At 38.2% G+C, this 72,089-nt stretch overlaps 3 protein-coding genes across 4 annotated transcripts; 1 reads left to right on the top strand and 2 right to left on the bottom strand.

Annotated features, from left to right (window-relative positions):
* Positions 1 to 36,955: 36,955 nt before the first annotated feature.
* Positions 36,956 to 56,965, top strand: LOC134695726 (transmembrane protein 33-like). The gene is made up of 8 exons (XM_063557112.1): positions 36,956 to 37,097; positions 40,572 to 40,687; positions 41,597 to 41,691; positions 42,499 to 42,683; positions 43,470 to 43,537; positions 44,442 to 44,575; positions 51,514 to 51,597; positions 52,820 to 56,965. Exons 2-8 carry the CDS (start codon positions 40,574 to 40,576, stop codon positions 52,947 to 52,949), a joined length of 810 nt encoding a protein of 269 aa, XP_063413182.1. The 5' UTR covers positions 36,956 to 37,097; positions 40,572 to 40,573; the 3' UTR covers positions 52,950 to 56,965.
* LOC134695724 (uncharacterized) lies at positions 45,969 to 50,644 on the bottom strand. Of its 2 annotated transcripts, none has more exons than XM_063557110.1 (2): positions 49,503 to 50,644; positions 45,969 to 49,205 (listed from the first exon to the last, which is right to left on the bottom strand). In XM_063557110.1, the coding sequence occupies exons 1-2, from the start codon at positions 49,723 to 49,725 to the stop codon at positions 48,532 to 48,534; spliced, it is 897 nt and encodes a 298-aa protein (XP_063413180.1). In that variant the 5' UTR covers positions 49,726 to 50,644; the 3' UTR covers positions 45,969 to 48,531. The 2 variants fall into 2 exon arrangements, with proteins under 2 accessions (XP_063413180.1, XP_063413181.1); XM_063557111.1 differs by having other exon boundaries at positions 49,617 to 50,644.
* A 493-nt stretch (positions 56,966 to 57,458) lies between the features above and the next one.
* On the bottom strand, positions 57,459 to 68,889 carry LOC134697992 (mucin-3A-like). The gene is made up of 8 exons (XM_063560278.1): positions 68,837 to 68,889; positions 67,322 to 67,669; positions 65,297 to 66,441; positions 63,391 to 63,649; positions 62,100 to 62,984; positions 61,359 to 61,763; positions 59,271 to 60,612; positions 57,459 to 59,105 (listed from the first exon to the last, which is right to left on the bottom strand). The coding sequence occupies exons 1-8, from the start codon at positions 68,887 to 68,889 to the stop codon at positions 57,459 to 57,461; spliced, it is 6,084 nt and encodes a 2,027-aa protein (XP_063416348.1).
* Positions 68,890 to 72,089: the final 3,200 nt, after the last annotated feature.

The following is a 72,089-nucleotide window of genomic DNA, read 5'->3' as shown; positions in this document are numbered from 1 at the left end:
GTTCCTCCCTTTCCTCTAGGGCGCGTCGCTGATTGGACTCCCCAGGTATGTTTTCTGTTAGCATTTTTGTGTATGACATGTGTTACTCCCTTTCCTGTAGGGCGCGTCGCTGATTGGATTCCCCAGGTATGTTTTCTGTTAGCATTTTTGTGTATGACATGTGTTCCTCCCTTTCCTCTAGGGCGCGTCGCTGATTGGACTCCCCAGGTATGTTTTCTGTTAGCATTTTTGTGTATGACATGTGTTCCTCCCTTTCCTCTAGGGCGCGTCGCTGATTGGACTCCCCAGGTATGTTTTCTGTTAGCATTTTTGTGTATGACATGTGTTCCTCCCTTTCCTGTAGGGCGCGTCGCTGATTGGATTCCCCAGGTATGTTTTCTGTTAGCATTTTTGTGTATGACATGTGTTCTTCCCTTTCCTCTAGGGCGTGCGCTGATTGGATTCCCCAGGTATGTTTTCTGTTAGCATTTTTGTGTATGACATGTGTTCCTCCCTTTCCTGTAGGGCGCGTCGCTGATTGGATTCCCCAGGTATGTTTTCTGTTAGCATTTTTGTGTATGACATGTGTTCCTCCCTTTCCTCTAGGGCGCGTCGCTAATTGGACTCCCCAGGTATGTTTTCTGTTAGCATTTTTGTGTATGACATGTGTTCCTCCCTTTCCTCTAGGGCGCGTCGCTGATTGGACTCCCCAGGTATGTTTTCTGTTAGCATTTTTGTGTATGACATGTGTTACTCCCTTTCCTGTAGGGCGCGTCGCTGATTGGATTCCCCAGGTATGTTTTCTGTTAGCATTTTTGTGTATGACATGTGTTCCTCCCTTTCCTCTAGGGCGCGTCGCTGATTGGACTCCCCAGGTATGTTTTCTGTTAGCATTTTTGTGTATGACATGTGTTACTCCCTTTCCTCTAGGGCGCGTCGCTGATTGGATTCCCCAGGTATGTTTTCTGTTAGCATTTTTAGCTCACCTGGCCTAAAAGGCCATGTGAGCTTTTCTTATCACTTGGCGTCCGTCGTCGTCGTCGTCTGTCGTCGTTATCAATTTTTCAAACATCTTCTCCTCTGAAACTACTGAATGGATTTGAATGAAACTTAGCATGATTGTTCCTTAGAGTATCCTGCACAAAGTGTGCGCTTTGATTTTTGATCCGTTAAAAAACATGGCCACCGTTACTTAAAATAGAACATAGGGGTCAAATGCAGTTTTTGGCTTATATCTCAAAAACGAAAGCATTTAGAGCAAATCTGACAGGGGGTTAAAATGTTCATTAGGTCAAGATCTATCAGCCCTGAAATTTTCAGATGAATCAAACAAACCATTGTTGGGTTGCTGCCACTTAATTGGTAATTTTAAGGAAATTTTGCAGTTTTTGGTCATTATCTTGAATATTATTATAGATAAAGATAAACTGTAAACAGCAAAAATGATCAGCAAAGTAAGATCTACAAATAAGTTCATATGACCAAAATTGTCAATTGACCCCTTAAGGGGTTATTGTCCTTTAATGACAATTTTTCACAATTTGTTCATCTTTTTGCTAACTTTAAAAAATCTTCTTCTCTGAAACTACTGAATGGATTTGGATGAAACTTAGCATGATTATTCCTTAGATTATCCTGCACAAAGTGTGTGCTTAGATTTTTGATCCGTCAAAAAACATGGCCGCCATTACTTAAAATAGAACATAGGGGTCAAATGCAGTTTTTGGCTTATATCTCAAAAACGAAAGCATTTAGAGAAAAAATGTCATATGGGGTTAAAATGTTCATTAGGTCAAGATCTATCAGCCCTGAAATTTTCAGATGAATCAAACAATTCTTTGTTGGGTTGCTGCCACTTAATTGGTAATTTTAAGGAAATTTTGCAGTTTTTGGTCATTATCTTGAATATTATTATAGATAAAGATAAACAGTAAACAGCAAAAATGATCAGCAAAGTAAGATCTACAAATAAGTCAATTTGACCAAAATTGTCAATTGACCTCTTAAGGAGTTATTGCCCTTTAAAGACTTTTTTTCACAATTTGTTCATCATGTTGACTTACTTTAAAAAATCTTCTCCTTTAAAACTGCTGTATCAATTTCAGCCAAACTTAAGCTAAATGAGTTTCAGAGTTTCAGAGTATCTAATATAAATTTTATATTTCATTTCCTTGTATGTCAAGAAACATAGCTCCTATGGCTAAAATAGAACATAGGAGAAAATGATTTTTTTTTGGCTTTTGAAGAGAATAGGACGATTTAAAGAACATTTAAATAAATTGAAAAGCCAAAATAATCATTGATGAGAGATTAAACCAAAAAATTTCAGGTGAGCGATTCAGGCTCTTGAGAGCCTCTTGTTGTGTATGACTTGTGTTCCTCCCTTTCCTGCTGATTGGACTCCCCAGGTATGTTTTCTGTTAGCATTTTTGTGTATGACATGTGTTCCTCCCTTTCCTCTAGGGCGCGTCGCTGATTGGATTCCCCAGGTATGTTTTCTGTTAGCATTTTTGTGTATGACATGTGTTCCTCCCTTTCCTCTAGGGCGTGTGGCTGATTGGATTCCCCAGGTATGTTTTCTGTTAGCATTTTTGTGTATGACATGTGTTCCTCCCTTTCCTGTAGGGCGCGTCGCTGATTGGATTCCCCAGGTATGTTTTCTGTTGGCATTTTTGTGTATGACATGTGTTCCTCCCTTTCCTCTAGGGCGCGTCGCTGATTGGATTCCCCAGGTATGTTTTCTGTTAGCATTTTTGTGTATGACATGTGTTCCTCCCTTTCCTCTAGGGCGCGTCGCTGATTGGATTCCCCAGGTATGTTTTCTGTTAGCATTTTTGTGTATGACATGTGTTCCTTCCTTTCCTCTAGGGCGCGTCGCTGATTGGATTCCCCAGGTATGTTTTCTGTTAGCATTTTTGTGTATGACATGTGTTCCTACCTTTCCTCTAGGGCGCGTCGCTGATTGGACTCCCCAGGTATGTTTTCTGTTAGCATTTTTGTGTATGACATGTGTTCCTCCCTTTCCTCTAGGGCGCGTCGCTGATTGGATTCCCCAGGTATGTTTTCTGTTAGCATTTTTGTGTATGACATGTGTTCCTCCCTTTCCTCTAGAACGCGTCGCTGATTGGAATCCCCAGGTATGTTTTCTGTTAGCATTTTTGTGTATGACATGTGTTCCTCCCTTTCCTCTAGGGCGCGTCGCTGATTGGACTCCCCAGGTATGTTTTCTGTTAGCATTTTTGTGTACGACATGTGTTCCTCCCTTTCCTCTAGGGCGCGTCGCTGATTGGACTCCCCAGGTATGTTTTCTGTTAGCATTTTTGTGTATGACATGACGTGTTCCTCCCTTTCCTCTAGGGCGCGTCGCTGATTGGACTCCCCAGGTATGTTTTCTGTTAGCATTTTTGTGTATGACATGTGTTCCTCCCTTTCCTCTAGGGCGAATCCCTGATTGGACTCCCCAGGTATGTTTTCTGTTAGCATTTTTGTGTATGACATAGGTTACTCCCTTTCCTGTAGGGCGCGTCGCTGATTGGATTCCCCAGGTATGTTTTCTGTTAGCATTTTTGTGTATGACATGTGTTCCTGCCTTTCCTCTAGGGCGCGTCGCTGATTGGACTCCCCAGGTATGTTTTCTGTTAGCATTTTTGTGTATGACATGTGTTCCTCCCTTTCCTCTAGGGCGCGTCGCTGATTGGATTCCCCAGGTATGTTTTCTGTTAGCATTTTTGTGTATGACATGTGTTCCTCCCTTTCCTCTAGGGCGTGCGCTGATTGGATTCCCCAGGTATGTTTTCTGTTAGCATTTTTGTGTATGACATGTGTTCCTCCCTTTCCTCTAGGGCGCGTTGCTGATTGGATTCCCCAGGTATGTTTTCTGTTAGCATTTTTGTGTATGACATGTGTTCCTCCCTTTCCTCTAGGGCGCGTCGCTGATTGGACTCCCCAGGTATGTTTTCTGTTAGCATTTTTGTGTATGACATGTGTTCCTCCCTTTCCTCTAGGGCGCGTCGCTGATTGGACTCCCCAGGTATGTTTTCTGTTAGCATTTTTGTGTATGACATGTGTTCCTCCCTTTCCTCTAGGGCGCGTCGCTGATTGGACTCCCCAGGTATGTTTTCTGTTAGCATTTTTGTGTATGACATGTGTTACTCCCTTTCCTGTAGGGCGCGTCGCTGATTGGATTCCCCAGGTATGTTTTCTGTTAGCATTTTTGTGTATGACATGTGTTCCTCCCTTTCCTCTAGGGCGCGTCGCTGATTGGACTCCCCAGGTATGTTTTCTGTTAGCATTTTTGTGTATGACATGTGTTCCTCCCTTTCCTCTAGGGCGCGTCGCTGATTGGACTCCCCAGGTATGTTTTCTGTTAGCATTTTTGTGTATGACATGTGTTCCTCCCTTTCCTGTAGGGCGCGTCGCTGATTGGATTCCCCAGGTATGTTTTCTGTTAGCATTTTTGTGTATGACATGTGTTCTTCCCTTTCCTCTAGGGCGTGCGCTGATTGGATTCCCCAGGTATGTTTTCTGTTAGCATTTTTGTGTATGACATGTGTTCCTCCCTTTCCTGTAGGGCGCGTCGCTGATTGGATTCCCCAGGTATGTTTTCTGTTAGCATTTTTGTGTATGACATGTGTTCCTCCCTTTCCTCTAGGGCGCGTCGCTAATTGGACTCCCCAGGTATGTTTTCTGTTAGCATTTTTGTGTATGACATGTGTTCCTCCCTTTCCTCTAGGGCGCGTCGCTGATTGGACTCCCCAGGTATGTTTTCTGTTAGCATTTTTGTGTATGACATGTGTTACTCCCTTTCCTGTAGGGCGCGTCGCTGATTGGATTCCCCAGGTATGTTTTCTGTTGGCATTTTTGTGTATGACATGTGTTCCTCCCTTTCCTCTAGGGCGCGTCGCTGATTGGATTCCCCAGGTATGTTTTCTGTTAGCATTTTTGTGTATGACATGTGTTCCTCCCTTTCCTCTAGGGCGCGTCGCTGATTGGATTCCCCAGGTATGTTTTCTGTTAGCATTTTTGTGTATGACATGTGTTCCTTCCTTTCCTCTAGGGCGCGTCGCTGATTGGATTCCCCAGGTATGTTTTCTGTTAGCATTTTTGTGTATGACATGTGTTCCTACCTTTCCTCTAGGGCGCGTCGCTGATTGGATTCCCCAGGTATGTTTTCTGTTAGCATTTTTGTGTATGACATGTGTTCCTCCCTTTCCTCTAGGGCGCGTCGCTGATTGGATTCCCCAGGTATGTTTTCTGTTAGCATTTTTGTGTATGACATGTGTTCCTCCCTTTCCTCTAGGGCGCGTCGCTGATTGGAATCCCCAGGTATGTTTTCTGTTAGCATTTTTGTGTATGACATGTGTTCCTCCCTTTCCTCTAGGGCGCGTCGCTGATTGGACTCCCCAGGTATGTTTTCTGTTAGCATTTTTGTGTACGACATGTGTTCCTCCCTTTCCTCTAGGGCGCGTCGCTGATTGGACTCCCCAGGTATGTTTTCTGTTAGCATTTTTGTGTATGACATGACGTGTTCCTCCCTTTCCTCTAGGGCGCGTCGCTGATTGGACTCCCCAGGTATGTTTTCTGTTAGCATTTTTGTGTATGACATGTGTTCCTCCCTTTCCTCTAGGGCGAATCCCTGATTGGACTCCCCAGGTATGTTTTCTGTTAGCATTTTTGTGTATGACATAGGTTACTCCCTTTCCTGTAGGGCGCGTCGCTGATTGGATTCCCCAGGTATGTTTTCTGTTAGCATTTTTGTGTATGACATGTGTTCCTGCCTTTCCTCTAGGGCGCGTCGCTGATTGGACTCCCCAGGTATGTTTTCTGTTAGCATTTTTGTGTATGACATGTGTTCCTCCCTTTCCTCTAGGGCGCGTCGCTGATTGGATTCCCCAGGTATGTTTTCTGTTAGCATTTTTGTGTATGACATGTGTTCCTCCCTTTCCTCTAGGGCGTGCGCTGATTGGATTCCCCAGGTATGTTTTCTGTTAGCATTTTTGTGTATGACATGTGTTCCTCCCTTTCCTCTAGGGCGCGTTGCTGATTGGATTCCCCAGGTATGTTTTCTGTTAGCATTTTTGTGTATGACATGTGTTCCTCCCTTTCCTCTAGGGCGCGTCGCTGATTGGACTCCCCAGGTATGTTTTCTGTTAGCATTTTTGTGTATGACATGTGTTCCTCCCTTTCCTCTAGGGCGCGTCGCTGATTGGACTCCCCAGGTATGTTTTCTGTTAGCATTTTTGTGTATGACATGTGTTACTCCCTTTCCTGTAGGGCGCGTCGCTGATTGGATTCCCCAGGTATGTTTTCTGTTAGCATTTTTGTGTATGACATGTGTTCCTCCCTTTCCTCTAGGGCGCGTCGCTGATTGGACTCCCCAGGTATGTTTTCTGTTAGCATTTTTGTGTATGACATGTGTTCCTCCCTTTCCTCTAGGGCGCGTCGCTGATTGGACTCCCCAGGTATGTTTTCTGTTAGCATTTTTGTGTATGACATGTGTTCCTCCCTTTCCTGTAGGGCGCGTCGCTGATTGGATTCCCCAGGTATGTTTTCTGTTAGCATTTTTGTGTATGACATGTGTTCTTCCCTTTCCTCTAGGGCGTGCGCTGATTGGATTCCCCAGGTATGTTTTCTGTTAGCATTTTTGTGTATGACATGTGTTCCTCCCTTTCCTGTAGGGCGCGTCGCTGATTGGATTCCCCAGGTATGTTTTCTGTTAGCATTTTTGTGTATGACATGTGTTCCTCCCTTTCCTCTAGGGCGCGTCGCTAATTGGACTCCCCAGGTATGTTTTCTGTTAGCATTTTTGTGTATGACATGTGTTCCTCCCTTTCCTCTAGGGCGCGTCGCTGATTGGACTCCCCAGGTATGTTTTCTGTTAGCATTTTTGTGTATGACATGTGTTACTCCCTTTCCTGTAGGGCGCGTCGCTGATTGGATTCCCCAGGTATGTTTTCTGTTAGCATTTTTGTGTATGACATGTGTTCCTCCCTTTCCTCTAGGGCGCGTCGCTGATTGGACTCCCCAGGTATGTTTTCTGTTAGCATTTTTGTGTATGACATGTGTTACTCCCTTTCCTCTAGGGCGCGTCGCTGATTGGATTCCCCAGGTATGTTTTCTGTTAGCATTTTTAGCTCACCTGGCCTAAAAGGCCATGTGAGCTTTTCTTATCACTTGGCGTCCGTCGTCGTCGTCGTCTGTCGTCGTTATCAATTTTTCAAACATCTTCTCCTCTGAAACTACTGAATGGATTTGAATGAAACTTAGCATGATTGTTCCTTAGAGTATCCTGCACAAAGTGTGCGCTTTGATTTTTGATCCGTTAAAAAACATGGCCACCGTTACTTAAAATAGAACATAGGGGTCAAATGCAGTTTTTGGCTTATATCTCAAAAACGAAAGCATTTAGAGCAAATCTGACAGGGGGTTAAAATGTTCATTAGGTCAAGATCTATCAGCCCTGAAATTTTCAGATGAATCAAACAAACCATTGTTGGGTTGCTGCCACTTAATTGGTAATTTTAAGGAAATTTTGCAGTTTTTGGTCATTATCTTGAATATTATTATAGATAAAGATAAACTGTAAACAGCAAAAATGATCAGCAAAGTAAGATCTACAAATAAGTTCATATGACCAAAATTGTCAATTGACCCCTTAAGGGGTTATTGTCCTTTAATGACAATTTTTCACAATTTGTTCATCTTTTTGCTAACTTTAAAAAATCTTCTTCTCTGAAACTACTGAATGGATTTGGATGAAACTTAGCATGATTATTCCTTAGATTATCCTGCACAAAGTGGTTGCTGCCACTTAATTGGTAATTTTAAGGAAATTTTGCAGTTTTTGGTCATTATCTTGAATATTATTATAGATAAAGATAAACAGTAAACAGCAAAAATGATCAGCAAAGTAAGATCTACAAATAAGTCAATTTGACCAAAATTGTCAATTGACCTCTTAAGGAGTTATTGCCCTTTAAAGACTTTTTTTCACAATTTGTTCATCATGTTGACTTACTTTAAAAAATCCTCTCCTTTAAAACTGCTGTATCAATTTCAGCCAAACTTAGGCTAAATGAGTTTCAGAGTTTCAGAGTATCTAATATAAATTTTATATTTCATTTCCTTGTATGTCAAGAAACATAGCTCCTATGGCTAAAATAGAACATAGGAGAAAATGATTTTTTTTTGGCTTTTGAAGAGAATAGGACGATTTAAAGAACATTTAAATAAATTGAAAAGCCAAAATAATCATTGATGAGAGATTAAACCAAAAAATTTCAGGTGAGCGATTCAGGCTCTTGAGAGCCTCTTGTTGTGTATGACTTGTGTTCCTCCCTTTCCTGCTGATTGGACTCCCCAGGTATGTTTTCTGTTAGCATTTTTGTGTATGACATGTGTTCCTCCCTTTCCTCTAGGGCGCGTCGCTGATTGGATTCCCCAGGTATGTTTTCTGTTAGCATTTTTGTGTATGACATGTGTTCCTCCCTTTCCTCTAGGGCGTGTGGCTGATTGGATTCCCCAGGTATGTTTTCTGTTAGCATTTTTGTGTATGACATGTGTTCCTCCCTTTCCTGTAGGGCGCGTCGCTGATTGGATTCCCCAGGTATGTTTTCTGTTAGCATTTTTGTGTATGACATGTGTTCTTCCCTTTCCTCTAGGGCGCGTCGCTGATTGGACTCCCCAGGTATGTTTTCTGTTAGCATTTTTGTGTATGACATGTGTTCCTCCCTTTCCCCTAGGGCGCGTCGCTGATTGGACTCCCCAGGTATGTTTTCTGTTAGCATTTTTGTGTATGACATGTGTTCCTCCCTTTCCTGTAGGGCGCGTCGCTGATTGGATTCCCCAGGTATGTTTTCTGTTAGCATTTTTGTGTATGACATGTGTTCCTCCCTTTCCTCTAGGGCGTGCGCTGATTGGATTCCCCAGGTATGTTTTCTGTTAGCATTTTTGTGTATGACATGTGTTCCTCCCTTTCCTCTAGGGCGCGTTGCTGATTAGATTCCCCAGGTATGTTTTCTGTTAGCATTTTTGTGTATGACATGTGTTCCTCCCTTTCCTCTAGGGCGCGTCGCTGATTGGACTCCCCAGGTATGTTTTCTGTTAGCATTTTTGTGTATGACATGTGTTCCTCCCTTTCCTCTAGGGAGCGTCGCTGATTGGACTCCCCAGGTATGTTTTCTGTTAGCATTTTTGTGTATGACATAGGTTACTCCCTTTCCTGTAGGGCGCGTCGCTGATTGGATTCCCCAGGTATGTTTTCTGTTAGCATTTTTGTGTATGACATGTGTTCCTGCCTTTCCTCTAGGGCGCGTCGCTGATTGGACTCCCCAGGTATGTTTTCTGTTAGCATTTTTGTGTATGACATGTGTTCCTCCCTTTCCTCTAGGGCGCGTCGCTGATTGGATTCCCCAGGTATGTTTTCTGTTAGCATTTTTGTGTATGACATGTGTTCCTCCCTTTCCTCTAGGGCGTGCGCTGATTGGATTCCCCAGGTATGTTTTCTGTTAGCATTTTTGTGTATGACATGTGTTCCTCCCTTTCCTCTAGGGCGCGTTGCTGATTGGATTCCCCAGGTATGTTTTCTGTTAGCATTTTTGTGTATGACATGTGTTCCTCCCTTTCCTCTAGGGCGCGTCGCTGATTGGACTCCCCAGGTATGTTTTCTGTTAGCATTTTTGTGTATGACATGTGTTCCTCCCTTTCCTCTAGGGCGCGTCGCTGATTGGACTCCCCAGGTATGTTTTCTGTTAGCATTTTTGTGTATGACATGTGTTACTCCCTTTCCTGTAGGGCGCGTCGCTGATTGGATTCCCCAGGTATGTTTTCTGTTAGCATTTTTGTGTATGACATGTGTTCCTCCCTTTCCTCTAGGGCGCGTCGCTGATTGGACTCCCCAGGTATGTTTTCTGTTAGCATTTTTGTGTATGACATGTGTTCCTCCCTTTCCTCTAGGGCGCGTCGCTGATTGGACTCCCCAGGTATGTTTTCTGTTAGCATTTTTGTGTATGACATGTGTTCCTCCCTTTCCTGTAGGGCGCGTCGCTGATTGGATTCCCCAGGTATGTTTTCTGTTAGCATTTTTGTGTATGACATGTGTTCTTCCCTTTCCTCTAGGGCGTGCGCTGATTGGATTCCCCAGGTATGTTTTCTGTTAGCATTTTTGTGTATGACATGTGTTCCTCCCTTTCCTGTAGGGCGCGTCGCTGATTGGATTCCCCAGGTATGTTTTCTGTTAGCATTTTTGTGTATGACATGTGTTCCTCCCTTTCCTCTAGGGCGCGTCGCTAATTGGACTCCCCAGGTATGTTTTCTGTTAGCATTTTTGTGTATGACATGTGTTCCTCCCTTTCCTCTAGGGCGCGTCGCTGATTGGACTCCCCAGGTATGTTTTCTGTTAGCATTTTTGTGTATGACATGTGTTACTCCCTTTCCTGTAGGGCGCGTCGCTGATTGGATTCCCCAGGTATGTTTTCTGTTAGCATTTTTGTGTATGACATGTGTTCCTCCCTTTCCTCTAGGGCGCGTCGCTGATTGGACTCCCCAGGTATGTTTTCTGTTAGCATTTTTGTGTATGACATGTGTTACTCCCTTTCCTCTAGGGCGCGTCGCTGATTGGATTCCCCAGGTATGTTTTCTGTTAGCATTTTTAGCTCACCTGGCCTAAAAGGCCATGTGAGCTTTTCTTATCACTTGGCGTCCGTCGTCGTCGTCGTCTGTCGTCATTATCAATTTTTCAAACATCTTCTCCTCTGAAACTACTGAATGGATTTGAATGAAACTTAGCATGATTGTTCCTTAGAGTATCCTGCACAAAGTGTGCGCTTTGATTTTTGATCCGTTAAAAAACATGGCCACCGTTACTTAAAATAGAACATAGGGGTCAAATGCAGTTTTTGGCTTATATCTCAAAAACGAAAGCATTTAGAGCAAATCTGACAGGGGGTTAAAATGTTCATTAGGTCAAGATCTATCAGCCCTGAAATTTTCAGATGAATCAAACAAACCATTGTTGGGTTGCTGCCACTTAATTGGTAATTTTAAGGAAATTTTGCAGTTTTTGGTCATTATCTTGAATATTATTATAGATAAAGATAAACTGTAAACAGCAAAAATGATCAGCAAAGTAAGATCTACAAATAAGTTCATATGACCAAAATTGTCAATTGACCCCTTAAGGGGTTATTGTCCTTTAATGACAATTTTTCACAATTTGTTCATCTTTTTGCTAACTTTAAAAAATCTTCTTCTCTGAAACTACTGAATGGATTTGGATGAAACTTAGCATGATTATTCCTTAGATTATCCTGCACAAAGTGTGTGCTTAGATTTTTGATCCGTCAAAAAACATGGCCGCCATTACTTAAAATAGAACATAGGGGTCAAATGCAGTTTTTGGCTTATATCTCAAAAACGAAAGCATTTAGAGAAAAAATGTCATATGGGGTTAAAATGTTCATTAGGTCAAGATCTATCAGCCCTGAAATTTTCAGATGAATCAAACAATTCTTTGTTGGGTTGCTGCCACTTAATTGGTAATTTTAAGGAAATTTTGCAGTTTTTGGTCATTATCTTGAATATTATTATAGATAAAGATAAACAGTAAACAGCAAAAATGATCAGCAAAGTAAGATCTACAAATAAGTCAATTTGACCAAAATTGTCAATTGACCTCTTAAGGAGTTATTGCCCTTTAAAGACTTTTTTTCACAATTTGTTCATCATGTTGACTTACTTTAAAAAATCCTCTCCTTTAAAACTGCTGTATCAATTTCAGCCAAACTTAGGCTAAATGAGTTTCAGAGTTTCAGAGTATCTAATATAAATTTTATATTTCATTTCCTTGTATGTCAAGAAACATAGCTCCTATGGCTAAAATAGAACATAGGAGAAAATGATTTTTTTTTGGCTTTTGAAGAGAATAGGACGATTTAAAGAACATTTAAATAAATTGAAAAGCCAAAATAATCATTGATGAGAGATTAAACCAAAAAATTTCAGGTGAGCGATTCAGGCTCTTGAGAGCCTCTTGTTGTGTATGACTTGTGTTCCTCCCTTTCCTGCTGATTGGACTCCCCAGGTATGTTTTCTGTTAGCATTTTCGTGTATGACATGTGTTCCTCCCTTTCCTCTAGGGCGCGTCGCTGATTGGATTCCCCAGGTATGTTTTCTGTTAGCATTTTTGTGTATGACATGTGTTCCTCCCTTTCCTCTAGGGCGTGTGGCTGATTGGATTCCCCAGGTATGTTTTCTGTTAGCATTTTTGTGTATGACATGTGTTCCTCCCTTTCCTGTAGGGCGCGTCGCTGATTGGATTCCCCAGGTATGTTTTCTGTTGGCATTTTTGTGTATGACATGTGTTCCTCCCTTTCCTCTAGGGCGCGTCGCTGATTGGATTCCCCAGGTATGTTTTCTGTTAGCATTTTTGTGTATGACATGTGTTCCTCCCTTTCCTCTAGGGCGCGTCGCTGATTGGATTCCCCAGGTATGTTTTCTGTTAGCATTTTTGTGTATGACATGTGTTCCTTCCTTTCCTCTAGGGCGCGTCGCTGATTGGATTCCCCAGGTATGTTTTCTGTTAGCATTTTTGTGTATGACATGTGTTCCTCCCTTTCCTCTAGGGCGCGTGGCTGATTGGATTCCCCAGGTATGTTTTCTGTTAGCATTTTTGTGTATGACATGTGTTCCTCCCTTTCCTCTAGGGCGCGTCGCTGATTGGATTCCCCAGGTATGTTTTCTGTTAGCATTTTTGTGTATGACATGTGTTCTTCCCTTTCCTCTAGGGCGCGTCGCTGATTGGACTCCCCAGGTATGTTTTCTGTTAGCATTTTTGTGTATGACATGTGTTCCTCCCTTTCCCCTAGGGCGCGTCGCTGATTGGACTCCCCAGGTATGTTTTCTGTTAGCATTTTTGTGTATGACATGTGTTCCTCCCTTTCCTGTAGGGCGCGTCGCTGATTGGATTCCCCAGGTATGTTTTCTGTTAGCATTTTTGTGTATGACATGTGTTCCTCCCTTTCCTCTAGGGCGCGTCACTGATTGGATTCCCCAGGTATGTTTTCTATTAGCATTTTGTGTATTACATGTGTTACTCCCTTTCCTCTAGGGCGCGTCGCTGATTGGATTCCCCAGGTATGTTTTCTGTTAGCATTTTTGTGTATGACATGTGTTCCTCCCTTTCCTCTAGGGGGCGTCGCTGATTGGATTCCCCAGGTATGTTTTCTGTTAGCATTTTTGTGTATGACATGTGTTCCTCCCTTTCCTCTAGGGCGCGTCGCTGATTGGATTCCCCAGGTATGTTTTCTGTTAGCATTTTTGTGTATGACATGTGTTCCTCCCTTTCCTCTAGGGCGCGTCGCTGATTGGACTCCCCAGGTATGTTTTCTGTTAGCATTTTTGTGTATGACATGTGTTCCTCCCTTTCCTCTAGGGCGCGTGGCTGATTGGATTCCCCAGGTATGTTTTCTGTTAGCATTTTTGTGTATGACATGTGTTCCTCCCTTTCCTCTAGGGCGCGTCGCTGATTGGATTCCCCAGGTATGTTTTCTGTTAGCATTTTTGTGTATGACATGTGTTCTTCCCTTTCCTCTAGGGCGCGTCGCTGATTGGACTCCCCAGGTATGTTTTCTGTTAGCATTTTTGTGTATGACATGTGTTCCTCCCTTTCCTCTAGGGCGCGTTGCTGATTGGATTCCCCAGGTATGTTTTCTGTTAGCATTTTTGTGTATGACATGTGTTCCTCCCTTTCCTCTAGGGCGCGTCGCTGATTGGACTCCCCAGGTATGTTTTCTGTTAGCATTTTTGTGTATGACATGTGTTCCTCCCTTTCCTCTAGGGCGCGTCGCTGATTGGACTCCCCAGGTATGTTTTCTGTTAGCATTTTTGTGTATGACATGTGTTACTCCCTTTCCTGTAGGGCGCGTCGCTGATTGGATTCCCCAGGTATGTTTTCTGTTAGCATTTTTGTGTATGACATGTGTTCCTCCCTTTCCTCTAGGGCGCGTCGCTGATTGGACTCCCCAGGTATGTTTTCTGTTAGCATTTTTGTGTATGACATGTGTTCCTCCCTTTCCTCTAGGGCGCGTCGCTGATTGGACTCCCCAGGTATGTTTTCTGTTAGCATTTTTGTGTATGACATGTGTTCCTCCCTTTCCTGTAGGGCGCGTCGCTGATTGGATTCCCCAGGTATGTTTTCTGTTAGCATTTTTGTGTATGACATGTGTTCTTCCCTTTCCTCTAGGGCGTGCGCTGATTGGATTCCCCAGGTATGTTTTCTGTTAGCATTTTTGTGTATGACATGTGTTCCTCCCTTTCCTGTAGGGCGCGTCGCTGATTGGATTCCCCAGGTATGTTTTCTGTTAGCATTTTTGTGTATGACATGTGTTCCTCCCTTTCCTCTAGGGCGCGTCGCTAATTGGACTCCCCAGGTATGTTTTCTGTTAGCATTTTTGTGTATGACATGTGTTCCTCCCTTTCCTCTAGGGCGCGTCGCTGATTGGACTCCCCAGGTATGTTTTCTGTTAGCATTTTTGTGTATGACATGTGTTACTCCCTTTCCTGTAGGGCGCGTCGCTGATTGGATTCCCCAGGTATGTTTTCTGTTAGCATTTTTGTGTATGACATGTGTTCCTCCCTTTCCTCTAGGGCGCGTCGCTGATTGGACTCCCCAGGTATGTTTTCTGTTAGCATTTTTGTGTATGACATGTGTTACTCCCTTTCCTCTAGGGCGCGTCGCTGATTGGATTCCCCAGGTATGTTTTCTGTTAGCATTTTTAGCTCACCTGGCCTAAAAGGCCATGTGAGCTTTTCTTATCACTTGGCGTCCGTCGTCGTCGTCGTCTGTCGTCGTTATCAATTTTTCAAACATCTTCTCCTCTGAAACTACTGAATGGATTTGAATGAAACTTAGCATGATTGTTCCTTAGAGTATCCTGCACAAAGTGTGCGCTTTGATTTTTGATCCGTTAAAAAACATGGCCACCGTTACTTAAAATAGAACATGGGGGTCAAATGCAGTTTTTGGCTTATATCTCAAAAACGAAAGCATTTAGAGCAAATCTGACAGGGGGTTAAAATGTTCATTAGGTCAAGATCTATCAGCCCTGAAATTTTCAGATGAATCAAACAAACCATTGTTGGGTTGCTGCCACTTAATTGGTAATTTTAAGGAAATTTTGCAGTTTTTGGTCATTATCTTGAATATTATTATAGATAAAGATAAACTGTAAACAGCAAAAATGATCAGCAAAGTAAGATCTACAAATAAGTTCATATGACCAAAATTGTCAATTGACCCCTTAAGGGGTTATTGTCCTTTAATGACAATTTTTCACAATTTGTTCATCTTTTTGCTAACTTTAAAAAATCTTCTTCTCTGAAACTACTGAATGGATTTGGATGAAACTTAGCATGATTATTCCTTAGATTATCCTGCACAAAGTGTGTGCTTAGATTTTTGATCCGTCAAAAAACATGGCCGCCATTACTTAAAATAGAACATAGGGGTCAAATGCAGTTTTTGGCTTATATCTCAAAAACGAAAGCATTTAGAGAAAAAATGTCATATGGGGTTAAAATGTTCATTAGGTCAAGATCTATCAGCCCTGAAATTTTCAGATGAATCAAACAATTCTTTGTTGGGTTGCTGCCACTTAATTGGTAATTTTAAGGAAATTTTGCAGTTTTTGGTCATTATCTTGAATATTATTATAGATAAAGATAAACAGTAAACAGCAAAAATGATCAGCAAAGTAAGATCTACAAATAAGTCAATTTGACCAAAATTGTCAATTGACCTCTTAAGGAGTTATTGCCCTTTAAAGACTTTTTTTCACAATTTGTTCATCATGTTGACTTACTTTAAAAAATCCTCTCCTTTAAAACTGCTGTATCAATTTCAGCCAAACTTAGGCTAAATGAGTTTCAGAGTTTCAGAGTATCTAATATAAATTTTATATTTCATTTCCTTGTATGTCAAGAAACATAGCTCCTATGGCTAAAATAGAACATAGGAGAAAATGATTTTTTTTTGGCTTTTGAAGAGAATAGGACGATTTAAAGAACATTTAAATAAATTGAAAAGCCAAAATAATCATTGATGAGAGATTAAACCAAAAAATTTCAGGTGAGCGATTCAGGCTCTTGAGAGCCTCTTGTTGTGTATGACTTGTGTTCCTCCCTTTCCTGCTGATTGGACTCCCCAGGTATGTTTTCTGTTAGCATTTTTGTGTATGACATGTGTTCCTCCCTTTCCTCTAGGGCGCGTCGCTGATTGGATTCCCCAGGTATGTTTTCTGTTAGCATTTTTGTGTATGACATGTGTTCCTCCCTTTCCTCTAGGGCGTGTGGCTGATTGGATTCCCCAGGTATGTTTTCTGTTAGCATTTTTGTGTATGACATGTGTTCCTCCCTTTCCTCTAGGGCGCGTGGCTGATTGGATTCCCCAGGTATGTTTTCTGTTAGCATTTTTGTGTATGACATGTGTTCCTCCCTTTCCTCTAGGGCGCGTCGCTGATTGGATTCCCCAGGTATGTTTTCTGTTAGCATTTTTGTGTATGACATGTGTTCTTCCCTTTCCTCTAGGGCGCGTCGCTGATTGGACTCCCCAGGTATGTTTTCTGTTAGCATTTTTGTGTATGACATGTGTTCCTCCCTTTCCCCTAGGGCGCGTCGCTGATTGGACTCCCCAGGTATGTTTTCTGTTAGCATTTTTGTGTATGACATGTGTTCCTCCCTTTCCTGTAGGGCGCGTCGCTGATTGGATTCCCCAGGTATGTTTTCTGTTAGCATTTTTGTGTATGACATGTGTTCCTCCCTTTCCTCTAGGGCGCGTCACTGATTGGATTCCCCAGGTATGTTTTCTATTAGCATTTTGTGTATTACATGTGTTACTCCCTTTCCTCTAGGGCGCGTCGCTGATTGGATTCCCCAGGTATGTTTTCTGTTAGCATTTTTGTGTATGACATGTGTTCCTCCCTTTCCTCTAGGGGGCGTCGCTGATTGGATTCCCCAGGTATGTTTTCTGTTAGCATTTTTGTGTATGACATGTGTTCCTCCCTTTCCTCTAGGGCGCGTCGCTGATTGGATTCCCCAGGTATGTTTTCTGTTAGCATTTTTGTGTATGACATGTGTTCCTCCCTTTCCTCTAGGGCGCGTCGCTGATTGGACTCCCCAGGTATGTTTTCTGTTAGCATTTTTGTGTATGACATGTGTTCCTCCCTTTCCTCTAGGGCGCGTGGCTGATTGGATTCCCCAGGTATGTTTTCTGTTAGCATTTTTGTGTATGACATGTGTTCCTCCCTTTCCTCTAGGGCGCGTCGCTGATTGGATTCCCCAGGTATGTTTTCTGTTAGCATTTTTGTGTATGACATGTGTTCTTCCCTTTCCTCTAGGGCGCGTCGCTGATTGGACTCCCCAGGTATGTTTTCTGTTAGCATTTTTGTGTATGATATGTGTTCCTCCCTTTCCTCTAGGGCGCGTTGCTGATTGGATTCCCCAGGTATGTTTTCTGTTAGCATTTTTGTGTATGACATGTGTTCCTCCCTTTCCTCTAGGGCGCGTCGCTGATTGGACTCCCCAGGTATGTTTTCTGTTAGCATTTTTGTGTATGACATGTGTTCCTCCCTTTCCTCTAGGGCGCGTCGCTGATTGGACTCCCCAGGTATGTTTTCTGTTAGCATTTTTGTGTATGACATGTGTTACTCCCTTTCCTGTAGGGCGCGTCGCTGATTGGATTCCCCAGGTATGTTTTCTGTTAGCATTTTTGTGTATGACATGTGTTCCTCCCTTTCCTCTAGGGCGCGTCGCTGATTGGACTCCCCAGGTATGTTTTCTGTTAGCATTTTTGTGTATGACATGTGTTCCTCCCTTTCCTCTAGGGCGCGTCGCTGATTGGACTCCCCAGGTATGTTTTCTGTTAGCATTTTTGTGTATGACATGTGTTCCTCCCTTTCCTGTAGGGCGCGTCGCTGATTGGATTCCCCAGGTATGTTTTCTGTTAGCATTTTTGTGTATGACATGTGTTCTTCCCTTTCCTCTAGGGCGTGCGCTGATTGGATTCCCCAGGTATGTTTTCTGTTAGCATTTTTGTGTATGACATGTGTTCCTCCCTTTCCTGTAGGGCGCGTCGCTGATTGGATTCCCCAGGTATGTTTTCTGTTAGCATTTTTGTGTATGACATGTGTTCCTCCCTTTCCTCTAGGGCGCGTCGCTAATTGGACTCCCCAGGTATGTTTTCTGTTAGCATTTTTGTGTATGACATGTGTTCCTCCCTTTCCTCTAGGGCGCGTCGCTGATTGGACTCCCCAGGTATGTTTTCTGTTAGCATTTTTGTGTATGACATGTGTTACTCCCTTTCCTGTAGGGCGCGTCGCTGATTGGATTCCCCAGGTATGTTTTCTGTTAGCATTTTTGTGTATGACATGTGTTCCTCCCTTTCCTCTAGGGCGCGTCGCTGATTGGACTCCCCAGGTATGTTTTCTGTTAGCATTTTTGTGTATGACATGTGTTACTCCCTTTCCTCTAGGGCGCGTCGCTGATTGGATTCCCCAGGTATGTTTTCTGTTAGCATTTTTAGCTCACCTGGCCTAAAAGGCCATGTGAGCTTTTCTTATCACTTGGCGTCCGTCGTCGTCGTCGTCTGTCGTCGTTATCAATTTTTCAAACATCTTCTCCTCTGAAACTACTGAATGGATTTGAATGAAACTTAGCATGATTGTTCCTTAGAGTATCCTGCACAAAGTGTGCGCTTTGATTTTTGATCCGTTAAAAAACATGGCCACCGTTACTTAAAATAGAACATAGGGGTCAAATGCAGTTTTTGGCTTATATCTCAAAAACGAAAGCATTTAGAGCAAATCTGACAGGGGGTTAAAATGTTCATTAGGTCAAGATCTATCAGCCCTGAAATTTTCAGATGAATCAAACAAACCATTGTTGGGTTGCTGCCACTTAATTGGTAATTTTAAGGAAATTTTGCAGTTTTTGGTCATTATCTTGAATATTATTATAGATAAAGATAAACTGTAAACAGCAAAAATGATCAGCAAAGTAAGATCTACAAATAAGTTCATATGACCAAAATTGTCAATTGACCCCTTAAGGGGTTATTGTCCTTTAATGACAATTTTTCACAATTTGTTCATCTTTTTGCTAACTTTAAAAAATCTTCTTCTCTGAAACTACTGAATGGATTTGGATGAAACTTAGCATGATTATTCCTTAGATTATCCTGCACAAAGTGTGTGCTTAGATTTTTGATCCGTCAAAAAACATGGCCGCCATTACTTAAAATAGAACATAGGGGTCAAATGCAGTTTTTGGCTTATATCTCAAAAACGAAAGCATTTAGAGAAAAAATGTCATATGGGGTTAAAATGTTCATTAGGTCAAGATCTATCAGCCCTGAAATTTTCAGATGAATCAAACAATTCTTTGTTGGGTTGCTGCCACTTAATTGGTAATTTTAAGGAAATTTTGCAGTTTTTGGTCATTATCTTGAATATTATTATAGATAAAGATAAACAGTAAACAGCAAAAATGATCAGCAAAGTAAGATCTACAAATAAGTCAATTTGACCAAAATTGTCAATTGACCTCTTAAGGAGTTATTGCCCTTTAAAGACTTTTTTTCACAATTTGTTCATCATGTTGACTTACTTTAAAAAATCCTCTCCTTTAAAACTGCTGTATCAATTTCAGCCAAACTTAGGCTAAATGAGTTTCAGAGTTTCAGAGTATCTAATATAAATTTTATATTTCATTTCCTTGTATGTCAAGAAACATAGCTCCTATGGCTAAAATAGAACATAGGAGAAAATGATTTTTTTTTGGCTTTTGAAGAGAATAGGACGATTTAAAGAACATTTAAATAAATTGAAAAGCCAAAATAATCATTGATGAGAGATTAAACCAAAAAATTTCAGGTGAGCGATTCAGGCTCTTGAGAGCCTCTTGTTGTGTATGACTTGTGTTCCTCCCTTTCCTGCTGATTGGACTCCCCAGGTATGTTTTCTGTTAGCATTTTTGTGTATGACATGTGTTCCTCCCTTTCCTCTAGGGCGCGTCGCTGATTGGATTCCCCAGGTATGTTTTCTGTTAGCATTTTTGTGTATGACATGTGTTCCTCCCTTTCCTCTAGGGCGTGTGGCTGATTGGATTCCCCAGGTATGTTTTCTGTTAGCATTTTTGTGTATGACATGTGTTCCTCCCTTTCCTGTAGGGCGCGTCGCTGATTGGATTCCCCAGGTATGTTTTCTGTTGGCATTTTTGTGTATGACATGTGTTCCTCCCTTTCCTCTAGGGCGCGTCGCTGATTGGATTCCCCAGGTATGTTTTCTGTTAGCATTTTTGTGTATGACATGTGTTCCTCCCTTTCCTCTAGGGCGCGTCGCTGATTGGATTCCCCAGGTATGTTTTCTGTTAGCATTTTTGTGTATGACATGTGTTCCTTCCTTTCCTCTAGGGCGCGTCGCTGATTGGATTCCCCAGGTATGTTTTCTGTTAGCATTTTTGTGTATGACATGTGTTCCTACCTTTCCTCTAGGGCGCGTCGCTGATTGGATTCCCCAGGTATGTTTTCTGTTAGCATTTTTGTGTATGACATGTGTTCCTCCCTTTCCTCTAGGGCGCGTCGCTGATTGGATTCCCCAGGTATGTTTTCTGTTAGCATTTTTGTGTATGACATGTGTTCCTCCCTTTCCTCTAGGGCGCGTCGCTGATTGGAATCCCCAGGTATGTTTTCTGTTAGCATTTTTGTGTATGACATGTGTTCCTCCCTTTCCTCTAGGGCGCGTCGCTGATTGGACTCCCCAGGTATGTTTTCTGTTAGCATTTTTGTGTACGACATGTGTTCCTCCCTTTCCTCTAGGGCGCGTCGCTGATTGGACTCCCCAGGTATGTTTTCTGTTAGCATTTTTGTGTATGACATGACGTGTTCCTCCCTTTCCTCTAGGGCGCGTCGCTGATTGGACTCCCCAGGTATGTTTTCTGTTAGCATTTTTGTGTATGACATGTGTTCCTCCCTTTCCTCTAGGGCGAATCCCTGATTGGACTCCCCAGGTATGTTTTCTGTTAGCATTTTTGTGTATGACATGTGTTCCTCCCTTTCCTTTAGGGCGCGTCGCTGATTGGACTCCCCAGGTATGTTTTCTGTTAGCATTTTTGTGTATGACATGTGTTCCTCCCTTTCCTCTAGGGCGCGTCGCTGATTGGACTCCCCAGGTATGTTTTCTGTTAGCATTTTTGTGTATGACATGTGTTCCTCCCTTTCCTCTAGGGCGCGTCGCTGATTGGACTCCCCAGGTATGTTTTCTGTTAGCATTTTTGTGTATGACATGTGTTCCTCCCTTTTCTCTAGGGCACGTCGCTGATTGGATTCCCCAGGTATGTTTTCTGTTAGCATTTTTGTGTATGACATGTGTTCCTCCCTTTCCTCTAGGGCGCGTCGCTGATTGGATTCCCCAGGTATGTTTTCTGTTAGCATTTTTGTGTATGACATGTGTTCCTCCCTTTCCTCTAGGGCGCGTCACTGATTGGATTCCCCAGGTATGTTTTCTATTAGCATTTTGTGTATTACATGTGTTACTCCCTTTCCTCTAGGGCGCGTCGCTGATTGGATTCCCCAGGTATGTTTTCTGTTAGCATTTTTGTGTATGACATGTGTTCCTCCCTTTCCTCTAGGGGGCGTCGCTGATTGGATTCCCCAGGTATGTTTTCTGTTAGCATTTTTGTGTATGACATGTGTTCCTCCCTTTCCTCTAGGGCGCGTCGCTGATTGGATTCCCCAGGTATGTTTTCTGTTAGCATTTTTGTGTATGACATGTGTTCCTCCCTTTCCTCTAGGGCGCGTCGCTGATTGGACTCCCCAGGTATGTTTTCTGTTAGCATTTTTGTGTATGACATGTGTTCCTCCCTTTCCTCTAGGGCGCGTGGCTGATTGGATTCCCCAGGTATGTTTTCTGTTAGCATTTTTGTGTATGACATGTGTTCCTCCCTTTCCTCTAGGGCGCGTCGCTGATTGGATTCCCCAGGTATGTTTTCTGTTAGCATTTTTGTGTATGACATGTGTTCTTCCCTTTCCTCTAGGGCGCGTCGCTGATTGGACTCCCCAGGTATGTTTTCTGTTAGCATTTTTGTGTATGACATGTGTTCCTCCCTTTCCCCTAGGGCGCGTCGCTGATTGGACTCCCCAGGTATGTTTTCTGTTAGCATTTTTGTGTATGACATGTGTTCCTCCCTTTCCTGTAGGGCGCGTCGCTGATTGGATTCCCCAGGTATGTTTTCTGTTAGCATTTTTGTGTATGACATGTGTTCCTCCCTTTCCTCTAGGGCGTGCGCTGATTGGATTCCCCAGGTATGTTTTCTGTTAGCATTTTTGTGTATGACATGTGTTCCTCCCTTTCCTCTAGGGCGCGTTGCTGATTAGATTCCCCAGGTATGTTTTCTGTTAGCATTTTTGTGTATGACATGTGTTCCTCCCTTTCCTCTAGGGCGCGTCGCTGATTGGACTCCCCAGGTATGTTTTCTGTTAGCATTTTTGTGTATGACATGTGTTCCTCCCTTTCCTCTAGGGAGCGTCGCTGATTGGACTCCCCAGGTATGTTTTCTGTTAGCATTTTTGTGTATGACATAGGTTACTCCCTTTCCTGTAGGGCGCGTCGCTGATTGGATTCCCCAGGTATGTTTTCTGTTAGCATTTTTGTGTATGACATGTGTTCCTGCCTTTCCTCTAGGGCGCGTCGCTGATTGGACTCCCCAGGTATGTTTTCTGTTAGCATTTTTGTGTATGACATGTGTTCCTCCCTTTCCTCTAGGGCGCGTCGCTGATTGGATTCCCCAGGTATGTTTTCTGTTAGCATTTTTGTGTATGACATGTGTTCCTCCCTTTCCTCTAGGGCGTGCGCTGATTGGATTCCCCAGGTATGTTTTCTGTTAGCATTTTTGTGTATGACATGTGTTCCTCCCTTTCCTCTAGGGCGCGTTGCTGATTGGATTCCCCAGGTATGTTTTCTGTTAGCATTTTTGTGTATGACATGTGTTCCTCCCTTTCCTCTAGGGCGCGTCGCTGATTGGACTCCCCAGGTATGTTTTCTGTTAGCATTTTTGTGTATGACATGTGTTCCTCCCTTTCCTCTAGGGCGCGTCGCTGATTGGACTCCCCAGGTATGTTTTCTGTTAGCATTTTTGTGTATGACATGTGTTACTCCCTTTCCTGTAGGGCGCGTCGCTGATTGGATTCCCCAGGTATGTTTTCTGTTAGCATTTTTGTGTATGACATGTGTTCCTCCCTTTCCTCTAGGGCGCGTCGCTGATTGGACTCCCCAGGTATGTTTTCTGTTAGCATTTTTGTGTATGACATGTGTTCCTCCCTTTCCTCTAGGGCGCGTCGCTGATTGGACTCCCCAGGTATGTTTTCTGTTAGCATTTTTGTGTATGACATGTGTTCCTCCCTTTCCTGTAGGGCGCGTCGCTGATTGGATTCCCCAGGTATGTTTTCTGTTAGCATTTTTGTGTATGACATGTGTTCTTCCCTTTCCTCTAGGGCGTGCGCTGATTGGATTCCCCAGGTATGTTTTCTGTTAGCATTTTTGTGTATGACATGTGTTCCTCCCTTTCCTGTAGGGCGCGTCGCTGATTGGATTCCCCAGGTATGTTTTCTGTTAGCATTTTTGTGTATGACATGTGTTCCTCCCTTTCCTCTAGGGCGCGTCGCTAATTGGACTCCCCAGGTATGTTTTCTGTTAGCATTTTTGTGTATGACATGTGTTCCTCCCTTTCCTCTAGGGCGCGTCGCTGATTGGACTCCCCAGGTATGTTTTCTGTTAGCATTTTTGTGTATGACATGTGTTACTCCCTTTCCTGTAGGGCGCGTCGCTGATTGGATTCCCCAGGTATGTTTTCTGTTAGCATTTTTGTGTATGACATGTGTTCCTCCCTTTCCTCTAGGGCGCGTCGCTGATTGGACTCCCCAGGTATGTTTTCTGTTAGCATTTTTGTGTATGACATGTGTTACTCCCTTTCCTCTAGGGCGCGTCGCTGATTGGATTCCCCAGGTATGTTTTCTGTTAGCATTTTTAGCTCACCTGGCCTAAAAGGCCATGTGAGCTTTTCTTATCACTTGGCGTCCGTCGTCGTCGTCGTCTGTCGTCGTTATCAATTTTTCAAACATCTTCTCCTCTGAAACTACTGAATGGATTTGAATGAAACTTAGCATGATTGTTCCTTAGAGTATCCTGCACAAAGTGTGCGCTTTGATTTTTGATCCGTTAAAAAACATGGCCACCGTTACTTAAAATAGAACATAGGGGTCAAATGCAGTTTTTGGCTTATATCTCAAAAACGAAAGCATTTAGAGCAAATCTGACAGGGGGTTAAAATGTTCATTAGGTCAAGATCTATCAGCCCTGAAATTTTCAGATGAATCAAACAAACCATTGTTGGGTTGCTGCCACTTAATTGGTAATTTTAAGGAAATTTTGCAGTTTTTGGTCATTATCTTGAATATTATTATAGATAAAGATAAACTGTAAACAGCAAAAATGATCAGCAAAGTAAGATCTACAAATAAGTTCATATGACCAAAATTGTCAATTGACCCCTTAAGGGGTTATTGTCCTTTAATGACAATTTTTCACAATTTGTTCATCTTTTTGCTAACTTTAAAAAATCTTCTTCTCTGAAACTACTGAATGGATTTGGATGAAACTTAGCATGATTATTCCTTAGATTATCCTGCACAAAGTGTGTGCTTAGATTTTTGATCCGTCAAAAAACATGGCCGCCATTACTTAAAATAGAACATAGGGGTCAAATGCAGTTTTTGGCTTATATCTCAAAAACGAAAGCATTTAGAGAAAAAATGTCATATGGGGTTAAAATGTTCATTAGGTCAAGATCTATCAGCCCTGAAATTTTCAGATGAATCAAACAATTCTTTGTTGGGTTGCTGCCACTTAATTGGTAATTTTAAGGAAATTTTGCAGTTTTTGGTCATTATCTTGAATATTATTATAGATAAAGATAAACAGTAAACAGCAAAAATGATCAGCAAAGTAAGATCTACAAATAAGTCAATTTGACCAAAATTGTCAATTGACCTCTTAAGGAGTTATTGCCCTTTAAAGACTTTTTTTCACAATTTGTTCATCATGTTGACTTACTTTAAAAAATCCTCTCCTTTAAAACTGCTGTATCAATTTCAGCCAAACTTAGGCTAAATGAGTTTCAGAGTTTCAGAGTATCTAATATAAATTTTATATTTCATTTCCTTGTATGTCAAGAAACATAGCTCCTATGGCTAAAATAGAACATAGGAGAAAATGATTTTTTTTTGGCTTTTGAAGAGAATAGGACGATTTAAAGAACATTTAAATAAATTGAAAAGCCAAAATAATCATTGATGAGAGATTAAACCAAAAAATTTCAGGTGAGCGATTCAGGCTCTTGAGAGCCTCTTGTTGTGTATGACTTGTGTTCCTCCCTTTCCTGCTGATTGGACTCCCCAGGTATGTTTTCTGTTAGCATTTTTGTGTATGACATGTGTTCCTCCCTTTCCTCTAGGGCGCGTCGCTGATTGGATTCCCCAGGTATGTTTTCTGTTAGCATTTTTGTGTATGACATGTGTTCCTCCCTTTCCTCTAGGGCGTGTGGCTGATTGGATTCCCCAGGTATGTTTTCTGTTAGCATTTTTGTGTATGACATGTGTTCCTCCCTTTCCTGTAGGGCGCGTCGCTGATTGGATTCCCCAGGTATGTTTTCTGTTGGCATTTTTGTGTATGACATGTGTTCCTCCCTTTCCTCTAGGGCGCGTCGCTGATTGGATTCCCCAGGTATGTTTTCTGTTAGCATTTTTGTGTATGACATGTGTTCCTCCCTTTCCTCTAGGGCGCGTCGCTGATTGGATTCCCCAGGTATGTTTTCTGTTAGCATTTTTGTGTATGACATGTGTTCCTTCCTTTCCTCTAGGGCGCGTCGCTGATTGGATTCCCCAGGTATGTTTTCTGTTAGCATTTTTGTGTATGACATGTGTTCCTACCTTTCCTCTAGGGCGCGTCGCTGATTGGATTCCCCAGGTATGTTTTCTGTTAGCATTTTTGTGTATGACATGTGTTCCTCCCTTTCCTCTAGGGCGCGTCGCTGATTGGATTCCCCAGGTATGTTTTCTGTTAGCATTTTTGTGTATGACATGTGTTCCTCCCTTTCCTCTAGGGCGCGTCGCTGATTGGAATCCCCAGGTATGTTTTCTGTTAGCATTTTTGTGTATGACATGTGTTCCTCCCTTTCCTCTAGGGCGCGTCGCTGATTGGACTCCCCAGGTATGTTTTCTGTTAGCATTTTTGTGTACGACATGTGTTCCTCCCTTTCCTCTAGGGCGCGTCGCTGATTGGACTCCCCAGGTATGTTTTCTGTTAGCATTTTTGTGTATGACATGACGTGTTCCTCCCTTTCCTCTAGGGCGCGTCGCTGATTGGACTCCCCAGGTATGTTTTCTGTTAGCATTTTTGTGTATGACATGTGTTCCTCCCTTTCCTCTAGGGCGAATCCCTGATTGGACTCCCCAGGTATGTTTTCTGTTAGCATTTTTGTGTATGACATGTGTTCCTCCCTTTCCTTTAGGGCGCGTCGCTGATTGGACTCCCCAGGTATGTTTTCTGTTAGCATTTTTGTGTATGACATGTGTTCCTCCCTTTCCTCTAGGGCGCGTCGCTGATTGGACTCCCCAGGTATGTTTTCTGTTAGCATTTTTGTGTATGACATGTGTTCCTCCCTTTCCTCTAGGGCGCGTCGCTGATTGGACTCCCCAGGTATGTTTTCTGTTAGCATTTTTGTGTATGACATGTGTTCCTCCCTTTTCTCTAGGGCACGTCGCTGATTGGATTCCCCAGGTATGTTTTCTGTTAGCATTTTTGTGTATGACATGTGTTCCTCCCTTTCCTCTAGGGCGCGTCGCTGATTGGATTCCCCAGGTATGTTTTCTGTTAGCATTTTTGTGTATGACATGTGTTCCTCCCTTTCCTCTAGGGCGCGTCACTGATTGGATTCCCCAGGTATGTTTTCTATTAGCATTTTGTGTATTACATGTGTTACTCCCTTTCCTCTAGGGCGCGTCGCTGATTGGATTCCCCAGGTATGTTTTCTGTTAGCATTTTTGTGTATGACATGTGTTCCTCCCTTTCCTCTAGGGGGCGTCGCTGATTGGATTCCCCAGGTATGTTTTCTGTTAGCATTTTTGTGTATGACATGTGTTCCTCCCTTTCCTCTAGGGCGCGTCGCTGATTGGATTCCCCAGGTATGTTTTCTGTTAGCATTTTTGTGTATGACATGTGTTCCTCCCTTTCCTCTAGGGCGCGTCGCTGATTGGACTCCCCAGGTATGTTTTCTGTTAGCATTTTTGTGTATGACATGTGTTCCTCCCTTTCCTCTAGGGCGCGTGGCTGATTGGATTCCCCAGGTATGTTTTCTGTTAGCATTTTTGTGTATGACATGTGTTCCTCCCTTTCCTCTAGGGCGCGTCGCTGATTGGATTCCCCAGGTATGTTTTCTGTTAGCATTTTTGTGTATGACATGTGTTCTTCCCTTTCCTCTAGGGCGCGTCGCTGATTGGACTCCCCAGGTATGTTTTCTGTTAGCATTTTTGTGTATGACATGTGTTCCTCCCTTTCCCCTAGGGCGCGTCGCTGATTGGACTCCCCAGGTATGTTTTCTGTTAGCATTTTTGTGTATGACATGTGTTCCTCCCTTTCCTGTAGGGCGCGTCGCTGATTGGATTCCCCAGGTATGTTTTCTGTTAGCATTTTTGTGTATGACATGTGTTCCTCCCTTTCCTCTAGGGCGTGCGCTGATTGGATTCCCCAGGTATGTTTTCTGTTAGCATTTTTGTGTATGACATGTGTTCCTCCCTTTCCTCTAGGGCGCGTTGCTGATTAGATTCCCCAGGTATGTTTTCTGTTAGCATTTTTGTGTATGACATGTGTTCCTCCCTTTCCTCTAGGGCGCGTCGCTGATTGGACTCCCCAGGTATGTTTTCTGTTAGCATTTTTGTGTATGACATGTGTTCCTCCCTTTCCTCTAGGGAGCGTCGCTGATTGGACTCCCCAGGTATGTTTTCTGTTAGCATTTTTGTGTATGACATAGGTTACTCCCTTTCCTGTAGGGCGCGTCGCTGATTGGATTCCCCAGGTATGTTTTCTGTTAGCATTTTTGTGTATGACATGTGTTCCTGCCTTTCCTCTAGGGCGCGTCGCTGATTGGACTCCCCAGGTATGTTTTCTGTTAGCATTTTTGTGTATGACATGTGTTCCTCCCTTTCCTCTAGGGCGCGTCGCTGATTGGATTCCCCAGGTATGTTTTCTGTTAGCATTTTTGTGTATGACATGTGTTCCTCCCTTTCCTCTAGGGCGTGCGCTGATTGGATTCCCCAGGTATGTTTTCTGTTAGCATTTTTGTGTATGACATGTGTTCCTCCCTTTCCTCTAGGGCGCGTTGCTGATTGGATTCCCCAGGTATGTTTTCTGTTAGCATTTTTGTGTATGACATGTGTTCCTCCCTTTCCTCTAGGGCGCGTCGCTGATTGGACTCCCCAGGTATGTTTTCTGTTAGCATTTTTGTGTATGACATGTGTTCCTCCCTTTCCTCTAGGGCGCGTCGCTGATTGGACTCCCCAGGTATGTTTTCTGTTAGCATTTTTGTGTATGACATGTGTTACTCCCTTTCCTGTAGGGCGCGTCGCTGATTGGATTCCCCAGGTATGTTTTCTGTTAGCATTTTTGTGTATGACATGTGTTCCTCCCTTTCCTCTAGGGCGCGTCGCTGATTGGACTCCCCAGGTATGTTTTCTGTTAGCATTTTTGTGTATGACATGTGTTCCTCCCTTTCCTCTAGGGCGCGTCGCTGATTGGACTCCCCAGGTATGTTTTCTGTTAGCATTTTTGTGTATGACATGTGTTCCTCCCTTTCCTGTAGGGCGCGTCGCTGATTGGATTCCCCAGGTATGTTTTCTGTTAGCATTTTTGTGTATGACATGTGTTCTTCCCTTTCCTCTAGGGCGTGCGCTGATTGGATTCCCCAGGTATGTTTTCTGTTAGCATTTTTGTGTATGACATGTGTTCCTCCCTTTCCTGTAGGGCGCGTCGCTGATTGGATTCCCCAGGTATGTTTTCTGTTAGCATTTTTGTGTATGACATGTGTTCCTCCCTTTCCTCTAGGGCGCGTCGCTAATTGGACTCCCCAGGTATGTTTTCTGTTAGCATTTTTGTGTATGACATGTGTTCCTCCCTTTCCTCTAGGGCGCGTCGCTGATTGGACTCCCCAGGTATGTTTTCTGTTAGCATTTTTGTGTATGACATGTGTTACTCCCTTTCCTGTAGGGCGCGTCGCTGATTGGATTCCCCAGGTATGTTTTCTGTTAGCATTTTTGTGTATGACATGTGTTCCTCCCTTTCCTCTAGGGCGCGTCGCTGATTGGACTCCCCAGGTATGTTTTCTGTTAGCATTTTTGTGTATGACATGTGTTACTCCCTTTCCTCTAGGGCGCGTCGCTGATTGGATTCCCCAGGTATGTTTTCTGTTAGCATTTTTAGCTCACCTGGCCTAAAAGGCCATGTGAGCTTTTCTTATCACTTGGCGTCCGTCGTCGTCGTCGTCTGTCGTCGTTATCAATTTTTCAAACATCTTCTCCTCTGAAACTACTGAATGGATTTGAATGAAACTTAGCATGATTGTTCCTTAGAGTATCCTGCACAAAGTGTGCGCTTTGATTTTTGATCCGTTAAAAAACATGGCCACCGTTACTTAAAATAGAACATAGGGGTCAAATGCAGTTTTTGGCTTATATCTCAAAAACGAAAGCATTTAGAGCAAATCTGACAGGGGGTTAAAATGTTCATTAGGTCAAGATCTATCAGCCCTGAAATTTTCAGATGAATCAAACAAACCATTGTTGGGTTGCTGCCACTTAATTGGTAATTTTAAGGAAATTTTGCAGTTTTTGGTCATTATCTTGAATATTATTATAGATAAAGATAAACTGTAAACAGCAAAAATGATCAGCAAAGTAAGATCTACAAATAAGTTCATATGACCAAAATTGTCAATTGACCCCTTAAGGGGTTATTGTCCTTTAATGACAATTTTTCACAATTTGTTCATCTTTTTGCTAACTTTAAAAAATCTTCTTCTCTGAAACTACTGAATGGATTTGGATGAAACTTAGCATGATTATTCCTTAGATTATCCTGCACAAAGTGTGTGCTTAGATTTTTGATCCGTCAAAAAACATGGCCGCCATTACTTAAAATAGAACATAGGGGTCAAATGCAGTTTTTGGCTTATATCTCAAAAACGAAAGCATTTAGAGAAAAAATGTCATATGGGGTTAAAATGTTCATTAGGTCAAGATCTATCAGCCCTGAAATTTTCAGATGAATCAAACAATTCTTTGTTGGGTTGCTGCCACTTAATTGGTAATTTTAAGGAAATTTTGCAGTTTTTGGTCATTATCTTGAATATTATTATAGATAAAGATAAACAGTAAACAGCAAAAATGATCAGCAAAGTAAGATCTACAAATAAGTCAATTTGACCAAAATTGTCAATTGACCTCTTAAGGAGTTATTGCCCTTTAAAGACTTTTTTTCACAATTTGTTCATCATGTTGACTTACTTTAAAAAATCCTCTCCTTTAAAACTGCTGTATCAATTTCAGCCAAACTTAGGCTAAATGAGTTTCAGAGTTTCAGAGTATCTAATATAAATTTTATATTTCATTTCCTTGTATGTCAAGAAACATAGCTCCTATGGCTAAAATAGAACATAGGAGAAAATGATTTTTTTTTGGCTTTTGAAGAGAATAGGACGATTTAAAGAACATTTAAATAAATTGAAAAGCCAAAATAATCATTGATGAGAGATTAAACCAAAAAATTTCAGGTGAGCGATTCAGGCTCTTGAGAGCCTCTTGTTGTGTATGACTTGTGTTCCTCCCTTTCCTGCTGATTGGACTCCCCAGGTATGTTTTCTGTTAGCATTTTTGTGTATGACATGTGTTCCTCCCTTTCCTCTAGGGCGCGTCGCTGATTGGATTCCCCAGGTATGTTTTCTGTTAGCATTTTTGTGTATGACATGTGTTCCTCCCTTTCCTCTAGGGCGTGTGGCTGATTGGATTCCCCAGGTATGTTTTCTGTTAGCATTTTTGTGTATGACATGTGTTCCTCCCTTTCCTGTAGGGCGCGTCGCTGATTGGATTCCCCAGGTATGTTTTCTGTTGGCATTTTTGTGTATGACATGTGTTCCTCCCTTTCCTCTAGGGCGCGTCGCTGATTGGATTCCCCAGGTATGTTTTCTGTTAGCATTTTTGTGTATGACATGTGTTCCTCCCTTTCCTCTAGGGCGCGTGGCTGATTGGATTCCCCAAGTATGTTTTCTGTTAGCATTTTTGTGTATGACATGTGTTCCTCCCTTTCCTCTAGGGCGCGTCGCTGATTGGATTCCCCAGGTATGTTTTCTGTTAGCATTTTTGTGTATGACATGTGTTCCTTCCTTTCCTCTAGGGCGCGTCGCTGATTGGATTCCCCAGGTATGTTTTCTGTTAGCATTTTTGTGTATGACATGTGTTCCTACCTTTCCTCTAGGGCGCGTCGCTGATTGGATTCCCCAGGTATGTTTTCTGTTAGCATTTTTGTGTATGACATGTGTTCCTCCCTTTCCTCTAGGGCGCGTCGCTGATTGGATTCCCCAGGTATGTTTTCTGTTAGCATTTTTGTGTATGACATGTGTTCCTCCCTTTCCTCTAGGGCGCGTCGCTGATTGGAATCCCCAGGTATGTTTTCTGTTAGCATTTTTGTGTATGACATGTGTTCCTCCCTTTCCTCTAGGGCGCGTCGCTGATTGGACTCCCCAGGTATGTTTTCTGTTAGCATTTTTGTGTACGACATGTGTTCCTCCCTTTCCTCTAGGGCGCGTTGCTGATTGGACTCCCCAGGTATGTTTTCTGTTAGCATTTTTGTGTATGACATGACGTGTTCCTCCCTTTCCTCTAGGGCGCGTCGCTGATTGGACTCCCCAGGTATGTTTTCTGTTAGCATTTTTGTGTATGACATGTGTTCCTCCCTTTCCTCTAGGGCGAATCGCTGATTGGACTCCCCAGGTATGTTTTCTGTTAGCATTTTTGTGTATGACATGTGTTCCTCCCTTTCCTTTAGGGCGCGTCGCTGATTGGACTCCCCAGGTATGTTTTCTGTTAGCATTTTTGTGTATGACATGTGTTCCTCCCTTTCCTCTAGGGCGCGTCGCTGATTGGACTCCCCAGGTATGTTTTCTGTTAGCATTTTTGTGTATGACATGTGTTCCTCCCTTTCCTCTAGGGCGCGTCGCTGATTGGACTCCCCAGGTATGTTTTCTGTTAGCATTTTTGTGTATGACATGTGTTCCTCCCTTTTCTCTAGGGCACGTCGCTGATTGGATTCCCCAGGTATGTTTTCTGTTAGCATTTTTGTGTATGACATGTGTTCCTCCCTTTCCTCTAGGGCGCGTCGCTGATTGGATTCCCCAGGTATGTTTTCTGTTAGCATTTTTGTGTATGACATGTGTTCCTCCCTTTCCTCTAGGGCGCGTCACTGATTGGATTCCCCAGGTATGTTTTCTATTAGCATTTTGTGTATTACATGTGTTACTCCCTTTCCTCTAGGGCGCGTCGCTGATTGGATTCCCCAGGTATGTTTTCTGTTAGCATTTTTGTGTATGACATGTGTTCCTCCCTTTCCTCTAGGGGGCGTCGCTGATTGGATTCCCCAGGTATGTTTTCTGTTAGCATTTTTGTGTATGACATGTGTTCCTCCCTTTCCTCTAGGGCGCGTCGCTGATTGGATTCCCCAGGTATGTTTTCTGTTAGCATTTTTGTGTATGACATGTGTTCCTCCCTTTCCTCTAGGGCGCATCGCTCCATGAGAGGTCGGTAAAACATGCATAAACAAAAGCCTTAACAGAAAACATTCCTGCAATGTCCAATCTGCGACGCACCCTGCAGGAGAGGGAGGCAAAACATGCATAAACAAAGGCCTTAACAAACAAAAAAATGCAATGTCTAATCTGTAATGCGCACTCCACTAGATGGAAGCAAAACATGCATACACAAAGGCCTTAATAAAAAAAAAAAAATGCAATGTCTAATCTGTAACATGCACTCCACTAGATGGAAGCAAAACATACAAACACAAAGGCCTTAACAGAAAACATTCCTGCAATGTCCAATCTGCAACGCAACCTCCAGGAGAGGGAGGCAAAACATGCATAAACAAAAGCCTTAACAGATTACATTTCTGCAATGTCCAATCTGCGATGCACCCTCCAGGAGAGGGAGGGAAACATGCATACACAAAGGCCTAAACAGAAAACATTCCTGCAATGTCCAATCTGTGACGCGCCCTCCATGAGAGATAGGCAAAACATGCAAACACAAAGGCCTTAACAGAAAACATTAATGCAAACGAAGCTGAGCTGCGACGCGCACTCCCTGAGAGGGAGGCAAAACATGCAAACACAAAGGCCTTAAATAAAGGCAACAGTAGTATACCGCTGTTCAAAACTCATAAATCCATGGACAAAAAACAAAATCGGGGCAACAAACCAAAACTGAGGGAAACGCATTAAATATAAGAGGAGAACAACGACACAACACCGAAACGCAACAGCACACAGAAACAGACCAAGCAACAGACAATACACCACGAGAATAACAAATATAACATCAAACCCAAATACATGAATATGGGATAGACAAGTACCGTGCCACGTCTTATCTCAAAATTAAGAGAAACAGAAAACATTCCTGCAATGTCCAATCTGCGCCGCATCCTCCAGGAGAGGGAGGCAAAACATGCAAACACAAATGCCTTAAGTATAACAGAAAACATTAATGCAAAGCCCGAGCTGCGACGCGCCCTCCACTAAAAGGAGGCAAAACATGCATACACAAAGGCCTTAACAGACAACATTCCTGCAATGTCCAATCTGCGACGCACCCTGCAGGAGAGGGAGGCAAAACATGCATAAACAAAGGCCTTAACAAAATAAAAATGCAATGTCTAATCTGTAATGCGCACTCCACTAGATGGAAGCAAAACATGCAAACACAAAGGCCTTAACAGATAACATTTCTGCAATGTCCAATCTGCGATGCACCCTCCAGGAGAGGGAGGGAAACATGCATACACAAAGGCCTAAACAGAAAACATTCCTGCAATGTCCAATCTGTGACGCGCCCTCCATGAGAGGAAGGCAAAACATGCAAACACAAAGGCCTTAACAGAAAACATTAATGCAAAGCTGAGCTGCGACGCGCACTCCCTGAGAGGGAGGCAAAACATGCAAACACAAAGGCCTTAACAGAAAACATTCCTGCAATGTCCAATCTGCGCCGCATCCTCCAGGAGAGGGAGGCAAAACATGCAAACACAAATGCCTTAACAGAAAACATTAATGCAAAGCCCGATCTGCGACGCAACCTCCAGGAGAGGGAGGCAAAACATGCACTAAAAGGAGGCAAAACATGCATACACAAAGGCCTTAACAGAAAACATTCCTGCAATGTCCAATCTGCGCCGCATCCTCCAGGAGAGGGAGGCAAAACATGCAAACACAAATGCCTTAACAGAAAACATTAATGCAAAGCCCGATCTGCGACGCAACCTCCAGGAGAGGGAGGCAAAACATGCACTAAAAGGAGGCAAAACATGCATACACAAAGGCCTTAACAGAAAACATTCCTGCAATGTCCAATCTGCGATGCAACCTCCAGGAGAGGGAGGCAAAACATGCATACACAAAGGCCTAAACAGAAAACATTTCTGCAATGTCCAATCGGTGACGCGCCCTCCATGAAATAATACAGATAATATGACTGTCAGTGTAATTGTACTTGTTTTAGTAATAACACCTATTAAACATGCAAATTTTATTTTTAATAATAGTTTTAATCACTAACAAGTCGTTTGATGTTGGACCGGTTGTGTTCGATGTGTTAATCAATCAGGGGGGAAAACACCAGATCATAACATCCAACTTTGAAATTGCGTAAAATGTCAAATTTAGGTGTTCAATTTTGGGAATGATTTTGACCGATTGGTAATTTATTTCTCAATATTCCTAAGGGAGCTACCATTTGATTTTTATGGGGGGGCTAGGATGAAAAATTTTGTCCTGCTTTTTTTTTTAGCTGTAATCTCTGTCCTGCCTTTTTATTTTTCACTCTGTTCGGTCCTGCCTTTTTTTTTAGTTTAATCTGACTTTTTTTTTACCTAAATCGTCGTCCTGACTATTTTTTTTTTGCAAGTGTCTCATATCCTGCCTTTTTTTTTTTTAACTCAAAACTCCTGTCCTGCCTATTTTTTTCAAATTCCATCCTAGCCCCCCCCCCCCCATAAAAATCAAATGGTAGCTCCCTAACTCAAATTGAAAATACACACGAAATGAAGCTACATATTATCGAGCCCATACCCTGTAAATTGTTTATTTTTAGACTTTTTATAATTTGGAAAAAAATCTTTCACATTGTTATAGATCTAATATGTAAATGCTGGAAACTAGAAGTCAACATAAACAAATCAAAAGTCATTATATTTAACTCAAATGGAAAAACCCATGATAATTTTTTTTAAATATAATAATGAATTCCTGGAAACTGTCAAATCATACTGCTACCTTGGCATGACACTGCAGCACACAGGAAATCTAAATCTGTGCAGCTCATTGCTTGTTGAAAAGGGTAGAAAAGCACTTTTTAAAATAAAAAAAAACAATTGGACTTAATAACCAATGCAAGCTATTAGAAAAATTATTTGACTCCCTAGTTGTGCCTATTGCTCTATACGGTAGTGAAGTATGGGGAATAGGCAAACAGCACAGGGATTCAGATCCCTTTGAACACTTGCAGTATAAATTCATTAAAGAAATTCTAGGAATACATTGTAAAGCATCAAATGCTGCATGTTTAGCCGAGCTAAATAGATTGCCTTTATATACCAAAATAGAATTTTCAGCAATAAAATATTGGCTTCATATACTTGAATCAAATAATTCACTTGCCCAAAAAATTTATAAAGCAACTGAAAAAAATAACTCTTGGATAATAAATATGAAAAATCTCATTTCAAGACTTGGATTTCATTTTATTAATCTAAATCCTATTGATATTAAGATGTATTTAAAACCCATTCAAGAAAGAATTAATGATATAGCCTTCCAAAAGCAAGAAACTGACATCAATCAAAATAAAAAATTGAATTTTTTTAATATACTTTATAAACCAAATAAAAGACCATCGTATGTTGATCAATACAAATCCAAAAGTGATAGATCAACATTATGTAAATTGAGGTTAAGTGCTCATACTTTATCTATTGAAAGAGGGCGATATCTAAAAATACCAAAGCAGAGTAGGGTATGTCTTTGCTGCAACAATGGAGACATTGAAGATGAACTTCACTTTCTTTTAAAATGTTCCTCCTATAAATATGTGAGAGATAACCTTATTAAAAAATTAAATAATGTTCGATTGAACAACAAATTTCCTTCCTTATCATATAACTTGCTTATATCAATTCTAAATAGTAATTCCCAAACAATATTAAAAATTGTTGTCAACTATTTGAATGAATGCTGGTTGGTGAGAAACTCATTATTAAAAGGTACTTGATTTCTGTAATAATGTATATGCTTCTCATTTATTTTTTTATATATTTCTCTCATAATAATATCCACTGTCACTCCTTCATTGTATATATGTTATTGTAGTTAGTCTTTAATTTGTTGCCATAACCATTTATTGTCAATGTGTTAGTGCTAATAAAGTTATCTTATCTTATCTTATCTTATGATAATTTGAGTAGAATCGGTGAACATAAATTTGACCGCTAGTGCCTTTTCAAGGCTTTTTAAATTATTAAATAATTATGATACGCTGGTATTTTGAAATAAAGCATGCCCTAATAAAGGGAGGTAACTCTAAACTTTCAAACCTCTCCAATGAAGAGATTTAAAAGTTTATATGTTTTCAGAAATTCTAGAACGAATAAGAAGCTTTGATCAGCTTTAAACAGTTTTAAACACATCATCAGTATACAAAAAAGGTAATTGAGGGATTTTATCTTAAAGTTACCATTGTTTTTCATATCCATTCATGAGGATTCATTAAAAGATTGTGATCATTTCAAGTGAAACTAAGTAGCATCTCAAAATTATGCAGCCGTAATCAGAAAAAGCCATATTTTTATTGAATATTGTCATTGTTGGGTACATTATCTCATAAATATTTTGTAACTGTAAGAAAAGAACTATGAAACTCTGGTCGTCATTTGTCTGCCATTACTGTAAATGACACAGGTTCCACTAAAATTTTGACCTAATGAAACAAAACGAATCCGGGTCCGTTCGCGCCCATTCACGTTCGCACCTACTCATGTTCGCCCCCTTTCACTTTCGCACCTTACATGTTCGCGCCCAATTTTAATCGGTTTTGTGTTTAATAACTTTGTAATCAAGTTTTGGCAAGTGTATTCTTATAAGTATATTTGTTGTCATTGTCTCAAAAATAAAGTTAGACAGCATTTTGTTTGGTGTTGAATAAATCTTTATCATGTTTTGGATAGTGAATTGTTAAAAAAAAATAATCCTTTCTAAATAAAGTGAGATTCTGTCAACGTTTTAATTTGTTTGAATAACTCTTTATCATGTTTTGGTAAGTGTATTGTTATAATTTTTTCTTTGATTTGTTTCAAAATAAAGTGAATTTCTGACTTTTTCTGGTGTGTTGAAATTTTTTTTAAATCATGTTTTGATTATAATAGTGTATTGCTATATTTTATTGTTTCATTGTTTCAGATCAAAGGGACCTGTTAAAAACAATTATTTTTTATGTGTTTTTCATTTAAAATCTTCAATGTTTTACTCATACCAAGCCAAATACATTTAGTTAAAGCAATTTAAAACAACAATCATGATTTTCCAATTATTCTACTGGAATTTGAATTAAAATTGGACGCGAACATGTAGAGTGCGAACGGACCTTGGGTGCGAACGTGCGAGGTGCGAACGTGTAGGGTGCGAAAGTGTATTGGGCGCGAACGGACCTGATACCAAACAAAACGCTGCTGGACATGCTGGATAACTCGGACTATAACAAATTGACCTATCACAAACTCGGACTATAACAAACTCGAAATATCACAAACTCGCCCTACCGTTATTTGTATGCAGAAATATATTGAACAAACTCGGACTTCGATTTGGGATGCCAATTGATTTTTTCTGACTTTAAAAAAACCAACTTTATATATATATAAAATAAACTTAGGGGAGGGTTGGGATCCTGCTAAGATGTTTAACCCCACCACAGTATTTATGTATGTGCCTGTTCCAAGTAAGGAGCCTGCAATTCAGTGGTTGTTGTTTGTTTATGTGTTACATATTTGTTTTTCGTTCATTTTTTTATACAAATAAGGCCGTTAGTTTTCTAGTTTGTACAAAAAACATGTATTGTTTTACATTGTCATATATAGTTGTTAATGTCAGTGTCATTTTGGTCTCTTTTGGATAAGTGTCTCATCTGCAATCATATTACATCTTCTTCTTTTATATTTACATCCATCATATTATGTGTGGAATTTGATATTTTTGAAAAAGGATAATTAACATCTATTTGAAATATTATTGTTGCAAACAATGTTGGTACCAATTCCATTTTGCTATAGATTGGCATACAAATAAAGCCTGGTGAGTTTGATAAAAATGTTGTGATTTCTGATTGAATTCATTACATTACACCTGAAAAGAAAGGAAAAAAAGAACTGAAATTTAAAATAGCAAGAATTATAACACTTAATTATCCAATTTTTCCAGTAAATAAGATGCATACAATAGCTTATTTTGAGAGGGACACTATTACAAGTAATAATACATAAAAGACAAATAAGTGGTATAGTTTTTCATTATTAAATGCATTTATTCCAATTTTTCTTCTTAAACATATCTTGTTTACAAAATGTATATTACTCGCTTCTAAAATGTCAAAATAAATTATTTAATTAATTGCAAATTATAATTAAATTTAAATGAAGTATTGATAATTAATTTTGAAATTAAGAAATTGGTACTCTGCACCACTGCCTGGCAAGTTTGATTTTGGAGAATAAAACAGCTCGGAGCTCCAGATAAAAATTCACAAATTTGGGTTTTTACCCACCATTTTCTTATGTAATTGGGTGATAAGTCTTTAATTGCATTATCAATCCCAATTCACCCTCAAGTTAATATCAAATTGGGTTTTTCACCACCAAGCTCCTTAATGTATTGGTTTTTTTCATCAACACAAATTGTCAATATTGAATATGTAGGCAATATCAACCCCAGATGTTTTTCCATCTTAAATATGTTTCTTTCTTTGTATACATGCTAGCTATTTTATTTGGTTTATTCACTGAACAGCAATTGTAGATTTAATTTGTGTGTAGTTTCAAACCTTCTGCTAGTTTTGTATTTTCTCACAACTTATATAAACTGTAAAAAAAGGATATGTGTTTTCACAGGCACTCGTCTCAAATTTTTTTTCCCTGTATGCCTTTATATAGACGAGTGCCTGTGTGTTCATTCACTCATTAACAGTAAAATGAAAAAAAAATAGTATATAAACTCTAACTATACTTGAATGTTTTTGTTTTATTCAATTTACATAAATCTGGGTTAAGTGATCCCTTATTAGAACTTTTGGTTTCGGATGCCTCCAACTACATTTGTACATGTAGTCCAAATAGTTATAGTTGAAAGACTATTATAATTATTTTTTTTTACTTCATTAATTGGACTACTACATATTATGATTTGGCCTTTCACTTTTTCCAACTGAGTTTGTTTTTGACGAAACCCGTGTTTATTAGCAATGTTCCTGTTAAGTTACGCAAACATGCCCGTGTGTTACATGTGTTAGATGGACGCTTCCTAAAATCACTGGCTGAGTCTTGTTATCATCATAACTTTCCCTCAGCTATTCAAAAGAAGCTGAAAACATGCTTCTATTCAATATTTTTACAGGACATTTTCTTTCATTTTAATTCAATATATGTTATGATAAATCCCAAGCAATTCAAAAAAAATATGTCAACTTGACACACGCTAATTGGATAAACGCTAAGAAGATCGAAATGTTTTCAAAAACAAGTGTACCTTTGGGCAACGGAAAATTCCAGCAGGGACCCATTTCTGCTACTTGATGCAGGGATCTATTTTTAGAATGAAAGGACATTTCCAATTATAAATATTATACAAATAGATTTACGCGACGACTGTAAACAGATAAGGGTAAATCACGCAAACAGTAGCCAATTAAAGGGTTCAGAACTCATGGTTTTGGCATATAATTGGGTTTTCCTTTGAACTAATTGGGTTTGAACCCTGCAATGGGCAATTGCATTGGTTTTTTTATCATTTGTATTGCGTGATCATGCAAATAGGCAGCTTATCTGGAGCTCTGATAAAACCTTGGACTATACAAGCCTTTTAATGGTTAAGCATTTAATTTAACTTTTAATGTATGTTTTTGTCTTTTTTAGAAATGGCTGATAACAGTGGCACAAGTGAGGCCACAGGAAGTGGATCAAGTGGGTCCACAGGAAGTGGCAGTAATACTGAAGGCAATGCAGGACAACACACTGGTGGCTCTGTATTGGTAGGTCAATCATGTTACATATTTATATCACATGTAAAACATAGATCTAACATGGATGTGCCAAACACTTAAAGTAATTAAGTTTAAAATCACTTTTGGGGGAGATCTTTCATAGTAATTGCATGTTATTGTTGATGTCGACTTTATGAGTATTGTATCTGTTATAAAGTTACTTATCCGTACTGTTAACCGCAAGAGATTTATTTTCATGACTTTAACGAGTGGAAAAATAATGTGAATATAAATTGTCCTGAATATGTAAAACTAGGATGTTTCATTATTTTCTACAACAAATTGATTATAGAATTGCGAAACAAATCAATGTGAAATGTGTTTGAAAGGGCTTAACCCGTAATAAAGTAGCAGCAAAAATAAGTTTGTTTACAGAAATAATTTTTTTGTGTATTTGTTTTTTTCAAATTTGTACATCAAGCATACAAATTTGTCAGACAAGTATCTATACATACAAACATGGAGATGCCACATAAAACAAATGTAGAGATGTCACAACATATTTTTTGGACAAGCCAAACAAAACATTTATATGGACATGCCACTTGAAACACATATTGGGATTTGCCACAAAAACATGCATGGATATGCCACACAAAACACATACTGGTAAATGGCCTTGCAACAAAAACATGCATGAACATGTCACACAAAACACATATATGGACGCCACACAAAACACATAATTGGCCTTGCCACAAAATCTTGCATGGATCTGCCACACAAACACAAATAGCAAATTGCCACATAAATGACATTGCCACAAAAACTTAAAACATATCTATGATTATGATAAAAAAAAACATACATGGTATTTGACATAAAACATATATCTATAGATATGCAACAATCCAGTGTAAATGATAGGATGTTATAAGCATATTTTATTATTTTCAGACTTTTATGATGTCTAAGAAGATAGAATCAGCTCTGTGGGCCACCAGAATCTTTACCATTATCTGTACTTTTCTCTTTTTCTTTCCACTTGTTGGGTAATACCATTATTGATTTAATACAATAAGGGAGATAATCAAAAATCATAAGTGTGTCAAGTAAAGTGAAAGACAACACTATGGCTAGGGGAAAAACAAACAACAGTACACAGAAAACAAAGGATTGAGCAATACTAACCCCAAAAAATAAAAGTTGTCAAACACAGATTTTCTGGACGGGTAAGCAGTTTCTGCTCCTCCACCTGAGGTACCTGTTCTGCTCATCTTGCTCATGACAAGTACAAATTGAATGTAATGTCTTAGAAAGTTGTTTCTGCTATTACTAAAAACATGTTTTGCTGTACACAATATATATAAAGTTTGAAAAAGTTAACATTCTGCTAGATAAACAGGTTTGGTATCAAAATCTCAATGGAATATGTTGTTATTATTGTACTACAGTCATACATTATTAGAATTTAAATTGTTCCTATATCATTTAAGATGATGATGTTTCTTATTGTTGGATTCTTGAAGTTGATGCATCTTTTATACTGATAAAGGAAAATGTGGTATTAGTGCCAATGAGACAACTCTCCATCCAAATAACAATTTATAAAAGTAAACCATTTTAGGTCAAGGTACTGCCTTCAACACAGAACCTTGGCTCACACTGAACAGCATGCTATAAAGGGCCCCAAAAATTACTACTGTAAAACCATTCAAACGTGAAAACCAACGGTCTAATCTATAAAAAAACATGAAACGAGAAACACATACAAAGTACATAACCAGACAACAACTACTGTACATATGTCTTTTTTGTCTTATTTATATTGTATTTGACTTAATGCTTTATATTTTCAGTGGTGGCCCATATGGATTTTATCAGCGAGCATTGATCAGTAATGCTGCAACAAGTGCACTGAGACTTCATCAACGATTACCTAACTTTCAACTGAACAGACAGTTTTTATCCCTTTTGTTAGCAGAAGACAGCTGCCATTATTTGATTTATTCTCTCATGTTTATGAACAGCTATCCATTAACAAGTATCCTTTTTTCTTTAAGCAGAAATTCTCACTTTCAAATTACAACTAGAAATGCTCAGACAAATTACCAGTGGAAGTTTATAATGCAGCAAATTGTTACACAAATGACAACCTTGGGGGACATTTTTGATTTTTATCAAATAAAGACAACAGTGGTATACTGCTGTTCGAAATTCAGAAATCAATTGAGAAAAAAACAAATCCAGGTTACAAACTTAAACTGAGGGAAACACATCAAATATAAGAGGAGAACTATGACACTAGAAACACTAAAATGCAACACACTCAGAAGCGAACTATGATATACCAGTGGCCATTTTCCTGAATTGGTACAGGACATTCTAAGAAAGAAATAATGGTGGGTTGAACCTGGTTTTTTGAACATGGTCTATAAAAGAGAGGCAAACTATACCAAAAGGATATTTAAACTTATAAGTGGAAAATGAACCAACAACACCATGGCAAAAAATTATGAAAGAAACAGTATACAAAACACAACATGGAAAACTAAAGACTTAGCAACACAAACCCCATTACAAACCAGGGGTGATTTTGAGTGCTCTGGAAGGCTATTAGAGGATACTGCTTTACATGTACATGTATAAGAGAATGCATAAAATTTATGGTTGAAAAGGAAATGCATATGAAAATTTTAAGTATAGTATTACTTTCATGGATAAATTTTAGGTGAAGTCTTCCCTCAACTTTAAAAAAAAACATTTTGAAGTTCTTTCATGAAGTTTTATATAAATGATTTTTATATTGTTATTCTTAACGTTTGTTTAGTGTCTCTAATTCCTATCTGCTTGTATGCAGTGTTACATGCATGTAACTTTACAGTACTGATTTTGAATGTAAGTATATTGATGATTTGATATATAAATCCATAAAATATGTTTTGGTTTTTAGATTTTTTTTCATCCTGTTTTTCTGAATCGTGGGCAGGTGACAGGAGTTAGGTCCTTGATAGATTGGAAAATAAGCATAGAATGTGGAAGGTCTGGGAAAAAAAACAGAAATCATCTTTCAAAATGCAGTTTTTTTTGCCAATTTGACAGCTCATTTTTTTATTCTTAATAGACTTAAAAGTCGTCAATTATGCACGCCTACGTGAATCCTTTACCAGATAGCAGGGGTTGCCTGTATCCCTGCACTATAAATGTTCATCAAGCGTCTTGGTGATTGTCATTGTGCACGATAACCTAGAAATAATGTTTGTTATGTAGGTACTTGATCACAATTCTCTAATGACAGCAGTGCTGATTGATAATTATGAGAATTTAATATGCCAAATAAGTCATGCAATATAGCATCATAGTTTTTCAACCACGCTCAACATTGAAAGGAAGTGACAATGTCTCTAAATGCTTGAATGATGTTCACTAAAATCAAATTTTGGACAGAAATGCATCAAACTCGAAAGTTGTCTATTGTATTGCTATTCTTCAAATCAAAATCCCATTTAGGTCTTCAGCATGAACAAAAGCTCAGATCTCACTGATATTTTCAACAGCATCCAGCATTAGTTTGAGCAGAATCTGTTCATGATGCTATAAAACTGATGTTTTAACATATTAAAATAACCATATAAATACATGTAGTCTCAACTCTCAAAGCAGAAACTAGTTTGCAAGTTTTTGGAATAGATTCTAGTTTGAATAAATTACTTCTCTGTAAAACAAATCTAAAGATATTGCATTGTTAAATTATAAATAATTTTAAGCTATTATTAACTGTTATTATTGTTTTTCTTCACAGGTTATGGGTCCACAGTCCATTCAGTTTGTCAGAAATATGATAACCAAACTACAGGCTCAACAAGTCAGTATATTGAGATTTATAGCCTGTACCGAGATATTTATTATGCCAGCTGTCTTTTTAATGACATTTACGTAAGTGTTTTTAATTTGAAAAAGAAACTATGGAAATGGAAACGGATGAATCCATTTTTTTTGTAGGTTTGGGCATTTGACTCATGGACTTTTACAGGGTTATATTGTATTTTCTCAACATTTTGAAGGTGAAAAATCAGCTATTTCAAGTATTATGATATATAATTAGTGTTTCCTGCAGCTTTTAAAAAGGGCAGGGTAATTGTTAGCTCAGAGGGCACATTAAGCGCGATGGACAACAATTTTAGGGCACTTACTTAATATGAACAGGCAATTTCTATAAAATGGATTCATTTAAAACATATACTAGTTTAATGCTATAAAAAGGACATATACATCTGTAATCAATCATTAAAACAAATTGTTAAACAAGAAAAAGTGTTTAAAACATATACAGGATTTTGAGGGCTTTAGTCACTTTTGCGCTCCATGAAAATCAACCTTTTTTTTTGTGTAACAGCAAGGGACCAAGGATGTATGTAACTAGCTTCATATTTGACTTTGTAAGATGTAAAGGACTTGTAGGCATGACTGGCAGTCAGTATTGTATGATTTAATTGACCCTTATTGTGAAAGATTTTGACATGGGATATAGAAACTTGGTTCACAATTTCTCTTCAGTTTGTTCCTGAGGACATTCCTGAACAACACAAGTTGGAATCATTTTTTTTTTAAACAAGGAATTACAGTAGAAATTAACTTGCAATGATTTTATCAAGTGCTGCATAACCATTATCCTTATATATCGTCTAAATCGATATTTGAAAATCATTTCTATTAAGTTGGAACTGTATAAAATCCTTTTTGGAACGAGTATAACGACTGAAAGGAAGTTGTAAACCAATCAAGAATAGATAACGTTTTCTACTTTTGGTTTGAAAATGAAACGAAAACGGGAAGTGACACGTGTATAGTAAATTCAAAACGAGTCCTGATTCATCAGGACATTATAATTTTTGGGTTTTAATTCCTTTAGTAAGAGATATATTTTTGTCTCTCTCGTTTAATTGCTTCTAAATGATTTCATATTTTACGTTTTTTATCAGGGTCTATAAATAGTTATAGGACTACTTTCATGCATGCGTAGCTCAAAGTACAGAAAGCACCTGTTTAACTCGTGAAGACAATTTTAACTTTTTGAATAAAGTTCTATAAATATTTGTTAAAGGAAATTGGCAATAGTTTTTGATGGCATTTGATTTATATCAATTGTGACGAAAATGCGTTCAAATGACGAATCTACGACAAACAAACTTCTAATTGTGATCGTTTGTGAAATAATGAAATTCAAAATTTTTGTTTACGTTTGAAGGGAAATAACTCGAGCGGTATTCATAAAATATGTCTTTCAGTACCGGTTGTTATCCCAGATGCTTATTAAAACCAAACAACAAATTGGCAGTATTTGGCCACAGCCTTTAATATTATTATTCTCATAATTTATACATGTTGTATATAACTGAAAAATGAGGTTACCCGCATATTGCTGATTATGGCAACCGTACTGTCATATATATATATATAAATTACTACCACAGATAATGGTAACTGAAGATAGGATTAAAACAATTTGGAAATCACCGTGGGAACACAGGTGATGGATCGAAACCCTTACATTGTTCATCTAGATCTGTAGTAAATGATCCTATTCATAAAACAAAATGTTTTTTGATGCAGCGAATTATGCAAATCACAGGCCTAATAAATTCAAAGTCTTGTTGGAAGGTTTGATAACTTCGATCAGACTTCTTCACAGGTCCTGTCTGTCCAATTGGCCAAATACATATAGGTGTTCAAACAAATGACAACTGAAACATCACCTGAAATTATAAATTACAACACAGGCAGTATCTTATTCTAATAAATTGTATTTACAATAAATATACATTTTGGGAGGAGGGAGGGATTTTGAATAAAATTTCCTCTGATAACAACAAGTTATTTAAGCAGCCTCTCCTGTTGGACCCGAATTAAAAAAGGATCATGACGTCAAATTGTATGGTTCACTAACCACCAATGAAATTTGAGTTTTCTGAAACTCACTAATGACCAACCAATGTAATAGTACAGCGCACCGTGATAACTGAATTTAAGTACAGGACTTAAATTCTATTATCCCAGATGCTTATTAAAACCAAACAACAAATTGGCAGTATTTGGCCACAGCCTTTAATATTATTATTCTCATAATTTATACATGTTGTATATAACTGAAAAATGAGGTTACCCGCATATTGCTGATTATGGCAACCGTACTGTCATATATATATATATAAATTACTACCACAGATAATGGTAACTGAAGATAGGATTAAAACAATTTGGAAATCACCGTGGGAACACAGGTGATGGATCGAAACCCTTACATTGTTCATCTAGATCTGTAGTAAATGATCCTATTCATAAAACAAAATGTTTTTTGATGCAGCGAATTATGCCAGATTGACAGTGAAACAGAATAATGATTCATTGTCAACCGCCATAAAATGGAGGTTCGCTGCCAAGCTGTGAGCCAAATACATCCACAATAAATCAAAGCAAACTTCAAGTTACATGTAACTACTAGAAAAGTTGCTCAAAAAATCGTAAAAAACTGTATATATCTACAGTAAAAATTTTCACAAGATCAATTATACAAAGTTTGTCAAGGGTACAATATTGTATTTATATCACCGAGACAAAAACACAAAACAAAACTAATTCTCCTATCTCAAAAGACCATGATTGGCTAACGAGAAGGCAGCTTTAAACAACTTAACTGCATAACTGGAGGAACAAACAAGTGAATGGGATGAATATGAAAACGCATCACACGGTATAGCTGACTTATATGAATCCTGAAACCAAATTTCAGAAATCCTTGTATTGTAGTTGTTGAGAAAAATGTGACGAAAATTTTCAACTTGGCTATCATGTGTAAAATCATACAAGTGTTCGGTAAACAGGAAGTTGTCAAGTGATCAATCTGAAAACGCATCACACGGTATAGCTGACTTAGATAAACCCTGAAACCAAATTTCAGAAATCCTTGTATTGTAGTTTCTGAAAAAAATGAGACGAAAAATATTCATTGGAAGGACAGCTCGGTAAAACAGTATACCCCCCTTTTTTAAAGCGGGGTATAATAAACGGTAGAATTTAACTATTAATAGAAATAATTCTTTGGTAATAGGCAATCTTGAATCCCTAATTTGGCCTTGACCGGTTAACTCCCTCCATCATTTTTTATAATCAATTTTTGTAAAATCTCCCAAGACATTCAAACTACTGGAAAAAAAAAAAAATTATCACTGCTAAATAACACTTGATAGAGAAATGCGAGTAACTGCTTGAAACAAATAGCTATAAAATTGCACAATTCATACAATGGTAATGGTCATACATTTATAAACCAAACAATTTCTGAACTCATTAAAGGCCAATACACCTCTTTGATATGTTGTTTTAGGTACATGTACTTTGGGCAACTGAACTATCTACAAGGGACCCAATTATAGTTTGAAATTAATGTTTAAATCTTCTGGTATCCCTGCTGGGGTCTTTCTGGCTGTTGATTTGGTCTTATTTGCGAAGGCAAATTATATTGCTTGAATTGACAGTTTATAACTGAGTGAACACCATGACATTGTATACATGCATGACTATATTGACAAAATGAATTGAAACATTTGCCCTTATAATTAAAGGCATAGCACTTTGGCGTTTTAACCACATTTCTATTAGCAGAAAATGTATTGTAACCAGAAGAAACTACATTTACTTCCAAATTTTGTGTGCCAATACTATCAGCCATATATAATAACCAAAGCTCTGGATCTACTATAGCCCATGAACTTGCTGGATCCAGTGTTTTTCGCAACCTAAATTGCTCATCATATAACTTCCAACCTAAATTATTAGGATTTCTTTTTGCGCCCAAACGTACAACTGACATGTATTTAAGTAATTCTTGTAATCTACCTGAATGCACAGTACAATATATATATACTAACAAAAATGATAAATGCTGATGTCCATTGGTCAATAGACCCAATTTTGTTTTGCATATTTTCTGTTTGCACAATAAATTCACCTCCTCTAAAAACAAGCTTTTGTGTAGCCTGCTGAGTATTGTTAATTAACAAAATGCCTAAATCAATAAATTCACTTTTCATAATTTTTTCTCTGATACTTTGAGAAACATTAAAAGCAATATTAGCATGCATGCTGGGTATCTGAATAGGGTGATCAAAAGTACTAAATGGCATTGTAAAACTTGAGGCACCATTAGTATTACCTAAGGAATGTTCTGGAGGATCTTGACTGGTAACAGTGTTGCACACTCTTTGGTCTGGTAGTGGTACTCTTGAGTATAACAGGGTATTAGCTGTGCTTGTCAAATCGACTGGCCCTGTACTTGCGCTGGTATATATGCCTGCCCCTGTCTGTGAAAACAACATTGGGTATGTACCAGTAGAACTAGTAATGGGTATGAATGGTGTACCAGTATCAAGTGTAGGCAACTGTGGTGCAGTTACTGACATAGTGTCAGGTACTCTCTGGTTAACCTTTTTCCTTGCTGATGCAGCAGCCAGTATTGGCAAATTTTTCCTTTTCCTGGCAGACCGCCTGAGCTGTGCTGACATGACTCCTAAAAGAATAACTAGAATTAAAAAACACTGTCTGAATATTCGATTAATCCAGATTGATTATTGCTTGATTAAATGTCCAGTAGAAAATATCACACATGTGTAATTAATATACTTAGCAAAATACTGATGTATCAAAAAATGCACAAAATAGCTAAATTAAATTAAATAGGCTGTGACCGGTTTTTTATTTAAAAGAAGACAGTACGATTAATAAGGTTGTGTGAAATTCAAGTAACTCTGTACTCCATTATCCATCAAGAACACCTATATTCGATAATTATTATGTTGATGTTGACCTCTTGTACACCGGAGAAACTCTTTCATAGAAGGCGAAACAACGGAGACTAGTGTATTTATTATTAAGGTGGATTCTTGTTCCTCGAACAGAAGTTTTGCAATAATATGCATACATGTAATGCATACGTTCCCACATCTGAAACCATGTATAAAGTTTGCTTCAGATTTTAAGTGATAGAACTCAGTACTTTGAACTACATATTTGATAACAATACAAAGCATTCTGGGTACATTCCATTAAGTGTGTAAATAAACAATAAATAAATTAAGTATGCGGACCAGGACTCGTCTTATAAATTCAAGTATTGAAACACATTAATGTAGGCGTGTAGCCACGATGATATTCTCCTTTCACATGATAATGGACACAATTAATCAACGAATTGAATATTTTGCAATGGCTCCGGTTCGCATACCAACACGAAAGGTTATTTCAAAACTCGCCAGATAAAATATTTTTCTAATTCTGGTAGTCCTAACATGTTACCAAGAAGCATTATTTACCATTTATTTATATTTGAAAGTTAGCAACGGCAACGGAAAATCATTGAAAGAAAATTCAATAAACCATGTGCTCGCCATGTGCTTCTGTAGGTCAGTTACATGTATCCTTGTTTCAAAGTAAACATCAGTTTTTACTACTTTACTTTTCCCCGTTGAAAGAGACTCAAATCTAAACCAAACTGTTGGCACTTAAAGAAAATTAAATAAAATTAACTTTGAAAGAGAAAAAAAAAATATATTTGTTTTTGATTTCAGCCATGTGGTCGAACCACACACGTGTACATGTATCCTTGTTTTTTGATAAACAACGTCAATATTTGTCTTTTCTATTGCACGACTCCTTGTTTTAAAATGTGCGTACAGCTATAACAATTCCTTTCAAAAATTATTATATAGCATAAAATACTCCCTGACAATTTTTTGCTGAATATTTTGAATAAAATTTCCTCTGATAACAACAAGTTATTTAAGCAGCCTCTCCTGTTGGACCCGAATTAAAAAAGGATCGTGACGTCAAATTGTATGGTTCACTAACCACCAATGAAATTTGAGTTTTCTGAAACTCACTAATGACCAACCAATGTAATAGTACAGCGCACCGTGATAACTGAATTTAAGTACAGGACTTAAATTCTATTAATTACGACGATAAAGGCATGGCATCAGGAATTCAACAAAATTAGTGCAGGGCGCCAATTTTTTTCCCCAAAAGGGGCAGGGCGTTGAGAAATCGCAGCAGGGCGCCATTACACGCCAAAACCACCTGTAGGAAACACTAATAATGAGATGTGGTATGATTGTAAATGAGGTAACTTTCCTATGGAGACTTATTGATGACTTGTCTTTAGGTCACCACACACCTTTAAGAATGAACAAAATCAAAATGGTGATGTAAACTTTAAAAGGCATATAAAAATGTGAAACAATTCAATAAAAAAACCAGATTTATGCTTAATACAACATTCAAAAATCAAATTTGGTAGACAACTAATTGAAAAACCTAGGCTCCTGACTTGAAACCCGCACATAAAGACCTGCATTATGGATATTCTAGAAACCTGTATTCTTCTTGCTTAGCTAAAACAGCAGAAGTTCTTACCATTGAAAATGTTACATAGGTTTAATGTTGCATTAGTACAAGGAACTCCTTTGCTATCATATAGAATATTTTTTAAGTATATGTAAACACAATGGTTATTACTCTTTTCCTACTAAACAAAGCAACAAGAACAAATGTCATTACAAAAGTATGCGTATCACCATTTAGTTATTTTTTCCTGATTTTAAATAACTCAAACAGTATGCAATATTCTAGCATTTCCATAAGATATTATAAAAGTATATTTTTTTTTTGTTTACCATTAGTACCATACCAGAATTGTTTGTTTGATTAATTATGCACCATTGATATATTACAGTGGTAAATGTTCCTTGTTCTAACCAATTATGATTAACGATTAATGATAAATGATTAATGATTAATTATGCATAATTGATATATTACAGTGGTAAATGTTCCCTGTTCTTACCAATCATCTACTATAGATTTCTCCTACTAAGATATTCCTCCAGGAGAAACCCATACTGCAGGTAAATAAGTCAATTATTAGTTTGTGATGAAAGGGGAGATAACTGCAACCAGAAACATGAACATGGTTAGAAAAAATATTGTTATCTCCCTTTATGCATATGTGAAAGATAACAGACTACAACCAACAGAACAAAATGCACCAATAAAAAACTTGCAGAAAATAAAAGTTTTAATATTTTAAGGAAGTTTGATGTAATAGAAATAGAATTCAAAAGTGTTTTAAGTGTTGGGAATGTACAGTGACTGCTTATGAATGTATACAACATTTTATTATTTATTCATACCACAGATTCATTATTTTTATTTGTGATATACCAATTTTCATGGATTTCTTGGATAGAGGGGAAAAAATATAATCACTGTATGTTTTTATTTAACAAAAAAGATATATAAATGGAAGAAATTTACACTGGCAAAAAGTGTTGTGCATATTGCTACAGAACTGATACCAAAATCACAAGATGTTGCTTTACATAAAAATCAGGGTACCTATTGGTATAGAATAGTTTACAACAGCAACCAAACACTTTATGCAATTTTCAAGAAATAGTTGCCTTTTGTCTCCTCCTTGAATGACATTACTTAGAAAGGCCTAAAATGTTAATTCATATTATTGTTATACAGTTCTTAAATATAAAAAAAGAAGATGTGGTATGATTGCCAATGAGACATCTGTCCACAAGTGACCAAAATGACACAGACATTTACAACTATAGCTCACCGTACAGCCTTCAACAATGAGCAAAAACCATACCGCATAGTCGGCTATAAAAGGTCCTGATATGACATTGTAAAACAATTCAAACAAGAAAACTAACAGCCTTATTTATATAAAAATATGAACGAAAAACAAATATGTAACAAATAAACAAACTAAAACCACTAAATTACAGGCTCCTGAGTTGGGACAGGCACATACATAAATAATGTGGCGGGTTAAACATGTTAGTGGGATCCCAACCCTCCCCTCACCTGAGACAGTGGTATAACAGTACAACGTAAAAACAAACTATGAAAATCAGCTGAAAAAGGCTTAACTCATCAGATGGACAAAAATACAATTGGACATGGCCGGGTACTTGTACATCCCGACAACAAAAAGACACTAGGAACAGATCTAATAGTACTCACAGTTATCTGACAGCTAGTTTAAAGCAACTAACAACTGTTAAAAAAATCATGCATCTAAGACTAAATTAAAGTTTTCTTGTTGTTTTCTAGGACTCTGTTCCATGAACTAAGAGTAAGTATAGAATATTTATGTAGCAAGCCTCAGTGTCCAGCCATGGTGAGGAACATGTTAACCAAGATCACAGCTTTTGTTTCAAGGCTGGCTCCTACTGTAGCATAGAAGTGATCTCCAATCAGAAGGTGAGAATGTTGGACAGGAAGTACAGAGTGTGTTCTGTTTGAAAATAAGATATTGTGTTCAGATGTATCAGAAGAGGATTGTAATGGATGTGAAAATTGAGGAGGATTTGTGATATGTTGTCATAGTAATTGTGATTATTTATGTTTTCCAAAATATTGGAGAAATATTTTCTGTAATAATCAGCTTTAATATTTTATACTTTAAAAAACAAATTAATAACAAAAATATTGTATTGTCAGAAAATAGGTGATTTTTGTATCATTACCAATGAAAAATTTGTCTTTATGTAGCCGAAAACATTTACTGGTAAATGCTTGAATCAGAATAATTTTTCTTTGTAACAAATTTTCACTGTTTATGCCTTATCACCTAGTGTTACGTATGTCTGTCCTTCCTATAATTATGAAATCCAATACCTGGCCAATAATGAAAAGATTTTTGGTTAATAAGTGTACAGTGATGAGTAACAGATCAACATTTCTTTTCACCAAGATCATACAAGAAAAATTTACATAAGTTATGAACATTCCAGTATATCATACAATGAATATGAGTTGTATAATTGTTTGTGAAAAGAACCAGGGGGTTCTTATCAAGCGATCTTCTTTTCATTGAAATGAAACAGATACTTTTTCATACATTTTCTGACACTAAGATGATTTGGTTTCCATTTTGGTATTTCTGTCACAGATTTCTAAGTTTATAACCTACTTGTTTTAGCCAGATGACATGAAGGACTGTGAAATCAACAGATTTTAAACTGGTGCTACTAAGGAAGCAGAAATTATTAGTTTTTTTTTGGTTTTTTTATTGATTTGTGTGTTAAATTAATCTGTAGATTTCTATGTTTTGTTCATTGTTGTTTGTCTGTTTTTCTCTCTAATGTCTGTGGTGTTGTCTGTCTATTATCAAATTAGTTGGTGATCTCCCTTGAAATCTTCACTTTTTGACACAAAATGGGCATTTATAATATTGCATCTTATCTACCATAAAAACCAACCATCATTAATTCTTAAGGTTCATCTTTTAAGCAATGCATTCATTTTTTTAAGGGGGGGGGGGGGGGGGGGGGCATTTACCAAGTTGCAAAACTTGTTTCTGATCCATATGTCATTTTGAACAATGTGTCTGATCCATATATCATTTTGAACAATAAAATATGCTTTAAAATTTGTAATTACTTTATAGCTCACCTTTCCTAAAAGGAAATGTGAGCTTTTGCCATCACTTGTATCCGTTGTCATAAACTATTTCAAAGATCTTCTCCTCTGCAACTACTGAACCAATTACAACCAAACTTTAGCTGAATGATACTTAGGGTATCTAGAATAAAGATTGTGTTTATTTTCCATTTTGTGAAAAAACATAGCCACCATGGCTAAAAATAGAACATGGGGGTAAAATGCAGTTTTTGGCTTATATCTCAAAAACGAAAGCATTTAGAGCAAATCATTAGGTCAAGATCTATCAGCCCTGAAATTTTCAGATGAATCAAACAACCCATTGTTGGGTTGCTGCCACTTAATTGGTAATTTTAAGGAAATTTTGCAGTTTTTGGTCATTATCTTGAATATTATAATAGATAAAGATAAACTGTAAACAGCAAAAATGATCAGCAAAGTAAGATCTACAAATAAGTTAATATGACCAAAATTGTTAATTGACCCCTTAAGGGGTTATTGTCCTTTAATGACAATTTTTCACAATTTGTTCATCATATTTGCTAACTTTAAAAAATCTTCTCCTCTAAAACTACTCAACCAAATTCAACCAAACTTCAACTGAATGATCAGTAGGGTGTATAAATAAAGTTTGTGTTTTATTTTCTATTTCGTCAAAAAACATGGCTGTCATGGCTAAAAATAGAACACAGGGTAAAATACAGTTTTTGGCTTATATCTCAAAAGCTCCAGCATTTAGAGCAAATAAGACAAGAAGTTAAAGTATTTATTAGGTCAAGGTGTACCTGTCCTGAAATTTTCAGCAGAATTGGGTAACTGGTTTTTCAGGTATAATGCCCCTGAATTGATGATTTTAAAGAGATTTTGCAGTTTTTGGTTATCTTGAATATTATTATAGATACAGATAAACTATTAATAGCAAAAATGTTAAGCAAAGTAAGATCTACAAATAAGTCAATTTGACCAAAATTGTTAATTGACCCCTTAAGGAGTTATTGCCCTTTAAAGACTTTTTTCACAATTTGTTCATCATTTTGACTTACTTTAAAAAATCTTCTCCTTTGAAACTGCTGTATCAATTTCAGCCAAACTTAGGCTAAATGAGTTTCAGAGTATCTAGTATAAATTTTATATTTTATTTCCTTGTATGTCAAGAAACAAAGCTCCTATGGCTAAAATAGAACATAGAAGAAAATGATTTTTTTTTTGCTTTTGAAGAAAATAGGACGATTCAAAGAACATTTAAATAAATTCAAAAGCCAAAATAATCATTGATGAGAGATTTAACCAAAAAAAATAAGGTGAGCGATTCAGGCTCTTGAGAGCCTCTTGTTTCTTTTATGTTAGATAGTAGTAGACCTATTCAGTTGCAGATCCAGAAATTTGTATAGGGGGATAGGGGGTGCTGACTGACCTAAGAGGGTCCTGCTCCTGTTACAGTGTTTTCCTTTATATTCAACCAAATTGTTCCCAAGCCTTTGATTTTGCCCTCTGACTTGAGAACTCCTTATCCATTGTAGTTTTGACTGAAATACACTAGAAATTGAAATTTACTCCTTCAAAAAGGCCTTGTTTCAGATTAAAATTAGAAGTTTGAGAAGACATATCTAGATTTCCACCTCAGCGCCTCTTTATATTCTGATAATATTACAGATATTCATACTAATGTTGCTGCATTGAAACCATATAGTGTAATTACATTTAAAACTTTTGGTTATTTATGATATTTTTCCATGTAAAAATGTAGTTCAATGCCATTCATTAACCTAACAGTGTTTTAGTGGTAAAAAAAGTGATCTTTTCATACTAAAATTTGTGAAATATTTATATATTGAACTGTTGTGCGATACATGTATATAGGTGTGCAATATAATGTATTTATGAACTTCTTGTGAATTGTTTTTGTTAACAGTAACAGTTTAATAATGATAGTTCAATTCTATAAGTGGACAAATACACTTATGTAAATATGTTGTTGTGTATATATTTTTAATAAGATAGTTAATTTTTCAATGCTGAATTTATACAACATTTATCTTGAGTTGTAGTGAGGAAGAAAGACCGAAAAACATCTAGATACTGTGTTATAGTCCACTGACATTGATTCTATAAAGCAATTTTAAAATATTCTTAATTAAAATAGTATTTATGTCATATACATCATTAGCAGAAAATCACAGGTATATATTTCTTAGATTTGACATGACAATATTTCAATTATTCTGAATATGCATTTAATTCTTGTCACTTGAATATAAGGCCATTTAGCATCAATCACAAGGAATCAACATTTTTAAGTATCATACTGAGTTTTAACATTCAGTTTATACTTTGAATAACATTGTAATATCACAATGAAGAGCAAGAGAGGGAAAGATATTTGGTCAAATCTATAACATTTGTGTCTTGCCAAAATAATTGGAAATGATAGTATTTGGGATAAACATGTCACATTTTCTTGAAAAATATTTGAAACAATAAAGTTTTATATTTATGCTAACCAGATTTTCATTGTAAACAGATGTGGAAAAGATTCACCTTTGCTGTTCTTGTGAGAACAGGTGTTTTGGTTTTTTTACCAATTTATTTTCAAACTTATGTTTTCATATATTGTAACAAGTCTTTATGAAAGTTAAACATGTTATATATGTTCATGTTTAAAAATCTAGTCCTTTCAATGGATGCTTGAAAAATTGAAACATCTTTTCTACAAGTCATGCTAAGTTTTTAGTCTTTATATTAGTAAAAATAGATAAATGGTATACATCAATGCGACTGCAACCAATCCACAAAAATAAAAATCGACCAAATTTATGCCATGCATTTCTATTTATTTCAATGGTCTTCATTGCAATTTTTAACATTTTCTCAATACACAAATAATGCTTGATTTATATGTTTACTCTTGGTGAAGTTTAATTCACAGTGGCTGCTTGTGATTGTATGTAATTGTATAGTACTCTTGGTGAAGTTTGAATCACAGTGGCTGCTTGTGATTGTATGTAATTGTACAGTACTCTTGGTGAAGTTTAATTCACTGGCTGCTTGGGATTGTATGTAATTGTACAGTACTCTTGGTGAAGTTTAATTCACAGTGGCTGCTTGTGATTGTATGTAATTGTACAGTACTCTTGGTGAAGTTTAATTCACAGTGGCTGCTTGTGATTGTATGTAATTGTACAGTACACTTGGTTTAGTTTGAATCACAGTGGCTGCTTGTAATTGTATGTAATTGTACAGTACTCTTGGTGAAGTTTAATTCACAGTGGCTGCTTGTGATTGTATGTATTTGTACATTACTCTTGGTTTAGTTTGAATCACAGTGGCTGCTTGTAATTGTATGTATTTGTACAGTACTCTTGGTGAAGTTTGATTCACAGTGGCTGCTTGTGATTGTATGTAATTGTACAGTACTCTTGGTGAAGTTTAATTCACAGTGGCTGCTTGTGTTTGTATGTAATTGTACAGTACTCTTGGTGAAGTTTGAATCACAGTGGCTGCTTGTGATTGTATGTAATTGTACAGTACTCTTGGTGAAGTTTAATTCACAGTGGCTGCTTGTGATTGTATGTAATTGTACAGTACTCTTGGTGAAGTTTAATTCACAGTGGCTGCTTGTGATTGTATGTAATTGTACAGTACTCTTGGTGAAGTTTGAATCACAGTGGCTGCTTGTGATTGTATGTAATTGTACAGTACTCTTGGTGAAGTTTAATTCACAGTGGCTGCTTGTGATTGTATGTAATTGTACAGTACTCTTGGTGAAGTTTAAATCACAGTGGCTGCTTGTGATTGTATGTAATTGTACAGTACTCTTGGTGTAGTTTGATTCACCTTGGCTGCTTGTGATTGTATGTAATAATACAGTACTCTTGGTGAAGTTTGAATCACTGTGGCTGCTTGTGATTGTATGTAATTGTACAGTACTCTTGGTGAAGTTTGATTCACAGTGGATGCTTGTGATTGTATGTAATTGTACAGTACTCTTGGTGAAGTTCAATTCACAGTGGCTGTTTGTGATTGTATGTAATTGTACAGTACTCTTGGTGAAGTTTGATTCACAGTGGCTGCTTGTGATTGTATGTAATGGTACAGTACTCTTGGTGAAGTTTGATTCACAGTGGCTGCTTGGGATTGTATGTAATTGTACAGTACTCTTGGTGAAGTTTGAATCACAGTGGCTGCTTGTGATTGTATGTAATTGGTCAGTACTCTTGGTGAAGTTTAATTCACAGTGGCTGCTTGTGAATATATGTAATTGTACAGTACTCTTGGTGTAGTTTAAATCACAGTGGCTGCTTGTGATTGTATGTAATTGTACAGTACTCTTGGTGAAGTTTGAATCACAGTGGCTGCTTATGATTGTATGTAATTGTACAGTACTCTTGGTGAAGTTTGATTCACAGTGGCTGCTTGTGATTGTATGTAATTGTACAGTACTCTTGGTGAAGTTTGAATCACAGTGGCTGCTTGTGATTGTATGTAATTGTACAATACTCTTGTTGAAGTTTGATTCACAGTGGCTGCTTGTGATTGTATGTAATTGTACAGTACTCTTGTTGAAGTTTGATTCACAGTGGCTGCTTGTGATTGTATGTAATTGTACAGTACTCTTGGTGAAGTTTGAATCACAGTGGCTGCTTGTGATTGTATGTAATTGTACAGTACTCTTGTTGAAGTTTGATTCACAGTGGCTGCTTGTGATTGTATGTAATTGTACAGTACTCTTGGTGAAGTTTGAATCACAGTGGCTGCTTGTGATTGTATGTAATTGTACAGTACTCTTGTTGAAGTTTGATTCACAGTGGCTGCTTGTGATTGTATGTAATTGTACAGTACTCTTGGTGAAGTTTAAATCACAGTGGCTGCTTGTGATTGTATGTAATTGTACAGTACTCTTGTTGAAGTTTGATTCACAGTGGATGCTTGTGATTGTATGTAATTGTACAGTACTCTTGGTGAAGTTTAATTCACAGTGGCTGCTTGTGATTGTATGTAATTGTACAGTACTCTTGGTGAAGTTTAATTCACAGTGGCTGCTTGTGATTGTATGTATTTGTACAGTACTCTTGGTTTAGTTTGAATCACAGTGGCTGCTTGTAATTGTATGTATTTGTACAGTACTCTTGGTGAAGTTTGATTCACAGTGGCTGCTTGTGATTGTATGTAATTGTACAGTACTCTTGGTGAAGTTTAATTCACAGTGGCTGCTTGTGTTTGTATGTAATTGTACAGTACTCTTGGTGAAGTTTGAATCACAGTGGCTGCTTGTGATTGTATGTAATTGTACAGTACTCTTGGTGAAGTTTAATTCACAGTGGCTGCTTGTGATTGTATGTAATTGTACAGTACTCTTGGTGAAGTTTAATTCACAGTGGCTGCTTGTGATTGTATGTAATTGTACAGTACTCTTGGTGAAGTTTGAATCACAGTGGCTGCTTGTGATTGTATGTAATTGTACAGTACTCTTGGTGAAGTTTAATTCACAGTGGCTGCTTGTGATTGTATGTAATTGTACAGTACTCTTGGTGAAGTTTAAATCACAGTGGCTGCTTGTGATTGTATGTAATTGTACAGTACTCTTGGTGTAGTTTGATTCACCTTGGCTGCTTGTGATTGTATGTAATAATACAGTACTCTTGGTGAAGTTTGAATCACTGTGGCTGCTTGTGATTGTATGTAATTGTACAGTACTCTTGTTGAAGTTTGATTCACAGTGGCTGCTTGTGATTGTATGTAATTGTACAGTACTCTTGGTGAAGTTTGATTCACAGTGGCTGCTTGTGATTGTATGTAATTGTACAGTACTCTTGGTGAAGTTTGAATCACAGTGGCTGCTTGTGATTGTATGTAATTGTACAATACTCTTGGTGAAGTTTGATTCACAGTGGCTGCTTGTGATTGTATGTAATTGTACAGTACTCTTGGTGAAGTTTGATTCACAGTGGCTGCTTGTGATTGTATGTAATTGTACAATACTCTTGGTGAAGTTTAATTCACAGTGGCTGCTTGTGATTGTATGTAATTGTACAGTACTCTTGGTGAAGTTTGATTCACAGTGGCTGCTTGTGATTGTATGTAATTGTACAGTACTCTTGGTGAAGTTTGAATCACAGTGGCTGCTTGTGATTGTATGTAATTGTACAGTACTCTTGTTGAAGTTTGATTCACAGTGGCTGCTTGTGATTGTATGTAATTGTACAGTACTCTTGGTGAAGTTTGATTCACAATGGCTGCTTGTTATTGTATGTATTTGTACAGTACTCTTGGTGAAGTTTGATTCACAGTGGCTGCTTGTGATTGTATGTAATTGTACAGTACTCTTGGTGAAGTTCAATTCACAGTGGCTGTTTGTGATTGTATGTAATTGTACAGTACTCTTGTTGAAGTTTGATTCACAGTGGCTGCTTGTGATTGTATGTAATTGTACAGTACTCTTGGTGAAGTTTGATTCACAGTGGCTGCTTGTGATTGTATGTTATTGTACAATACTCTTGGTGAAGTTTGAATCACAGTGGATGCTTGTGATTGTATGTAATTGTACAGTACTCTTGGTGAAGTTTGAATCACAGTGGCTGCTTGTGATTGTATGTAATTGTACAGTACTCTTGTTGAAGTTTGATTCACAGTGGCTGCTTGTGATTGTATGTAATTGTACAGTACTCTTGGTGAAGTTTAATTCACTGGCTGCTTGGGATTGTATGTAATTGTACAGTACTCTTGGTGAAGTTTAATTCACAGTGGCAGCTTGTGATTGTATGTAATTGTACAGTACTCTTGGTGAAGTTTGATTCACAGTGGCTGCTTGTGATTGTATGTAATTGTACAGTTCTCTCGGTGAAGTTTGATTCACAGTGGCTGCTTTTGGTTGTATGTAATTGTACAGTACTCTTGGTTAAGTTTAATTCACAGTGGCTGCTTGTGAATGTATGTAATTGTACAGTACTCTAGGTGTAGTTTAATTCACAGTGGCTGCTTGTGATCGTATGTAATTGTACAGTACTCTTGGTGAAGTTTGAATCACAGTTAATTGTACAGTACTCTTGGTGAAGTTTAAATCACAGTGGCTGCTTGTGATTGTATGTATTTGTACAGTACTCTTGGTGAAGTTTAATTCACAGTGGCTGCTTGTGATTGTATGTAATTGTACAGTACTCTTGGTGAAGTTTAATTCACAGTGGATGCTTGTGATTGTATGTAATTGTACAGTACTCTTGGTGAAGTTTGAATCACAGTGGCTGCTTGTGATTGTATGTAATTGTACAATACTCTTGGTGAAGTTTGATTCACAGTGGCTGCTTGTGATTGTATGTAATTGTACAGTACTCTTGGTGAAGTTTGAATCACAGTGGCTGCTTGTGATTGTAAATAATTGTACAGTACTCTTGGTGAAGTTTGAATCACAGTGGCTGCTTGTGATTGTATGTAATTGTACAATACTCTTGGTGAAGTTTGATTCACAGTGGCTGCTTGTGATTGTATATAATTGTACAGTACTCTTGGTGAAGTTTGAATCACAGTGGCTGCTTGTGATTGTAAATAATTGTACAGTACTCTTGGTGAAGTTTTATTCACAGTGGCTGCTTGTGAATGTATGTAATTGTACAGTACTCTTGGTGTAGTTTAAATCACAGTGGCTGCTTGTGATTGTATGTAATTGTACAGTACTCTTGGTGAAGTTTGAATCACAGTGGCTGCTTGTGATTGTATGTAATTGTACAGTACTCTTGGTGAAGTTTGATTCGCAATGGCTGCTTGTGAATGTATGTAATTGTACAGTACTCTTGGTGTAGTTTAAATCACAGTGGCTGCTTGTGATTGTATGTAATTGTACAGTACTCTTGGTGAAGTTTGAATCACAGTGGCTGCTTGTGATTGTATGTAATTGTACAGTACTCTTGGTGAAGTTTAAATCACAGTGGCTGCTTGTGATTCTATGTATTTGTACAGTACTCTTGGTGTAGTTTGAATCACAGTGGCTGCTTGTAATTGTATGTATTTGTACAGTACTCTTGGTGAAGTTTGATTCACAGCGGCTGCTTGTGATTGTATGTAATGTACAGTACTCTTGGTGAAGTTTAATTCACAGTGGCTGCTTGTGATTGTATGTAATTGTACAGTACTCTTGGTTAAGTTTAAATCACAGTGGCTGCTTGTGATTGTATGTATTTGTACAGTACTCTTGGTGAACTTTAATTCACAGTGGCTGCTTGTGATTGTATGTAATTGTACAGTACTCTTGGTGAAGTTTAATTCACAGTGGCTGCTTGTGATTGTATGTAATTGTACAGTACTCTTGGTGAAGTTTAATTCACAGTGGCTGCTTGTGATTGTATGTAATTGTACAGTACTCTTGGTGAAGTTTGAATCACAGTGGCTGCTTGTGATTGTATGTAATTGTACAGTACTCTTGGTGAAGTTTAATTCACAGTGGCTGCTTGTGATTGTATGTAATTGTACAGTACTCTTGGTGAAGTTTAAATCACAGTGGCTGCTTGTGATTGTATGTAATTGTACAGTACTCTTGGTGTAGTTTGATTCACCCCGGCTGCTTGTGATTGTATGTAATAATACAGTACTCTTGGTGAAGTTTGAATCACTGTGGCTGCTTGTGATTGTATGTAATTGTACAGTACTCTTGGTGAAGTTTGATTCACAGTGGATGCTTGTGATTGTATGTAATTGTACAGTACTCTTGGTGAAGTTTGAATCACAGTGGCTGCTTGTGATTGTATGTAATTGTACAGTACTCTTGTTGAAGTTTGATTCACAGTGGCTGCTTTTGGTTGTATGTAATTGTACAGTACTCTTGGTTAAGTTTAATTCACAGTGGCTGCTTGTGAATGTATGTAATTGTACAGTACTCTAGGTGTAGTTTAATTCACAGTGGCTGCTTGTGATCGTATGTAATTGTACAGTACTCTTGGTGAAGTTTGAATCACAGTTAATTGTACAGTACTCTTGGTGAAGTTTAAATCACAGTGGCTGCTTGTGATTGTATGTATTTGTACAGTACTCTTGGTGAAGTTTAATTCACAGTGGCTGCTTGTGATTGTATGTAATTGTACAGTACTCTTGGTGAAGTTTAATTCACAGTGGATGCTTGTGATTGTATGTAATTGTACAGTACTCTTGGTGAAGTTTGAATCACAGTGGCTGCTTGTGATTGTATGTAATTGTACAATACTCTTGGTGAAGTTTGATTCACAGTGGCTGCTTATGATTGTATGTAATTGTACAGTACTCTTGGTGAAGTTTGAATCACAGTGGCTGCTTGTGATTGTAAATAATTGTACAGTACTCTTGGTGAAGTTTGAATCACAGTGGCTGCTTGTGATTGTATGTAATTGTACAATACTCTTGGTGAAGTTTGATTCACAGTGGCTGCTTGTGATTGTATATAATTGTACAGTACTCTTGGTGAAGTTTGAATCACAGTGGCTGCTTGTGATTGTAAATAATTGTACAGTACTCTTGGTGAAGTTTTATTCACAGTGGCTGCTTGTGAATGTATGTAATTGTACAGTACTCTTGGTGTAGTTTAAATCACAGTGGCTGCTTCTGATTGTATGTAATTGTACAGTACTCTTGGTGAAGTTTGAATCACAGTGGCTGCTTGTGATTGTATGTAATTGTACAGTACTCTTGGTGAAGTTTGATTCGCAATGGCTGCTTGTGAATGTATGTAATTGTACATTACTCTTGGTGTAGTTTAAATCACAGTGGCTGCTTGTGATTGTATGTAATTGTACAGTACTCTTGGTGAAGTTTGAATCACAGTGGCTGCTTGTGATTGTATGTAATTGTACAGTACTCTTGGTGAAGTTTAAATCACAGTGGCTGCTTGTGATTCTATGTATTTGTACAGTACTCTTGGTGTAGTTTGAATCACAGTGGCTGCTTGTAATTGTATGTATTTGTACAGTACTCTTGGTGAAGTTTGATTCACAGCGGCTGCTTGTGATTGTATGTAATGTACAGTACTCTTGGTGAAGTTTAATTCACAGTGGCTGCTTGTGATTGTATGTAATTGTACAGTACTCTTGGTGAAGTTTAAATCACAGTGGCTGCTTGTGATTGTATGTAATTGTACAGTACTCTTGGTGAACTTTAATTCACAGTGGCTGCTTGTGATTGTATGTAATTGTACAGTACTCTTGGTGAAATTTAATTCACAGTGGATGATTGAGATTGTATGTTATTGTACAGTACTCTTGGTGAAGTTTGATTCACAGTGGCTGCTTGTGATTGTATGTAATTGTACAGTACTCTTGGTGAAGTTTAATTCAAGGTGGATGCTTGTGATTGTATGTTATTGTACAGTACTCTTGGTGAAGTTTGAATCACAGTGGCTTCTTGTGATTGTATATAATTGTACAGTACTCTTGGTGAAGTTTGAATCACAGTGGCTGCTTGTGATTGTATGTAATTGGTCAGTACTCTTGGTGAAGTTTAATTCACAGTGGCTGCTTGTGAATATATGTAATTGTACAGTACTCTTGGTGTAGTTTAAATCACAGTGGCTGCTTGTGATTGTATGTAATTGTACAGTACTCTTGGTGAAGTTTGAATCACAGTGGCTGCTTATGATTGTATGTAATTGTACAGTACTCTTGGTGAAGTTTGATTCACAGTGGCTGCTTGTGATTGTATGTAATGGTACAGTACTCTTGGTAAAGTTTGATTCAAAGTGGCTGCTTGTGATTGTATGTAATTGTACAGTACTCTTGGTGAAGTTTAATTCACAGTGGCTGTTTGTGATTGTATGTAATTGTACAGTACTCTTGGTGAAGTTTGAATCACAGTGGATGCTTGTGATTGTATGTAATTGTACAGTACTCTTGGTGAAGTTTAATTCACAGTGGCTGCTTGTGATTTTATTCAATTGTACAGTACTCTTGGTGAAGTTTGATTCACAATGGCTGCTTGTTATTGTATGTAATTGTACAGTACTCTTGGTGAAGTTTGAATCACAGTGGCTGTTTGTGATTGTATGTAATTGTACAGTACTCTTGGTGAAGTTTGATTCACAGTGGCTGCTTGTGATTGTATGTAATTGTACAGTACTCTTGGTGAAGTTTGATTCACAGTGGCTGCTTGTGATTGTATGTATTTGTACAGTACTCTTGGTTTAGTTTGACTCACAGTTGCTGCTTGTAATTGTATGTATTTGTACAGTACTCTTGGTGAAGTTTGATTCACAGTGGCTGCTTGTGATTGTATGTAATTGTACAGTACTCTTGGTGAAGTTTGATTCACAGTGGCTGCTAGTGATTGTATGTAATTGTACAGTACTCTTGGTGAAGTTTAATTCACAGTGGCTGCTTGTAATTGTATGTAATTGTACAGTACTCTTGGTGAAGTTTAAATCACAGTGGCTGCTTGTGATTGTATGTATTTGTACAGTACTCTTGGTGAAGTTTAAATCACAGTGGCTGCTTATGATTGTATGTAATTGTACAGTACTCTTGGTGAAGTTTGAATCACAGTGGCTGCTTGTGATTGTATGTAATTGTACAGTACTCTTGGTGTAGTTTGATTCACCTTGGCTGCTTGTGATTGTATGTAATTGTACAGTACTCTTGGTGAAGTTTGAATCACTGTGGCTGCTTTTGATTGTATGTAATTGTACAGTACTCTTGATGAAGTTTGAATCACAGTGGCTGCTTGTGATTGTATGTAATTGTACAGTACTCTTGGTGAAGTTTGAATCACAGTGGCTGCTTGTGATTGTATGTAATTGTACAGTTCTCTCGGTGAAGTTTGATTCACAGTGGCTGCTTGTGATTGTATATAATTGTACAGTACTCTTGGTGAAGTTTAATTCACAGTGGCTGCTTGTGAATGTATGTAATTGTACAGTACTCTTGGTGTAGTTTAATTCACAGTGGCTGCTTGTGATCGTATGTAATTGTACAGTACTCTTGGTGAAGTTTGAATCACAGTGGCTGCTTGTGATCGTATGTAATTTTACAGTACTCTTGGTGAAGTTTAAATCACAGTGGCTGCTTGTGATTGTATGTATTTGTACAGTACTCTTGGTGAAGTTTAATTCACAGTGGCTGCTTGTGATTGTATGTAATTGTACAGTACTCTTGGTGAAGTTTAATTCACAGTGGATGCTTGTGATTGTATGTAATTGTACAGTACTCTTGGTGAAGTTTGAATCACAGTGGCTGCTTGTGATTGTATGTAATTGTACAGTACTCTTGGTGAAGTTTGAATCACAGTGGCTGCTTGTGATTGTAAATAATTGTACAGTACTCTTGGTGAAGTTTGAATCACAGTGGCTGCTTGTGATTGTATGTAATTGTACAGTATTCTTGGTGAAGTTTTATTCACAGTGACTGCTTGTGAATGTATGTAATTGTACAGTACTCTTGGTGAAGTTTGAATCACAGTGGCTGCTTGTGATTGTATGTAATTGTACAGTACTCTTGGTGAAGTTTAATTCACAGTGGCTGCTTGTGATTGTATGTAATTGTACAGTACTCTTGGTGAAGTTTGAATCACAGTGGCTGCTTGTGATTGTATGTAATTGTACAGTACTCTTGGTGAAGTTTGATTCGCAATGGCTGCTTGTGATTGTATGTAATTGTACAGTACTCTTGGTGAAGTTTAATTCACAGTGGCTGCTTGTGAATGTATGTAATTGTACAGTACTCTTGGTGTAGTTTAAATCACAGTGGCTGCTTGTAATTGTATGTAATTGTACAGTACTCTTGGTGAAGTTTGAATCACAGTGGCTGCTTGTGATTGTATGTAATTGTACAGTACTCTTTGTGAAGTTTAAATCACAGTGGCTGCTTGTGATTCTATGTATTTGTACAGTACTCTTGGTTTAGTTTGAATCCCAGTGGCTGCTTGTAATTGTATGTATTTGTACAGTACTCTTGGGTAAGTTTGATTCACAGTGGCTGCTTGTGATTGTATGAAATGTACAGTACTCTTGGTGATGTTTAATTCACAGTGGCTGCTTGTGATTGTATGTAATTGTACAGTACTCTTGGTGAAGTTTAAATCACAGTGGCTGCTTGTGATTGTATGTATTTGTACAGTACTCTTGGTGAAGTTTAATTCACAGTGGATGCTTGTGATTGTATGTGATTGTACAGTACTCTTGGTGAAATTTAATTCACAGTGGATGATTGAGATTGTATGTTATTGTACAGTACTCTTGGTGAAGTTTGATTCACAGTGGCTGCTTGTGATTGTATGTAATTGTACAGTACTCTTGGTGAAGTTTTATTCAAGGTGGATGCTTGTGATTGTATGTAATTGTACAGTACTCTTGGTGAAGTTTGAATCACAGTGGCTACTTGTGATTGTATATAATTGCACAGTACTCTTGGTGAAGTTTGAATCACAGTGGCTGCTTGTGATTGTATGTAATTGGTCAGTACTCTTGGTGAAGTTTGAATCACAGTGGCTGCTTGTGATTGTATGTAATTGTACAGTACTCTTGGTGAAGTTTGATTCACAGTGGCTGCTTGTGATTGTATGTAATTGTACAGTACTCTTGGTGTAGTTTAAATCACAGTGGCTGCTTGTGATTGTATGTAATTGTACAGTACTCTTGGTGAAGTTTGAATCACAGTGGCTGCTTGTGATTGTATGTAATTGTACAGTACTCTTGGTGAAGTTTAAATCACAGTGGCTGCTTGTGATTGTATGTATTTGTACAGTACTCTTGGTGAAGTTTAATTCACAGTGGCTGCTTGTGATTGTATGTAATTGTACAGTACTCTTGGTGAAGTTTAATTCACAGTGGCTGCTTGTGATTGTATGTTATTGTACAGTACACTTGGTGAAGATTGAATCACAGTGGCTACTTGTGATTGTATATAATTGTACAGTACTCTTGGTGATGTTTGAATCACAGTGGCTGCTTGTGATTGTATGTAATTGTACAGTACTCTTGGTGAAGTTTAATTCACAGTGGCTGTTTGTGATTGTATGTAATTGTACAGTACTCTTGGTGAAGTTTGAATCACAGTTGCTGCTTGTGATTGTATGTAATTGTACAGTACTCTTGGTGAAGTTTAATTCACAGTGGCTGCTTGTGATTGTATGTAATTGTACAGTACTCTTGGTGAAGTTTAAATCACAGTGGCTGCTTGTGATTGTATGTAATTGTACAGTACTCTTGGTGAAGTTTGAATCACAGTGGCTGCTTGTGATTGTATGTAATTGTACAGTACTCTTGGTGAAGTTTAATTCACAGTGGCTGCTTGTGATTATATGTAATTGTACAGATGACAAAGTCTTGTTCTCTCATTGACATGTGTCCCTCATGATATCGGAATTTAATTAGAGCGTTATTCCTAATTTGGCAGTAAACCAGAACAGTTTATTGGTAACTATGGGTCTCCAGTAGAGTAGCCCCCTTAGGTAGCACTAATTGCATCAAAGAAACCATGGCACTACTTTGAAAATTGCCATAACAAATTGCCAAACATTTTTGAAAATCCCATATCCTTTAATAAGTTTAAGAGCTGTTAGATCACCAGGGCCTGTCATTAGGATAGGTCAATATACATGTCAGTCAAAAAATATGCCTAAAATTGATGCCAGTTATTAGAATAGTTTACAAATCATCAAATGCACATCAGTCATAACTCAATTGCTTATAAATTTATGTTTTCCTATAGATCCAGTCACAAATATATGTCTGGTATGCATTACAACTGCAGTTCCATTACCAATTCTCCTAACTGACAGCTTGTGATTCCTGACATAATCCAGACAATTACACAGACTTATTATTTTTATTTTGACAATCTACAAAATTCCTTACACTTTAAGAGTTGACCATTCCAAAGGTAAGCAGTTGTGAGAAGCACATGGGAGAAAGATTTTTTAAAGTTCATTGAACTTGTAGAGGTTTTGGTCTTGAATTCTTTGTTGTTTCAAGCTGTGACTAGTAAAATAGGTTTTGATGTTACCCCTAACTAAGCTACGTGTGTGAGGATGTAAAAGTCAAACTGATATATGTAGACTTGCTAGGAAGAGGAATGTAACAAGATGTCAGAACAGTCTCTCAACAAGAAACATAACAAGATGTCAGAACAGTCTCTCAACAAGATGTCAAAACAATCATTCACTCAACAAGAAACATAACAAGATGTCAGAACAGTCACTCAACAAGGAACATAACAAGATGTCAGAACAGTCGATCAAGAAGGAACATAACAAGAAGTCAGAACAGTCGCTCAAGAAGGAACATTACAATATGTCAGAACAGTAACTCAACAAGTAACATAACAAGATGTCAGAACATTCGATGAAGAAGGAACATAACAAGATGTCAAAACAGTAACTCAACAAGGAACATAACAAGATGTCAGAACAGTAACTCAACAAGGAACATAAGATGTCAGAACAGTAACTCAACAAGGAACATAACAAGATGTCAGAACAGTAACTCAAGAAGAAACATAACAAGATGTCAGAACAGTAACTCAACAAGGAACATAACAAAATGTCAGACCATTCGCTCAAGAAGGAACATGAGATGTCAGAACAGTAACTCAAAAAGGAACATAACAAGATGTCAGAACATTCGCTCAAGAAGGAACATAACAAGATGTCAGAACAGTAACTCAACAAGGAACATAACACAAGATGTCAGAACATTTGCTCAAGAAGAAACATAACAAGATGTCAGAACATTCGCTAAAGAAGGAATATAACAAGATGTCAGAACAGTCACTCAACATGGAACATAGAAGATGTCAGAACAGTCTCTCAACAAGGACCATAACAAGATGTCAGAATAGTCACTCAACAAGGAACATAACACAAGATGTCAGAACATTTGCTCAAGAAGGAACATAAGATGTCAGAACAGTAACTCAACAAGGAACATAACATTCGCTCAAGAAGGAACATAAGAAGATTTCAGAACAGTAACTCAACAAAGAACATTACAAGATGTCAGAACAGTCGCTCAAGAAGGAACATAACAAGATTTCAGAACAGTCACTTATCAAGAAACATACTCATATGTCCGACCAGTCACTCAGTATGGAACATAACAAGATTGCAGAAAACTCATATGTAAGAAGAGTCACTCAACAAGTATCATAACCAGATATCATAATTGTCACTTAGAAAGGAGATAACAATATGATAGAACAATCACTAAACAAAGAAGACAAGAAGATGTCAGAACAGTCACTCAACAAGGATCATAACCAGATGCCAGTTCAGTGACACAACATAAACAGACGTCTGACAACAAATGTCAGAACAACCATATATCAAATAGTATTAACAGAACAAGTGCAGTGACACAACTTTGAATGTAAAACGGTGTCAATTTAGAAACATAGTTATGAAAACAAACTCACATTGAGCATCAAAATTACAGAACATTAACACAACTAGAAACACTTCCAGACATCAAGATGTCAGAGTATTGACACAACAGGGAACACTAAGAGACTTCAGACATCCAGATTTCAGAACATTGACAAAACTAGGAACAGTAACAGATGTCAGAACATTGACACAACCCTGAACATTAACAGACTTCACACATCCAGATGTCAGAACGTTCACGCAACTAGGAACACTAACAGACTTCAAACATCCTGTTGTCACAACATTTCTACAACAAGGAACATAAAGAAACGTCAGAAATCCAGATGTCAAAACATTAACACAACAAGGAACATGAGCAAACGTCAGACATCCAGATGTCAGAAAATTGATGCAACTAGGAACAACATACTTCAGACATATTCCTGATATCAATACATTGACACAACTAGGAAAACTAACAAACGTCAGGCATTTATATGTCAGAACATTGACACAGCTAGTAACATGAACAAACGTAAGACATCCAGATGTCAGTACATTGACGCAACTAGGAAAAACATACTTCAGACACCCTGATGTCAGAACATTTCCACAACTAGGAACATGAGCAAATGTCAGACATCCAGATGTCAGAACATTGACACAATAAGAATAAAATTGAGAATGGAAATGGGGAATGTATCAAAGAGACAACAACCCGACCATAAAAAAACAACAGCAGAATGTCATAAACAGGTCTTTAATGTAACGAGAAATTCCCTCACACGGAGGCGTCCTTCAGCTGGCCCCTAAACAAATATAAACTAGTTCAGTGATAATTAACGCCATACTAATTTCCAAATTGTACACAAGAAACTAAAATTAAAATAATACAAGACTAACAAAGACCAGAGGCTCCTAACTTGGGACAGGCGCAAAAATGCGGCGGATTTAAACATGTTTATGAGATCTCAACCCTCCCCCTATACCTCTAGCCAATGTAGAAAAGTAAACGCATAACAATACGTACATTTAAAATTCAATTCAAGAGAAGTCCGAGTCTGATGTCAGAAGATGCAACCAAACAAAATAAACAAAATGACAATTAAACATAAATAACAACAGACTACTAGCAGTTAACTGACATACCAGCTCCAGACTTCAAAAGCACTAACAGTCTTTAGACATCTAGATGTTAGAATATTGACACCACCTCGAACACTAACAAACGTCAGACATCCAGAAGTCAGAACATTGACGCAACAAGGAACACTAACATACGTCGGGCGTCATGCATGATATCAGAACATTGGCGCAACCAGGAGCACCAACAGACTTCCTGATGTCAGAACGTGACATAACTTGGAACACTAACAAACGTCAGACATCCAGATGTCAGAATATTGACACAACTAGAAACACTAACAAACATAAGACATCCTAATGTCAGAAAATTGACACAACTAGGAACACTAACAAACGTCAGGCATGCTAATGTCAGAATATTGATGAAACTAGGACCACTAACAAACGTCAGAAATCCTGATGACAAAACATTTCCACAACAAGAACACTAATACTAGTATACGTCGGGAATCCTTCTGTCGGAACATTAACACAACTTGGAACAACA

The sequence above is a fragment of the Mytilus trossulus genome, chromosome 14, assembly GCF_036588685.1.
Source record: "Mytilus trossulus isolate FHL-02 chromosome 14, PNRI_Mtr1.1.1.hap1, whole genome shotgun sequence".
Taxonomy (NCBI): domain Eukaryota; kingdom Metazoa; phylum Mollusca; class Bivalvia; order Mytilida; family Mytilidae; genus Mytilus; species Mytilus trossulus.
This window is presented reverse-complemented; position numbering and strand designations above follow the sequence as displayed.

Coding starts and splice junctions, on each gene's coding strand:
- LOC134695726 (XM_063557112.1), top strand. CDS start 40,574: ATGGCTGATAACAGTGGCACAAGTGAGGCCACAGGAAGTGGATCAAGT. Junction 42,684..43,469: donor GAACAGCTATCCATTAACAA/GTATCCTTTTTT, acceptor ACGTTTGTTTAG/TGTCTCTAATTCCTATCTGC. Junction 51,598..52,819: donor AGGAGAAACCCATACTGCAG/GTAAATAAGTCA, acceptor GTTGTTTTCTAG/GACTCTGTTCCATGAACTAA.
- LOC134695724 (XM_063557110.1), bottom strand. CDS start 49,725: ATGCTTTGTATTGTTATCAAATATGTAGTTCAAAGTACTGAGTTCTAT. Junction 49,206..49,502: donor GTTTCTCCGGTGTACAAGAG/GTCAACATCAAC, acceptor TTATTCTTTTAG/GAGTCATGTCAGCACAGCTC.
- LOC134697992 (XM_063560278.1), bottom strand. CDS start 68,889: ATGTCAGGAATCACAAGCTGTCAGTTAGGAGAATTGGTAATGGAACTG. Junction 67,670..68,836: donor TTGGTAATGGAACTGCAGTT/GTAATGCATACC, acceptor AACTACACCAAG/AGTACTGTACAATTACATAC. Junction 62,985..63,390: donor CAAACTTCACCAAGAGTACT/GTACAATTACAT, acceptor ATTCACAAGCAG/CCACTGTGAATTAAACTTAA.